We start from the raw sequence: 72089 nt of genomic DNA, 5'->3' as shown, positions 1-72089 counted from the left end.
AACCTATTTTTATACTTCACCCATGCCCTTCCTCGCCCTTTCTCCTACCTTTCAAAATAAAGGTATCAGCCAGCCAAGTAAATAATCCTCTCTTTGTAGCCATGACAAGATCAGCTACATCTCTGGGTCTTTAAGGAATGAGGTACATATAGTATTTTTTATTACTTTCATAACTAAAACCAATAAAACATATTGAATATTTTTGTAATCTGTTTTTATTTTCTAATTGTTAATTATAGTATATTCTTTTCTGTCAATGTTTATGGGGGCTGTCATCTAGCACCAACTTTTGTTAGCAACATTTAGCGTTATCCTTTACAGCAACCACATGGACCATGAGCAGCAATAGTGTAATGATAATTAAATAAATATTGAATAGTAATCACTACAGAACAGGAGATATGAGCTTAAATTAGGTCCTGAGGCCAAAATGAAAACTCCAAGATTTCTGTAATTTTATAATATAGATATTAATAATTTAAAGATATTATATAAAAAAGAGTTTTTGCTCTTCTTGTACTCCCGCTGATCTCCTAAATATTCTGTTTTGTTTTTTTAATCTGGTGTATGGTTCCAGAGATATGAATAGTTTTATTTAGTTCTAATTTTTATGGATTTTACCAAGTGGTGTTGTTCACAGGATAACAATGCAGAGCAGCCTAAAAACACAGCCCAAGAGAAACCTACAACCCCTGGCAAAAATTATGGAATCACCAGGCTCGGAGGATGTTCATTCAGTTGTTTAATGTTGTTGAAAAAAAGCAGATCACAGACATGGCACAAAACTAAAGTCATTTCAAATGGCAACTTTATAGCTTTAAGAAACACTAAAAGAAATCAAGATAAAAAAAATGTGGTACTCAGTAAGGTTAATTTTTTTCAGACCAAGCAGAGGGAAAAATTATGGAATCACTCAATTCTGAGGAAAAAATTATGGAATCATGAAAAACAAACACACAATACATCACTAGTATTTTGTTGCACCACCTCTGGCTTTAATAACAGCTTGCATTCTCTGAGGCGTGGACTTAATGAGTGACAAACAGTACTCTTCATCAATCTGGCTCCTACTTTCTCTGATTGCTGTTGCCAGATCAGATTTGCAGGTTGGAGCCTTGTCATGGACCATTTTCTTCAACTTCCACCAAAGATTTTCAATTGAATTGAGATCCGGACTATTTGCAGGCCATGACATTGACCTTATGTGTCTTCTTTCAAGGAATGTTTTCACAGTTTTTGCTCTACGGCAGGATGCATCATCATCTTGAAAAATGATGTCATCATCCCCAAACATCCTTTCAATTGATGGGATAAGAAAATTGTCCAAAATATCAATGTAAACTTGGGCATTTATTGAAGATGCAATGACAGCCATCTCCCCAGTGCCTTTACCTGACATGCAGCCCCATATCATCAATGACTGTGGAAATTTGCATGTTCTCTTCATGCAGTCATCTTTATAAATCTCATTGGAACGGCACCAAACAAAAGTTCCAGCATCATCACCTTGCCCAATGCAGATTCGCCATTCATCACTGAATATGACTTTCATCCAGTCATCCACAGTTCACGATTGCTTTTCCTTAGTTCCTTAGCCCATTGTAACCTTGTTTTTTTCTGTTTAGGTGTTAATGATGACTTTTGTTTCGCTTTTCTGTATGTAAAACCCATTTCCTTTAAGCGGTTTCTTACAGTTTTGTCACAGACATTGACTCCAGTTTCCTCCCATTCGTTCCTCATTTGTTTTGTTGTGCATTTCCTGTTTTGGAGACATATTGCTTTAAGCTTCTGGTCTTGACGCTTTGATGTCTTCCTTGGTCTACCAGTATGTTTGCCTTTAACAACCTTCCCATGTTGTTTGCATTTGGTCCAGATTTTAGACACAGCTGACTGTGAAAAACCAACATCTTTTGCAACATTGCGTGATGATTTACCTTCTTTTAAGAGTTTGATAATCCTCTCCATTGATTCAATTGACATCTCTCGGGTTGGAGCCATGATTCATGTCAGTCCACTTGGTGCAAAAGCTTTCCAAGGTGTGATCACTCCTTTTTAGATGCAGATTAACGAGAAGATCTAATTTGATGCAGGTGTTAGTTTTGGAAATGAAAATTTACAGGGTGATTCCATAATTTTTTCCTCAGAATTGAGTGATTCCATAATTTATTCCCTCTGGTTGGTCTGAAAAAAATTACCTTACTGAGTATCACATTTTTTTATCTTGATTTCTTTTAGTGTTTCTTAAAGCCATAAAGTTGCAATTTGAAATGACTTTAGTTTTGTGCCATGCCTGCGATCTGCTTTTTTTCAACAACATTAAAAAACTGAATGAACATCCTCCGAGCCCGGTGATTCCATAATTTTTTCCAGGGGTTGTATGAGCCATCTCCCCTTAGTAAAAACCATAAAAATAAGCATTTTATTAAAATGCCCATGTCTCTGGAACCGTATGATGAATTTAACAATAAAAAAGCAATACTTAGGGGAGACGATTTAAAATAAGAGAAAAAATAGCCCCTTTTGCCCTGGTGGCATAACTAGAGTAAAATGGGCAAAATTTGGACCTGGACCCCTACCTGCATGTTGGTCAGATGTATTGGTCCTTGTAGCAGTCTAGATCCTATAAAAGCATACGTGTTCGGTCCCCATGTAAAAATGTTCCCATCCTGGCCCCTTGCTTTAATAATGCCCCCATCCTATTCCCTGTCTTTAGTAATGTCATCTATCCTTGGACCCTTCTTGTATTACTGTCCCCCCATCTTGGGTCCCTTCCTGGTATTATATCCCCCATCGTGAGCCCCATTCTGTAATAATGTTGCTTATCCTGGGCCCTTTATTTTATACTGTCCCCCCATCCTGAGCCACTTTCTGTAATAATATCTTCCACCCTGGCTCCTTTACTTAATAATGTCTACATCCTGGGCCCCATTAGATAACAATGTCTTCCATCCTGTGCCCCTTCCTGGTGTAATGTTCCCAATCCTGTGTCCCTTCCTGGTATAATTTCACCTATCCAGGACCCATTCAATACATTTCAGCTGAATGTGTGTCCTCGGATGCACATCCAGGTGAAACAGACATTGGCGAGACCCCATACTACACGGCACCAATCATTACACCCCTGCCACTGATCAGAAGAGCTTACACTCTGCAGGAGAGAGAGAGAGAGAGAGGACCCTGCTGATCATAAGAGCTTACACACTACAGAACACATAGTGATAAAGGAAACCACTGATCATAAAAGTTTACACACTAGAAAAAAAGAAAGGACTCCACTGATCATAAGAGCCTACACACTAAAGAAGACACAGAAAGAAAGGATACCACTGGTCATAGGAGCTAACACACTAGAGAAGAAAGAGAAATAGAGGACCCCACTGACCATAAGAACTTACACTCTACAGAAAATGCAGACTTACCCAATGACTGTGGAGATGTAAAACGACTGCCACACAAACTGTGCTCCACTGGAAACTGCTGATCTGTGATGGCCCAGGTACTGTCTACCACTATACAAGGTATGATAATCTGACAGATGTCATAGCTGCAGGGCTTTATGGAGAAGCCTGTGTGACGAGAGAGAAAGACATTAGCCTGCACTCTGATGTATTAGCAATGTGGGCAATGGTGCAAGTTTTTTTTTTGTGAATCATGAATCAAATGTAAAAGTATTTGAATTCACGTGAAACTGCAAATTTCATGAAATTTGACCTAATCCTTCACAGATTAATCTGCTCATCTCTACCAGAGAGCTGTGTAGCTGTTGCTAATGTATATAGCTTACAAATCATTACTCATACAAGATATAATTGAATGTACTGCTCAGCTGAGAGCAGGGCTAGCTATGTTCTGGTTTGCTTCCTTTGAATAAACTTTAGCAGTATGAAACTGAAAAACCCATTAAGTCAATCAAATTAACTTCTATGAAATGAAGAACAGTGGAATATCCAGGATAGTCAAAATAAAGCAAGAAAGGAAATAAATTGGGACGAGCGGGCACTAAAATGCTCGAATGCGCATTACTTGAACCGAGCAATTCCTAATGCTCAGATGCTTGTTTCAAGTAACGAGTATAATGGGAGTCAATGGGAAATCCAAGCATTTTTCCAGCAGACCTTACAAGGAGGTCTGGGGGGCAGTGAAAATGTTGAAATGGATAGAAAAAGTGCTGAATGGAAGGAGAACAGCTGCTGAGAACAATGGTGTCACACTTTTACTCCACTTTAAAGAATGACAATGAAACATTCAAAATCAACAAGAAATTATTTTCTGTATAATGACTTGTATATCAGGTACATTTTAAAAAGGATATTAAAAAAATATTCATTTAAGTAGACCAAAATTAAATTTTTAATTAATTTGTATTCATTTTTTATTATATTTTTATTAAAAAATTGGAAATTTCAGTGTAATTTATGAAGCAAGAAAGAACTGTCAAAAATTAGATACAAGAGGGACTCAGACACACCCTATATTAGACATAAAAGAGGACCTCATACACATTCTGTTCAAATTGTCATGTAGTAGTACTCCTAGAATCATAAAGCCTGCCAAAAATTACAAGCAGGGTCATCCACACACCCTTGAAGGCACCAACTGTAGTACCTCATTCAAATACTGTGAACAAAGTGTAGTTGTGATACTCCTACATTCATAAAAGCTCTGCACACAGTGCAAAGCACACCAAAGATTACAAGCAAGGTCATCCATACCCTATTGAAGGCACAACGGTAATGCCCCATTCAAATATTAAAAAAGTGTAGTTGTGGTACTCCTACACTTTTAAAGGCTCTGCACACAGTGCAAAGCCAGAAATAAAATATAAGGAGTATCATCTAGGCATCCATAGACCCTTGAAGGCAACAACAGGCGGACCTCATTCAAATTTTGAAGATTAAAAACACTTTATGTGCTGCTGTCACGGGTATGTCAGGTTTGACAGGCAGTCATTCTGGATCTGGCTGTAAAAGGTCGCTGCGCTTGGTCTTGCAGACACCTTCTTGATCCTTTCATCATCCCTCCCTCTCTAAGACCCAGCGGTGATCTCCACCTTCTGCTGCTAATTAACACACCCTTGCTGGATCTTTAAATACACTCAGTTTCTCCAGAGAGTTGCTGGTGATAAAGTAAATTCCTCTGTTCAGGTCTGGAATTCTAGCAGCCGGCTAGATTCTCCTTGTGGATTGTAGTCGTGATATCCCCTTGTCTGTTTCCCTTGTTTGTCTTTAGTTGCAGTGGGGCTGACTAGAGCTCACCCCTTCCCCTTCCTACCTAGGGCCTAGCTTTAGGTTCAGCTAGGGCTAAGGTATCCTGCTCAGCAATAGGTGCGGAACCTATTTAGGGACGATAGGGGAGTCAGGGTGTCTTTAAATCTGCTTAGGGGTCTCGACTCTCCCTTTCCCTAGTTGCAGGGTTTCCCCTCTTTTCCTGTCATTGTACGCTGGGTTCTTCACATACCTAGCATGACAGCTGCTGTCTTCTGGTGGCGTGTAAAAGTCAGGGCTAATCCAGGCATTGTTAATTTTCATTACAGTGAGTCTGTCAGCATTTTCTGTCTGTTATGACCTGCCCGGTGGCATTAAAATCCCACTCAGACAAGACACTAGCGGCTGGACAGCACAACACCTTCAAGGCATAGAGGGACAGCTCATGCCAGCTGTCCAGCTTTGGGACCCAATAGTTGAAGGTCACAGAGGAATTAGGAAGTATGCTGGTTTTGTCGGCCAAGTATTGCTTGACTATATTTAAAAATCTTTCCCTCCTTGTCAAAAAACCCGGTCATCAGGGCATGGTGCGGGATGGTGTCATGATATTGGCCCAGGCCTTTCATAGTGTACTTTTGCATCTGCTGTACCTGGTGTGTGTCTCCCTCGCCTCTCCTCCTTGGTTGGGCAAGGAAGCTTGCCCCCTACTGCTATCGTTGTCTGATGGGATTTTTTTCATCATATTTTCTACAATGGCCTTCTGTTATAGCACCATTTTAGTAGACCTCTCTGCCTTAGGAAGGAGAGATGCAAAGTTCTCCTTGAAGCATGGGTCTAGCAGGGTGAACAACCAGTACTCTTCTTTTGGCTGAGATGAATGTAACACGAAGGTCACCGGAAAGGCAGCGGTGCATAAAGTCAGCCATATGTGCCAAGCTCCCTACAGCTAACACTTCCCTGTCTCCACCATGATGACTATGCTCCATCTCCTCCTCCTCCATTTCTTCCTTTTCATTTCCCTCCTCAGCCCACCCACGTAGGAGATACCAGACGAAGCTTGTGTGGGTACTAATCTCGAGGCTGCCCAGAATACGACGAGCGTGTTGGAGCTGGTATTCTACAACTGGCCTCTGCTGCTCGCAAAGTCTTGCCAGCATGTGAAGTGTGGAGTTCCAGCATGTGGTCACATCGCACACTAGTCGGTAACCTGGCACTTGCATGTGCTGCTGCAGCATTCCCAGAGTGGCAGCAGCTGTAACCGGCTTGCGGAAATAGGTGCTGACGCGGCGTACCTTGACAAGAATCTCTGGCAAATTTGGGTAGGTTTTCAGAAACCGCTGAACCACCAAGTTTAGCAAGTGGGTTAAGTTTCACAGTCACCACCAGGTTACAGCCCTTATCACACACAACCATGCCTGGTAGGAGGTTCAGTGGTGAGAGACACAGATCTGTCTGATCTGATATTCCTTTAAATAACTCTGCTGCGGTGTGCGGTTTGTCTCCTAGATAAGTTATCTTCAGCAGAGTCGGTTCCACTTCGCTGAGGCAGTGCTGCAGATCTTCCAGCTTCCGGCTGATGTGGACAACATGCTCTGAGATAGCACTTAGAAGATGGAAGATGAGGATGAGTAAGATGGGTGCAGGAACTGGTCTATAGAGATGAGCGTTGTTCTACTCGAACTGTTCGCCAATCTCAAATTCGAGCTGTTTTGGGCGGTGTTCGAGCCGTTCGGCGAACACGAACGATTTGAGAAAAATTCGGCTGTTCGAGGTTATGTTCGATAACTGTTCGTGCACCAAAATCATAACTGGATTTTTTCTCCGTAATGATGAAAATTAATGTTAATACGCAGTTTGAGTGTACAGCGGGGTGGGGGGAGGGGCAGGGGATGGATCTCTGCAGGAATAATGAAGATCTCCATTTTTTTTTCTCTTTCCCGCATTTGCAGTGGGGAGGTGCAGTCTGTCAGCCTATCAGCAGCGCACACACGGAGCGAACTGCTGTTTTTCACACAAGCAAGGGCATGTGTCATTGGCAGTGTATGTCACATGTCCTTGCCCTATAAGACGAAGCCATTTTCCCCGTCGCCACCATTTTCTCACTGCTGCAGCTGCGTGTTAGACGGCACCGCTGTTGCTGTGTGCACTATACCTTGTTAATTTCAAGCCAATATTCGCACAAATCTACAGATAGCTTGGGAGTAGGGAATAGTTGTGATTGCAGTCCTTTTAAGGACTAGGTTACAGCATTTCCTACGACTTTTATCAGGCAGGTCTGTGCTCTTAAATAGATAGATTGTGGGAGTAAAGACTAATTGTAATTGCAGTCCTTTTCAGGACTAGGTTACATCAGTTCCTATCAGTTGTTGCCAGGCAGGTCTGTGCCAGTGCTGTGCAAGTTTTTTTCACAGCATTTGGCTGAATCTAGCAAAGCTAATCCTTTTTGGCCTATTGCAGAGTGTGTTAGTCAGTGGAGTAGCCTATCTGTGTTGCAAGATATACCACCTGTGTATAGAATACCAATTTTTTACTGCACCTAGTGAAGTAAAATCTTTTGGGCATAGCATCATTCTATTAGTCCATCTATACTGACCTCCATCAGGTTGCAAATTGAATATAATTTTTTTCTGCATCTAGCTCTGAAAAAATATTTGGGCTTCTAGCAGTGTGTGTGACTTGTTCTATTAGTCCATCTATACTGACCTCCATCAGGTTGCAAACTGAATATAATTTTTTTCTGCATCTAGCTCTGAAAAAATATTTGGCCTTCTAGCAGTGTGTGGGACTTTCTCTATTAGTCCATCTATACTGACCTCCATCAGGTTGCAAATTAAAAATAATTTTTATCTGCATCTAGCTCTGAAAAAATATTTGGCCTTCTAGCAGTGTGTGGGACTTTCTCTATTAGTCCATCTATACTGACCTCCATCAGGTTGCAAATTGAAAATAATTTTTATCTGCATCTACCTCTGAAAAAATATTTGGGCTTCCAGCTGTGTGTGGGACTTGTTCTATTAGTCCATCTATACTGACCCCCATCAGGTTGCAAACTGAATATAATTTTTTTCTGCATCTAGCTCTGAAAAAATATTTGGCCTTCTAGTAGTGTGTGGGACTTTCTCTATTAGTCCATCTATACTGACCTCCATCAGGTTGCAAATTAAAAATAATTTTTATCTGCATCTACCTCTGAAAAAATATTTGGGCTTCTAGCTGTGTGTGGGACTTGTTCTATTAGTCCATCTATACTGACCTCCATCAGGTTGCAAACTGAAGATAATTTTTTTCTGCATCTAGCTCTGAAAAAATATTTGGCCTTCTAGTAGTGTGTGGGACTTTCTCTATTAGTCCATCTATACTGACCTCCATCAGGTTGCAAATTAAAAATAATTTTTATCTGCATCTACCTCTGAAAAAATATTTGGGCTTCTAGTAGTGTGTGGGACTTTTTCTATTAGTCCATCTATACTGACCTCCATCAGGTTGCAAACTGAATATAATTTTTTTCTGCATCTATCTCTGAAAAAATATTTGGCCTTCTAGCAGTGTGTGGGACTTTCTCTATTAGTCCATCTATACTGACCTCCATCAGGTTGCAAATTAAAAATATTTTTTTTTCTGCATCTACCTCTGAAAAAATATTGGGCATCTAGCTGTGTGTGGGACTTGTTCTATTAATCCATCTATACAGACCTCCATCAGGTTGCAAACTGAATATAATTTTTTTCTGCATCTACCTCTGAAAAAATATTTGGGCTTCTAGCTGTGTGTGGGACTTGTTCTATTAGTCCATCTATACTGACCTCCATCAGGTTGCAAACTGAAGATAATTTTTTTCTGCATCTAGCTCTGAAAAAATATTTGGCCTTCTAGCAGTGTGTGGGACTTGTTCTATTAGTCCACCTATACTGACCTCCATCAGGTTGCAAATTCAAAATAATTTTTTGTCTGCATCTAGCTCTGAAAAAATATTTGGCCTTCTAGCAGTGTGTGGGACTTTCTCTATTAGTCCATCTATACTGACCTCCATCAGGTTGCAAACTGAATATATTTTTTTTCTGCATCTACCTCTGAAAAAATATTTGGGCTTCTAGCTGTGTGTGGGACTTGTTCTATTAGTCCATCTATACTGACCTCCATCAGGTTGCAAATCGAATATAATTTTTTTCTCCATCTAACCCAGCCAATAGTTTTGGCCTAATACCACAGTTTGGCCACTCAGCTATGCTCGGTTCCCATCCATTGTTTTTTTGTGCAAACAACTCCAGAGTTGTGAATTAGTTAACCACCAAAATGAGTGGAAAAAGGCCTGCTGCTGGTGGAAAGGGGAATAGGCGTGTTGAGAAGGGGAAAAAAGGTTGTGTCCGTGGGGTAGGTGTTAAAGCAACAGTAACATCTGCAGAAGAAAGACCATCTTCCAGCCAAACTAAAATGTCTACTTCTTTTAGCGGACAATGTGATAAGATCCCTTTCTTACGGCCACGCCAATCGCTACAAATTCCAGATGAGGCACAAAAACAGCAGGTGCTTCAACGGATATCAAGTGCTCCTTTAAGTGGGCTCTCCTCCACATCAACTTCAACATCACAAATACTCCAGTCCTGAAAGGTGTCACCCCAATCGCACTTGCTTCCTCACAGCTCCCAAATCTCCAGCTGCCCGTCTGAGTATGAGGTATAACAGATGGTTGAGTCTGCAGAGCTGTTTACTCATACTATAGCCTGGGAATCAGAGGTCGACTCCAGCGCTTCTGTGAATCCAGACGAGGAAATGATCTGCACTGATGCCCAGAATCTTTATGAGTCGGATCCAGGACCAGACGCAGAAGGTTCTGACCATAATGTAGACCCTCATTCCCAAACTGTAACTCCTGTTGGTGGAGACAATGAGGAAGACGATGATGAGACTCAAATACCTGATTGGAGCGACAACTTTAGTTTTTTGTCAGGGCAGGAACAGGTTGGCTCTGAGGACGACGGGTGTGATAATGCACAGGGTGATGATGATGAGGTTGGAGATCCCACTTACTGTCAACCCACAGTCAGCCAAGAGATGAGGTCAGCAGAGGAGGTGGAGGAAGATGCTAGTGACGACGAGGTCAGGTTGCGCCTTCCTGGACAGAGACATAGTACTGGAAGCACGTCAACAACTGCATCCTCAAACACAACTCTGCCTCTCACCACAAGTCGTGGTGGCTCTTCAGGTTGCATGGGTGCTAAGCCTTGCATAGCCTGGGCATTTTTTCAGATTGATAAAGATGACCCAACTCGTATTATCTGTAACATTTGTCAGCAAAAGCTAAGTAGAGGCCAAAAAATACATAGTTTGAGTACTTCATGCATGAACCGGCACATGAACATGAAGCATAAGTTGCAGTGGGAAGCTCAGTGTGCTACAATGCGGCCTAGCCGGCCGGGCCAACCACCGTCTGCCATATCTTGTGCATCCGCGGCCTCTTCATCCTCTGTGACTGGGGGGACAGCAGTCACACCTGTTTTGGGGCGCAGACCTGCCACCTCTTTACCCGCAACAGCCAGCGTGATTGGCAGATCATCATTTTCTTTGGAGGTGGTAACACCAGCTGGTGTTGAGCGCTGTCCGACATCGATAGCACCACCTTTGGATCAAGGCAACCTAACATGTCCGCCTGCATCTTCCTCACAGACCGGCAGTTTGCCGGGGACACCCTTATCAACCCCGTCTAAGCACAATAGCCAGCTCTCGGTCCCTCAGATGTGAACAAGTAAAAGACCATTTCCTCCTAGCCATGAGAAAGCTAAGAGGTTGAATTTCACCATCTGCAAGCTCTTGGCTACAGAAATGCTGCCTTTCCGCCTGGTGGACACAGAGGATTTTCGAGACCTTATGTCCGTCGCAGTGCCCCAGTACCAGATGCCCAGTCGGCACTACTTCTCAAAGAAAGGTGTGCCTGCGCTCCACCAGCATGTCGCACACAACATCACCGCTTCTTTGAGAAACTCTGTGTGTGACAGGGTGCATTTCACCACAGACACTTGGACGAGTAGGCATGGACAGGGGCGTTACATGTCGCTGACTGGGCACTGGGTAACTATGGTGACAGCAGGACAAGGGGCTGCTGTACAAGTCTTGCCGTCCCCACGAGTTGTGCGTCAATCCTCTTTATGTCAAAGTTCCTCCACTGCTTCTGCCTCCTCAACCTCCTCTCGGTCTTCGACCTGCACCCAAAGCCTGTCTGGTAATGCCACAAGCTTTCTAACTGCGCAGAAGGGATCCTGCACACCTCCTTACAATGCTGGCAGTAGGGCTCAACGTCATCAGGCGGTTTTTACTTTGAAATGTCTGGGAAATGTGAGTCACACAGCTGAGGAGTTGTGGTCAGCTCTGGAGAACCAATTTCATGAATGGTTGTCTCCACTGGACCTGAAACCAGGGAAGGCCGTGTGCGACAATGCTGCAAACCTGGGTGCGGCCCTTCGCCGGGGCAATGTCACACAGGTGCCTTGTATGGCTCACGTGTTGAACCTGGTTGTCCAGCAATTTTTAGCCCACTATCCCAGACTAGATGGCCTTCTGCAGAGGGCACGGTCGCTGTGTGCTCACTTCCGCCGTTTGCATCCCGCAGCTCAGCGACTTACATCTCTACAGAAGTCGTTGGGCCTGCCACTTCACCGGCTAAAATGCGATGTGCCTACCCAGTGGAATTCAACTCTGCACATATTGCAGCGACTGTGGCAGCACCGACAAGCCCTGGTGCAATACGTTCTGACGTATAGCCTGGGCCAACGAGATCCAGAGGTGGGGCAAATCACGCTGGAGGAGTGGTCTCAGATCAGGGACCTATGCACCCTTCTGCACAGTTTTGAAATGGCGACGAAGATGTTTAGTGCTGACGATGCCATTATCAGCATGACTATTCCGGTGATTTACATGCTGGAGCACATGTTAAACAGAATTCGGAGTCAGGTGGTGGCACAAGAGGAGGTGAAGGAAGTAGAGGAGGAGGAGTTGTATGCGGAAGGACTAACATCTGCAAGGTCCAGACGGTCGGCAGCACCAAGGCGGCAGGCATGTGAGGGTGGGGGAGATGGTTTTACCAGGGCGCATGGTAGCAGCCAAACTAGTGAGGAAGGTGCAGGAGCCCAGGAAGAAGTGGAGGACGAACTGATGGAAGACTCATCAGATGAGGGAGACCTTGATCACATTTCTGTTGTGCGAGGTTGGGGGGAGAGGACAAAGGAAGGAAGCATGATTGTTACCTCGCCACCAACACAACAGGGACTTGGTGCTCCTGGATGCGCAACACACATGAGTGCCTTCTTGCTGCACTACCTGCAACATGACCCTCGAATTGTGAGAATTAGAAATAATCCTGACTACTGGGTTGCCACACTGTTAGATCCCCGGTACAAAAGTAAATTTGCCGAAATTATTCCTGCCATAGAAAGGGATGCACGCATGCAGGAGTATCAGCAGAGACTGTTGCAGAATCTTACATGTGCTTTTCCACAAAACACCAGTGGTGCACGTAGTGAATCTCACAGTTCTAACTTGCCAACCGTGGGACCGTCAAGTGTTCAGCACTCAAACCGTAACAGAACCACAGTATCTGCTGGTAACATCAATTTTGCGGAATCATTTCACCACTTTTTTAGCCCATCCTTTGCAAGGCCACAGGAGACAAGAAGTCTGACACATAGTCAACGCCTAGAGACGATGGTACAGGAGTATCTCCAAGTAAACATTGAAGCCATGACTGTGTCACTGGACCCTTGCTCTTTTTGGGCTTCCAATCTGGATAAATGGCCGGAGCTAGCCACTTACGCCTTGGAGATCTTGTCATGCCCCGCAGCCAGCGTTCTGTCTGAACGTGTGTTCAGCGCTGCTGGTGGTGTGCTGACAGATAAGCGCACGCGGCTCTCCACTGATAATGTAGACAGACTCACGTTCATAAAGATGAACAAATCATGGATCCGAAACGACTTTTCTACCCCTGTGTCATCCTGGGGAGAGTAAAAGCTTGATGATTGGTTAAAATCACCCTACCAACCGTTTTAAGCTTTCAAATTACTAATCATGTTTATCTGTATCTTGGCTGGAAAATAATTTGGGCTTTGTAGCAGTGTGCAGCACTGATTCTATTAGGCCATCTATAATAAGCTCCACCAGATTTAAAATTACTAATCATGTTTATCTGTATCTTGGCTGGAAAATAATTTGAGCTTTGTGGCAGTGTGCAGCACTGATCCTATTAGGCCATCTATACTAAGCTCCACCAGATTTAAAATTAATAATAATATTTAGCTGCATCTAGCCCGGAAAATAATTTTGGGGCTCCGAGATGCGCAAGACACATAAGTGCATTCTTGCTGCACTACCTGCAACATGACCCTCATATTGTCAGAATTCGAAGTAATCATGACTACTGGGTTGCCACACTCTTAGATCCCCCAAACTTTTCGATCAACCTTTTCATTTTAATAAAGACCAAAAAAATGGTCATTTTTGAAATTATAAGCATTAGCAGGTTATTAGAAACTGAAATCAAACAGTTTTCAACTCAAAACTTTATTCTAGGTGATGTTACATTTTCACATAGGACCCCTTGTTCGAAAGGAGCTTCTGAACTCTCTCGTCCATTGAATTTGTCAGGTTTTGGATGGTTTCTGCTTCAATTGTTTTGCATGAGGACAGAATACCCTCCCAGAGGTGTTGGTTAGATGTGAACTGCCTCCCGCCATCATAGACACTCCTTTTGATGATGCTCCAGAGGTTCTGAATGGGGTAGAGGTCAGGCGAGCATGGGGGTCACACCATAAGTTTGTCCCCTTTTATGCCCATATCAGCCAGAGATGCAGATGTTTTATGTGCAGCATGAGATGGTGCATTATCATGCAAAAAAATTATCTTGCTGTGAAATACACGGTTCTTCTTCTTGAACCATGGCAGGAAGTGCTGTTTGAGAAAATCCACATACATTATGGAGTTCATCTTTAGCGCCTTCAGGGATCCTAAAGGGGCCGACAATCTCTCTCCCCATGATTCCAGCCCAAAACATTACTCCACCTCCTCCTTGTTGGCGCTGTAGCCGTGTTTGCGTGGGGTGTCCATCAACCAGCCATCCTCCACTCCATCCATCTGGACCATCGAGCGCTGCACGGCACTCATCCGTGAACAAAACAGTTTTGAAATCAGTCTTCATGTAATGTTTAGCCCACTGGAGCCGTTTCTGCTTGTGTGAAGTGGATAGAGGAGGTCGACAGGATGGCGTATGCACAGCTGCAAACCTCTGAAGGACCCTGCATCTTGTTGTTCGGGGGACGTTGGAGGCACCAGCAGCTTCAAAAACTTGTCTGCTGCTATGACAAGGCTTTTTTGCCGCTGCTCTTTTAACCTGACGTAATTGCCTGTAGGAAAGAGTCCTCAATTTGCCCTTATCAGCACGCACACGTGTGTACTGTGAATCAGCTACATACTTCTTGATTGCCAAGACACTTCATCCTGATCATCGCACAATGTTGATTGTAGTCATGCCTTGACCTAAACACTCCACAATTTGTTGCTTCTCAGCAGCCGACACATCCTTTTTCTTTCCCATTTTGGCAGAAAATGTAGGCTGCTTAATAATGTGAGACAACCTTCTTAAGTAGTCTTGCCTTTCATTGGACACACCTGCCAAACTAATTAGCACAGGTGTCTGCAATTGCTTACAGTGATATAAAGAGCCCTGACACACATCACCATCAATGAGTTTAACTGACAAACAAACAAATTCTTCCCTTATCACTCCTAAACACTTTTTGCATAATAATTTGGAACACAGTGTACGTGTGCTTTTCCACAAAACACCAGTGGTTCACGTAGTGAATCTTACAGTTCTAACTTGCCAACCGTGGTCTGTATGGAGTTGTTCAATAAAGGGCCCAAAATTAAGATAACATAGATGGTAGAGGTCTCTATGAATAGGAATTCCTAAGTATTTGATACCCTGTGAGGGCCAGGCAAAGGGAAAGTTGGACTGGATGGAATCCTATATGGATTTGGGGAGGGAGACATCGAGAGCCTCAGACTTCGCTGCATTGATTTTAAAATTTGACCATGTAACAAAGTGATCTATTTCAGCCATAACAGCATGGATGGATATATGTGATTGAGTGATATATACTAGGACATCATCAGCAAATAGAGAGCACTTGTACTCGGTGCCTCCCACCTCAATCCACCTAATATTGGGGTTATGGCGAATTGATGAGAGCAGGTGCTCCGTCACTAGGATGTATAAGAGAGGGGACAGAGGACATCCCTGCCTTGTCCCATTGGTGATTGTGAAAGGTGATGAAAATGTTCTGATGCACCCCCTGGGCCTTGGGACACCCGGAGCCGGACCCTTTTTGGTGGATGCTGGTGGTTGTAGTCTTCGTGGCGGCGACCCCGTTCCGTGGCTCAGGGTGGTCAAACCAGTGGCGGAACTATTTATGTGGTTTTGATGTTTAAATGTCCGACTACGCCACCCGTGGATTGCGGTCAGAGTGAACCGCCGCTGCAGGGCAGACCGCTGAGGCTGGTGTTGTGGGTGCAACAGAGCGTAGCATAACTTCCCACGGGAGGAGTATAGCCTCAGGGCAGTGTATGCGGAGGATGGGGGTGATGGTGCAGGGCAGCAGCAGTAACGACACGGAGTCAGTGATGCAGTCCAGGGCCTTTACTCACAGTTCTTATTATCCAGACCACGTCTGCAGGTAACAGCTGCCCACGTCGTACTGTGCTCACCAGGTGAGGGGCTCACACAACTCCCAGATAACTTTGGAGCGCTTCACAGGACCCCCTTTGTGTGTCCTTTGTCTGGCCTTTCTTACCAACCCTTCTGTCCGGCTGCCTCGGGCCTCCTCTTGGTAAACTTGGCGCCAGTTTCCCTGACCCTATGTGGTGCCTTCCTAGCGGGTGTAGCGAGGGGCTGCGCCACATAAAATGTCAGAGCCTCCGGTTTCTAGCTGAGGGTCGTTTCCTGCCTCCACTAGTTTCGGGGACCGGTCTCCCCCTTTGGCCTGACCCCTCCACGCAGGTGGATTCGGGCGTGCGGTGGCGACTCGCCCGTCCGCACCCCTGGGATCCCTTCATTCCTCGTTCCTGGAGCCTTCTCCGCTCTTCTTCCTTCCTTCTCCCTCTTCCAGGCCTGGGCCTCTGTTACTAGGCCCGCCTCCGGAGCAGAGCTCTTGCAGAGCCCCTGCTCCCTGCCACTTCTGCTCAGACTTCTCTGCACTGAACTAAGATGGTGCCCACCTTTTATACTCCCTTCTCAATGCACCCAGGAACTGCTTCCTCCCTGCTCCTGCACTACAGGGTTCCCCTTCCTCAGTGTTCCCTCCCCCCACTCCAGCCAGGGACAGGGACTGTCGTGCCCATCTCAGAGGCATATTGGTCTCCCTGCCCCACGGCAATGTGGTGTAATGCATGCAGGTGTCGGGTCCTGATCCACACTCCATCCTTACCTGAGAGTGAGATATCACACCTCTGGGTGAGGTGCAATACCTCTGTAGCAAACCGAGCCCTCAGGGTGCTACAGTTCCATTTATCTTCAGCCTAGGTGACGTATTGTGATACAGGGCCGTGATTTTGGCTATAAAAGGGTCCCCTAGACCCCTACCCCAAGCTTTTTAAGAGAATCATATATGGCGTGCCAGGAGACTCTATGGAATGCTTTCTCAGCATCCAACAAGAGTATCTAATTACAAATTTTTAACTGCATCTAGCCCAGGAAATACTTTGTGCCTAGTAGCAGTGTCTGCTAGTCAACGGATTATCCCGGCTGTTAAGCAAGCTACACCACCTGTAGTTTGGACACTTAATTTTTTCAAAGGAAATGCTTCGGGACCACGGGATACTCAGTGAAGAGCATCAGGAGGCACCCCAAGGCATAGGGGCTGGGACTGGCAGTAGGATGCCTTGCGGTGGACAGCCGAGCTCGATCCTTATAAAAGCTTTTTAACTGCAGCAGCTTTAGTGGACGCTACTGGAGCTGGAATTACGCGGCTGCTGGCATGAGACTTGCCCTCCAATAGATCCTTGTAAATGGATTTAAAGTGTATTCATTCAAATTAGAGAGACAATTTAAATTAAAAAGCTTAGAGCTGCCTCCACCACAGGGGGGCTCGCTCGACCCACCAGCGGACAGGCACCAGTATTGGGAGAGGGGGGCTGGCCATCAGGGTTCACCGCGGCTCTGGCACAAACCCGGCGACACGGAGGTGGCACGGGCAGGAGCGGACTGAACGTGTCGGCTTCTCACTTTTTGGATTTTAGAAGGGCATGACATGCCTATATTTGTGTCTCCCCCTCCTTTTACTCCTCCACCTCTTTTCTTTTCGCATGACTATATGTACTTGTCACTTTTCCATGTGTTAGTTGTGTCTTCTGAGCAGTTTGTCAGCTTTTGGACACCTTTGAAGGTGTTTTCTATGTGTTTCTGTGTGTTTTTGTTTGCCTGCCATTGGTTTTAGCGGTGTTCGAAGGTGTTCGACGAACAGTTCGGCGAACACACGGGTTTTCGACGAACCGAACCGAACTCGAACACTACGGGGGTGGCTCAACACTACTGGTGTAGGAGGTGGAGGAAACCCTGACAGAAGTAGGGTCAGCAATCCTTCGTGTCTGTAGCACATGTGCTGTGCCAGGTTAGGACTCGGCCCTTGCTTCCAAAATTCTCACCCAGTGTGCCATCAGGAAATTGTAGTATCCTTGGCCACAAGTGCTTGTCCACATGTTGGTCATTAAGTGAACAATTCTTGTAACTACATTGGTAAGGGCACAGGTGATGTTCCTGGACACATGCTGGTATGAGGCAGGGACGCCACACTGGGAGACATAGTGGTGGCTGGGGACTGAGTACCAAGTGACTGCTGCTGCTGCCATGAGTCTGCATAAATCCTCCATGTCTACCAGCCTAATTGGCAACATTTCCATGGCAAGCAGCTGGAAATGTGCCAGTGGGTGGTTGGAAACTTTCTTTTTTGTTCCAAGGCTTGGGGTAGGGACAGCTGAGTGCTGTACTGTGACATGGCAAGTTTTTGGCAGTGCCTGATGATGGTGCCTCAGAATGTCCAAGGACAGGTGCAGGGTGGAAGGTAACTGCACCAGTGTCATGGACAGAGGATTGGGAAGCACCTAACACAGGGTAAGAGGCAGTGGTGTCACCCGCTGGTACCAATCGTGGACCCAGGAATTAGGCCCACCAAGTCGGGTGCTTAGGTGACATGTGTCTTATCATGCTGGTGGTGGTTAGGCTCCTAGCCCCTGCTGATCTTGGCACAGGTTGCAAATGACCATTTTTTTGTCTCAAAACTCTCTTTAAAAGAGTCACAGACTGGGGAAAACCTTACTCTTTGTTGGAGAAATTTATGAGTGTCGGTGTTCTCCCTCTGGTCAGCCCACTGCCCCTTCCTGCCCTTTTCAGGGCTGCCAATCCCTCCCCCTCAGCGATACTGGTCTCACTTTCCATGGCAGCTTCCCAGGTTGGGTCGGTGTCTTCGTCATCCACCACCTTGTCTTCCTCCACCACACCCTGATCCTCCTGACTTGGTGACTTAACAAAAACCTGACTTATCGGCAACTGTGTCTTATCATCATCTTCCTCCTGACAAAATTTGCCATTCCCCACCATCATCTTCTTGATACCGTAGCTGCTCTAAGTTTTGTGTAACACTAAACAACATCTACCTTTGTCCCTCTTGGAACATGCAGCTTGAGAGGCTACAATCAAGAAATTATGTTGTAAAGAGATCCTCGGAGTGTCCTAGTGTAGGATCACTGGTCTCCTGGGACTCAACATGGTGGTAAGAAGGATAAGGATGAGGATTAAGTGATCCAGACTGTTGGCTGGTAAGACTGAACCTTGTGGAAGATTGGGTAGTGCTGGCAAGCATGTTGAAAGTATTATCTGCTATCCAACCGATCACCTGTTCACACTGCTCTAGCTTCAGAAGTGGTGAAGTGGTATCCATGCCTCCCTGCAAAGTGGGACAGGAAACTATGTGTTGTGGAAGGCCATGTTTCTTGTGCTCCAGCAACAGATGTAGTCGCACATGCCCCAAGTACTCGGCGTCTGTGTGCACCATCATCAGCACTTCCACTTCCCCATGGGTTAACGCACGCCTTATGCATTTTCTAATTGCAAAGTCTCTGGAAACCAAGTTTATTTTTAATAAGAAAAAATTGGTCTCCTGCAGCAGGTAAAGTGGTTTTTGGCAGTTTAGCATACCACCATAATGTAACACAAAGCACGTTACACTTTATGAATGACTAATTGAGTCCAGAAAGATTTTTTGAACGTTTTTTTGGAGGTTAATACCACCGTAATGTGACACTAACCATGTTAATCTTTATAAATGACTAATTGAATTCAGAAAAAAACTTTAAACTTTTTTTTGGAGTTTAATATACCATTGTAATGTAACACTAGCCACTTTAAACTCTATGGATGACTATTTCAATCCACAGAAATTTTTTAATGTTTTTTTGAAGTTTTATATACCACCGTAATGTAAATCTAACCATGTTAAACTCTATGCATGACTAATTGAATTCAGAATAAAATGTGGAACTTTTTTTTTAGTTTTATATACCACCGTAATGTAATACTAACCACGTTAAACTTAATGGATGACAATACAGTCAATTTTTTCACACACCCCCCAAAAATGTGGTCACCTGCAGCAGATACATATTTAGCAACTGACTGCAAAGCCCTAAGCCCTTCATAGAGGCTGTATTCTGCCACTCTCCCTGCTCCTGCAACCATCCCTCCCTAGGTTGAATGCAGTATGTATCTGATGCAAACAGCAAAGCACAATATTAACACTTAGAATGACTGTCAGTATGATGGTTCCGCATCAGCACCAGTATCAACACTAAAGGACTCTGATTCATTAAACTGTGCACACACAGGCCTGGACAACCAGTTTCTCCTTCCAATAAGAATTGTCCCTGAGCTGTGCAATGGCGTCAATGTGCTCAGTGTAGCAGCCAATCAGAGTAATACCACTGCCAAGATGGCTATGGCATTACAGTGACTGGCAGGCAATCCCCGCATGTTTATTGCCTGTGTAACAATGTATATCTGAGAATCACTGAGTACGTTCGCTCACCCCTAGAAATAAATAAAGCTGGACAGCTACTATGTGTTAGCTAGTGGAGAAAGAGCCATCAGAAGAGCAGCAGCTCTGATAAGTTTTTAACATTTTTGCACTTCACCCAGCTAAATAAGGACTTGCAGACACCATGTAGCAGCAAAATAGTAGAAAATTTTTAATGAGGAAAGCTAGAAAGTTGCTTAACTTTGCAAATATAAGATAAAATATAACTCTGTGTGAAGGGGTACATAGCCTTTAGAGCAGAGGCAGATGACGCGCCCCCTGGGCCGTGGGGTACCCGGTGCCGGGCCGGTAGATGCTGGGGGTTGTAGTCACAGTGGCGGTGACCCGGTCCATGACCCAGGGCGGTCAATCCAAGGGAAATTATATGTATAGGTTTTAATAAAGAGTCCGACTACGCCACCTGTGGAATGCGGCTAAAGGGGCCGCTGCTGCAGAGCAGTCCTCTGAAGCTGATGTTGCTGCAGCAGGGATGGTGTGGCTCTCCACAGGAAGAGCTAGCTCCAGGGCAGTGTAGAAGATGTTGCAGGTTGTGCTGGGCATTGTAGTGCAGTAATAACCACAGAGTCAGTATAGTGCAGTCCCAGGGTCTTTACTGATGACAATTAGGCAAGCCTGGATTGGGGTACTGGCTAGAAGTAAGAGTCCGGTCAGCCTGGAAGCAAACATAGAGTCCTCCTGGCCAGGTGAAGTTGTAGGCCTCCCCTTCTCACTATACTCTTTGGCTTTGCTTCTTGTAGCTGTGCTATAGCCCACGTCCCTGAGTGTAACGTTCTGTGCTCACCCGTATGGCTTGCAGCTCGGGCCTTACTCATGCGTTGCTCCCTTGTAGCGGTGCTGGTTCCTCTGTGCTGCTGAGCCTCTGGGCATCTGATGGGGCCAGGAGACCTTCAATCTCCTTCCCTACGGTATCTGCTGCTGGACCTTCAGTGCCCCATAGCCTCGGACTCCAGTGTCCGGTCCTCTGTGTTTCTCTAGCTAGGACGAGCTACCTCAGTTCCAGTCCCTAGCTCTTGTCTCCTCGACGTCCTAAACTCAACTCCTCACACTAAGACTAACTAACCCCGCCCCCAGATCTCAGTTGCCAAGGGGAGGGGACTCCCCTTGCTGGTCTGGAGCCAGGAAAGTGTTGCATGTTTAGTATCCCTGGCTAGGGGATCCCTGCTTGCTTCCAGGCATGGCATTACCTCTTTTTAGGGAGGCAAAGCCACTGTGGCAACCGGACCCCTGGGGTGCCACATTCCCCCCTAGTTAATTTCAGTACTCCAGGACTAAGGATACTTTTCAAAATTAACAAATAACAATAACAAGGCACATAGAAAATTTTTAACATTACAGTCTTTAACAGGTTACAGTATAATCTGCAACCAGGTGTCCATTCCACTGAGCAAGGTGCAATTTGAACATGAGGGACCCGTCCGCAAACCCTCAACGTAGGCCCAGGGCATGGCTGCAGGGCATTGGTGATCCGGCGTTGGACCACGTCATCGGCCACGCCAAATGGGTTTTTGTTCAGTGGTCTTTTAATATAGCACCAATAAGGGGAACTTTAACAAGTGCAACTATTTACAATGGAAAGTTCTTTGGTTATTCACCGTCCATAACCTACAAGTCTTTGTACCCCTTTCGAGTAACTGGATAAATACATATAACATTTTCAAACTGGCAATGTCTCTGGCATACCCTTACGGGTAACTATATACAGCATACATTTTAATACTCTTATACTTTAAACTTTACATTTTAATTTCTCCAACGAGCAGGGAGCTGACCTTTTGTACTCCTGGTCGATCTACGTAGTACACTGGTAGTTACTGCTCTACCCTGGTCCCTTGTGTCTACCCCTGTTGTGGTGGGTTCAGTGTGACCTACTCTACGGGTAGTCTGAGGTAACACTGGTAGGCTGAGTAATCTCCTACGAATTCTTTGGCTCACCATGGGTACGACAGGTTCACTACTAGCAGAGGGTAGATTCTCCTGGTCTGCTGATGATGAAACTTCTGTCTCTGGGGCCGACTGGTCTTACAGCTGTTCAGGGACTTCTGCAACTTCCGGTGAGACCGCTTGGAGAAAGGTAATGACCGCTACTACAATTGTATTGTTTACCTATGTCCACGACCGGGGAAATTCTCCGAGTACTGTCTGGACCACTTCCTCCACTTCTTCTGTGGGCTGAGGGTTGTCTTGATTTTCTTTAGTGTGTTTTAACTGCTCAGGACATATCTTCAAGTGGTCTCTTGAGACTGCCGCTGAAGTTTCTCCTCCATCTTTGCTGATAAGGCACACTTTGGTGTTATCGTAACTCGAGGGTAGGATGGTGTACGGCTCTACCTCCCACTGATCATCTATTTTGTGGAGTCGTCTCTTTCTCTTAAGGACTTGTTCTCCAGGTAACAAGGGGACAGCAGGTGCATGTTGATTATAAGTTTTCTCTTGCTTTTGTCTTGCCTGGGACAAACTTCTTTCAACACTCTCTTGCACTTTGCGGTATTGTTGCTGCCGCTCGGTATCCCAATCTGTATCTGGTGAGGTTGTCTCTGGTGTTAGGACTCCCATGTCCAAGTCGATGGGCAGCTTACCAGGCCTTGCCCTCATCAGGTAAGCGGGTGTACAATTGGTGGAGTTCACCGGGATGTGATTATATAGATCCACCAGATCTGGCAACTTCTCTGGCCACAGGCTGCGTTCTTCAAGGGGCAACATCTTCAACAGGTCTATCACCACCTGGTTCATATTCTCACACAACCCGTTGGTTTGGAGGTGATGTGGCGTTGTCCTGATTTTCTTGCAGCCGTACAGGTTGCAGAATTCCTGGAACACCTCTGCTTCGAAGGCTGGACCTTGGTCAGTAAGCACAGGGTCAGGGTGACCGTGCGGGCGACAGAAGTGCTGTTGAAATGCCTTGGCTGCCGTCTGAGCCGTCTGGTCTTTCACTGGCACTACTACCAGGAACCGGGAGTAGTGGTCTACGATGGTGAGAGCGTAGACATAGTCTGACCTGCTTGGGGCTAGCTTCACGTGGTCCAAGGCAACCAGTTCGAGTGTCTGTTTGGTGATGATGGGCTGCAGGGGAGCCCTCTGGCTGTCACGGTCTTTTCATCTCAGGTTGCATGGTCCACATTCTCGACACCATCTCTCGATTGCTTTTCTCATGCCAGCCCAGTAGAATCGCTCACGTAGCAGGACTTCCAACTTCTTCCAACCGAAGTGTCCTGCTCTATCGTGGTACGCTTCTAAGACCATCGACGCATCCCGCCTCGGGACTACCACCTGCCAGACCAATTCATGTGTCCGGGAGTTGATGCTTCTTCGACACAGCTTTCTTTCGTAGATGAACAGTTTGCCCTTCTCCTTCCACAACTGCTTGGTCTCCTGTGGAGCATCTGGATCAGGGCACGAGTCAGTCTGTGTCAGCAACTCCTTTACCAGGCGGACAGCCAGGTCGCTATCCTGTGTCTCTGCCCATCCATGGTGGGGCAATGGGTTGAACGTGACCTCCCTATTGGCGTAGCACCTGTTCTTCACACAATGGGAGCACTGGGTCACCCCATGACGATGGAAAGTGGGTATCTTTATCTCTTCCAGCTCTTCCAGGTCTTCTCCCCCATCTGGCAAGTTGGGAATCCTGGACAGTGCGTCAGCATTTGCATTTTTATGCCCAGCCCGATACTTGATGGTGAACTCGTAGTTAGATAGTCGGGCCATCCATCGTTGTTCCAGGGCACCAAGCTTCGCAGTTTCCAGGTGCGTCAGCAAGTTATTGTCCGTGAAGACCGTAAATTTGGAGGAGGCGAGGAACTCCAACTGTCACAGCCCAGACTACGGCGAGGAACTCCAACTTGAAGGAACTGTAGTTATTGGGGTTCCTTTCCGTGGGCCGGAGCTTCCTGCTGGCATAGGCAATTACTCTCTCTCTGCCCTGCTGTATCTGGGACAGCACCGCTCCTAACCCCACGTTGCTCGCGTCCGTATGGAGTATGATGGGTTGGCCATAGTCGGGGTAGGCCAGGACTTCGTCTCCCGTGAGGGCCATCTTCAGTCAGGTGAAGGATTCGTCTTCTGGCTTATCCCATTTGAACGGAGGCTTCGGGGTTTTGGCCTTCCTGGACTGGCCTACTAGGAGGTCCTGCATGGGTGCTGCTATCTTGGTGAAGCCTTTGATAAACCTTCGGTAGTAGCCTATCAACCTGAGGAACTGCCGCACTTCTTTAATAGTGGAGGGTCTTTGCCAGTCCTTGATTACAGTGACCTTTTCAGGGTCTGGTGCTACACCTTCGGCGCTTACCACATGACCTAGGTACTGTACCTTGGGCTTCAACAGGTGGCATTTGGACGGCTTCACCTTCAGGCCAAACCCAGCTAGGGCTTCAAACACCTCTGCCAGGTGCTTCAGGTGGTCTTCATAGGACTTGGAGTAGACAATGAAGTCATCCAGGTACAGCAGGACTGTCTCGAAGTTCTTGTGTCCTAGACAGCACTCCATCAACCGCTGAAAGGTTCCTGGGGTGTTGCAGAGCCCGAATGGCATGCAGTTGAACTCGCTGAGGCCCATCGGCGTTGTAAATGCGGTCTTTTCTTTATCCGCCTCTGCTACAGGAACCTGCCAATACCCACTGGTGAGATCCAAAGTAGAGAAATAATTAGCAGATCTTAATGCAGCTAGGGACTCTTCAATTCTGGGTAACGGGTAGGCATCCTTATGTGTAATGCGGTTAATTTGCCTGTAGTCAACACACATTCTCATTTTACCATCCTTTTTCCTGACGAGAACTAATGGAGTTGCCCAGGGGCTACAACTATCTCTTATCACCCCAGCCTCCTTGATCTCCAGTAACATCCCTTTGGCACATTGATAGTGAGCTGGGGGTACAGGCCGGTACCGCTCTTTAATGGGTGGATGATCTCCCGTGGGGATATGGTGTTGTACCCCTTTTACCTGCCCAAAATCTAGTGGGTATTCTGTCCTCTCACGATAGCACGGTGTGCAGTGAGACATATAGCTAAACCCCCTGTCTTCTTTAAGAAAAAGAGAGGCTGTGAACTTGTAACCTTCTTTTATTGATTGTAGATTTCACAGGAAAGGGTGAAACTATAGGATGTAATAACCAGTAGTGTTGAGCGAACATGCTCGACACTGCTCGGTACTCGCCCGAGCATCACGCTACTCGGGATGTTCGGCGAGCACCGAGCATTTCCAGGTTACTCGGGCGGGAGATCGGGTCTCCGCCCTGCATGTTTGGTGCTCTTTACAGAGCCAATGAACATGCAGGGATTGCCAGCCAGTCACTGTAAAGCCGCAGCCATGTTGGTTGTGGGCATTACAGTGATTGGCTGGCCGCACAGCGTCACCTCGAGTATTTAAAACCGGGCACCGCCATCTTGGACACAGTCGCTCCAGATCAGTGTAGGGACAGCGCTGCTGATTTAGGGAGAGATATAAACTGCGAAATAGTTAGTATAGGGTCTGTAAAGGCTGCCAGATCAAACAAACAATCCTTCTCAGGACTAATAACCATCCCAGATATCAGGCAGGCAGGCTGTATAGGAGACGCAGTGGTTATACCAGCAAACGCTGCATTACAGTCCTGTGTGCTGCTCCTGTTGCTGAAATTGCTGGACTTAGCTCCAGGTCTCAGGGGACAGGAAAAATCCTTTTTTTTTTTCATCTAAATCCTCTTTTTTTTTTTCCTCCTTCACACTGTACAAATACCCATCTTATTAACCTTTTGGTGTCCCCCCCCCAAAAAAAAAGCATGTCTCTGATTTTTCAGACACAAATATATCTGTTGAAAATAGTCAGGTGTAGGCTAGAGAAACAGAAGTGTTGTTTTGCACTTCCACGGTTCAAACCTCTGTATTATCCACTTTTGGGCCATTTGTATCTAAAAAAAAAACAGTTTGAGTGTGTCGCTCACTGTTCAGCCGCAATTATATCTATTTAAAAAATTCTGGTAAACCCCAGTAAACAATAACTGTGGTTTTGCCATCCCACGGTAAAAAATCTCTATTATTCAGGTTTTGGCATTTTTTACGTAAAGAAAAACAGTAATAGTTTCTCCCTGATTGTTCAGATTGTTTAAAAGAGTCGGGTGTAGGCCAGAGAAATAGAACTGTGGGTTTCCTCTTCCACGGTTCTAAGCTACTTTTTATTACCCTTTTTCCATTGATAGTGCAAGTGTAAGCTATTTTACTTCCTTTACAATTGGCAAGGCGCGTGGCAAGGGACGTGGAAGTGGACGTTCTGGTGATGGTTCTTGCAGAGGACGGGGCCGTGGCCAAGGTGAAAATGTGCCACAACCAACAGCCACATCTTCTCGCTCCCACTTCTTGACCGAATTACTAGGGAAGCACAGAACAACACCAGTATTGAGAACTTATCAGTGTGAACAGGTTATTAATTGGATAGCAGATAATACTTCCACCACCTCCGGTCTGTCTTCCACACGGTCAACTCTTAGTAGCCGTGAGTCTCGATCGCATACTCATCCTCACCCTGATGCTCCTTCCTCCCACCATGCCGAGTGTCGTCAGACAGCAATTGATCCCACACTTGGACACTCTGAAGAGCTGTTCACTGGTCCATTTCCATATTTGTGCCCCTCGCCTGATACGCTTGAAGTGGTGGAAGAGGAGATCCCATGTAGCGATGCCCAAATATTTGAACAGCCACGGCCACAGGAAGTCGACGCTGGCAATTTGTCACAAGAGGTGGACGATGACGAGACACAATTGCCAGGAAGTGAGGAGGAGCATCGTGGTGCGCAAGTAGTAGAGGAGGAGGTGGTGGATGATCTAGTAACTGACCCAATGTGGCAGGAGGACATGCAGCGTGAGGCCAGCAGCACACAGGGGGGGGAGGCAGAGTACCCCAACAGCAGAAATACGCAGTGTGGTGGCCGCAGACAGAAGGCGGGAAACCGTTCCCCGTAACACCAACACGAGGGACATTGCCAGTACAAGCGGTAGGTCTTCCAGAGTCTGGAATTTTTTAAAGACTATGCTGATAACCCCAAAAAGGCCATATGTTCCACCTGCCATGCCAGCATCAGCAGGGGTGACAAAACTACCAGCCTGACCACCACCAGCATGATCAGGCACATGGCAGCAAAGCACCCGACTTTGTGGGGCGAAACCCAGGGTCCACGACCAGTGTCAGCAGGTGTCACCACTGCTTCTTCCACTGTTGTGCGTGCAATAGAACCCCCTGTTGTGTGTGCAAGGCAATCCCCTGTCCATACTGCATGTAAAGATGCCCCCTCCTCTCAGTCTTCACTTGTTATGGCAGTTTCTCAAAAAACAGCATCAACGTCCACGTCCACGTCCCACTGCAGCGTTCAATTGTCCATATCCCAGACCTTTGAACAAAAGCGGAAATTCGCAGCTAATGCCCCACAGGCCACAGTCCTAAATTCGCACATTTCACGACTGCTTGCATTGGAAATGCTGCCTTTTAGGCTGGTGGAGACGGAATCCTTCCGCAATCTTATGGTGGTGGCCGTCCCTCGGTACTCGGTCCCCGACACTATTTTGCCCGGTGTGCCATCCCCGCACTACACAAGCATGTGTCCCAAAGCATCTGCCGTGCCCTCAAAAACGCAGGTACTGGGAGAGTCCACCTGACAACGGACACGTGGACAAGTGCTTGTGGCCAGGGACGGTACATCTCTCTGACGGCACACTGGGTAAACATAGTGGAAGCCGGGACCCAGTCGGACCTTGGGAAGGAACACGTCCTCCCCACACCGAGGATTGCGAGCCCTATGTCAGTCATAGTTGCCCCCACAGTGTATAGCTCCTGCGCATCATCCTCCTCCTCCTCCTCATGTTCAGCCTCCATCTCAGATATCACCACATCAGTTACAAGCTGGAAGCACTGCAGTACTGCCTCTGCCAAGCAGCAACAGGCTGTGCTGAAACTCATAAGCTTAGGTGATAAACCTCACACTGCTTGTGAGTTGTGGACAGCTGTGAAAGAGCAGGCAGATCTGTGGCTGAGACCGCTGAACCTACATCCCGGCATGGTCGTGTGTGACAATGGCTGTAACCTGGTGGCGGCTCTGAGGCGAGGTGAGATCACACACGTACCATGCCTGGCTCATGTGCTTAACCTCGTGGTTCAGCGGTTTCTTAAATCGTACCCCGAGTTGCCAGATCTGCTCGTGAAAGTACGCCGCCTGTCAGCTCATTTTCGCAAGTCCGCTACAGCTTCCGCCGCCCTTGCTGTGTTGCAGCAGCGTTTGCAGCTTCCGGCACACCAACTGGTGTGTGATGTCCCCACACTTGGAACTCTACCCTCCACATGTTGCAAAGGATTTGTGAGCAGAAGAGAGCAGTTGTGGAGTACCAGATGCAATAAGGCCGTCGATATTCAGGTCAGACTCCACACATAAGACCTCAGGAGTGGACCTGGATGTCTGACATATGTACCATCCTGACAAACTTTGAGGAGGCCACCAAGATGGTGAGTGGCGATGACGCCATCATTAGTGTCAGCATCCCACTTGTATGTCTTTTGCAACGCTCTCTGCAGAGAATTAAAGAGGAGGCATTGCAGTCAGAGTATGATGAGATGGATCAAGAAGACGTAGTGGGCGATTACACACAGCCCAGCCTCATCTCATCCCAACGTGCATTGGGGGACAATGAGGGAGAGGAGAAGGAGGAGGAGGAGGAAGAACAGGAGCTGCTATCATGCGCTGTAGACGGTAGTACCTGTACAAGTGTCACATCGTCGGTTCAGCGTGGGTGGCCTGAGGACAGGGGGGAGGAGGAGGAGGAGGAGGAGGAGGAGGAGAGCATGGTCAGTCGTCAACTTGGTGAGGACACGGAAATCTTGCCCTTTACCAGTCTGGCACGCATGGCTGACTTTATGTTACTGTAACATACCTGGCGGCGTCCTTGCATGGTGGTCCATCTCCCACTGTGCAAGAGCGCGCACTTGATCTCCAGTCCAGAATGTCTCTCTGGCTTCCCTCCTTGCTGTCTGTTTGTCTGTTTCTGCTGCTTAAGGGCGGCGCCCGATCACTTCCTGCTTTTTGTACCTGCTGTGGGTCACACCACTTGTGCGTCCTCAGCCTATTGCTGTCTGTCACCTGGTATATAGCTCAGCTGCTCCCATCTATCCCGGCCTGAGCATAGTGTTTCATTCAGTGTGTGCTTGCACGCTGAAGGTGCCAGGTCCCGTTCTTTGTCTCCTGCCTTGCGGTATCAGTTCCCGTGTCTGAACTGAGTCCTGTCTATGTCTCCTGCCTTGCGGTATCAGTTCCCGTGTCTGAACTGAGTCCTGTCTATGTCTCCTGCCTTGCGGTATCAGTTCCCGTGTCTGAACTGAGTCCTGTCTATGTCTCCTGCCTTGCGGTATCAGTTCCCGTGTCTGAACTGAGTCCTGTCTGTGTTCTCTTGTCTGCCTATCCTGGAGGCTGTATTTCCAGGCCTGTCTGAACACGCTCCTAGCCTGTTCCTTCCGCCTTCTAGGGGCCGATTACCTAGATCCGTTCCTGTATCTTGTCTGTCCTGTCTGAACACGCTCCTAGCCTGTTCCTCCCGCCTTCTAGGGGCCGTTTACCTAGATCCGTTCCTGTATCTTGTCTGTCCTGTCTGAACACGCTCCTAGCCTGTTCCTCCCGCCTTCTAGGGGCCGATTACCTAGACCCGCTCCTGTATCTTGTCTGTCCTGTCTGAACACGCTCCTTGCCTGTTCATCCTGCCTCTCTGGGGGCCGTATTCCCAGACCCGCTCCTGTATTCCGCTGCAGTGTCGGTCTCCTCCGTACACTCAGTTCCAGTCTGAACTCTCTCCTATCCTTTACCTGTTTTGCCTCTATGTCCGTTCCCTTCCTTTTTCTGCAGAGTCTGAACTCGTACCTACTCCTGCTTGTTGTCTCTGTACTCCCGTTTGTGAGTTTGTGGTCCACTCGCTACTTCACTGCAAGTACCCTGTGGGTATCTGGCTCTGCCTTTCCCTTCCTGTCTGTTCCGTGTGAACAGAGCCCTGTCCCCCCTGCTCAGCCTTGCCTGCTCTGACTCCTTTGCTCACCGCTCCGGCGGTTCTAGCCTGCTCTGACTCCTTTGCTCACCGCTCCGGCGGTTCTAGCCTGCTCTGACTCCTTTGCTCACTGCTCCGGCGGTTCTAGCCTGCTCTGACTCCTTTGCTCACCGCTCCGGCGGTTTTAGCCTGCTCTGACTCCTTTGCTTACCGCTCCAGCGGTTCTAGCCTGCTCTGACTCCTTTGCTCGCTGCTCCGGCAGCCTTGCTCCGCTCTGACCCTTTTGCTCACTGCTCCGGCAGTCTCGCTCCGCTCTTATCCTTTTGCTCACTGCTCCGGCAGTCTTGCTCCACTCTTGCTCACCGCTCCAGGCGGTCTCGTCCTGCTTTACTCTTGCTCACTGCTCCGGCAGTCTCGCTCAGCTCTGACCCTTTGCTCACCGCTCCTGGCGGCCTTGTCCTGCTCTACTCTTGCTCACCGCTCCAAGCGGCCTTGTCCTGCCCTGTTCTCGCTCACCTCTCTGGGCGGCCTCACTCTGCTGTGTTTGTCCGCCACATCTGTGGTTCTGTTCCTGAGTCCCAGTGTGTACTGGGTCCTATCCCGCCAGTGTCCCTACCTGCTAGTGCCTCCCTGTCTGCACTCTAGCTGTGCTTGCCTGTACCCCTCTGCCTGTATTGTTCCTGAGTCCCAGTGTGTACTGGGTCCTATCCCGCCTGTGTTCCTACCTGCTAGTGCCTCCCTGTCTGCACTCTAGCTGTGCTTGCCTGTACCCCCCTGCCTGCATACCCGCCTGCCTGCATACCAGTCGTGCCTGCCTATACCCACCAGTCTGTGTGCCAGCCTACCAGTCTGTTCCTGTATTCCCCTGTGTGGGTCAACAGCCGTGTCCGGGGTCTGTCCTGGAGTAGCACCTGGTCCCTCTGCTCGGTTCCTCCTTGGTGCACTGGCGTCGTATGTCGTCGTGCGACCCTGGTCGGATCGGGTGAATACCTAGTTACGCCCCTCCAGGCATTCACTCTCCGGCACGGTCCAGTGGAATCACTACAATCACACGCACACGCCGCTCAGTCCGGGCGTGTGCATTACAGCATGCTCAGGCCATGGTTTCCATTGAGCCCCACGGCCTTCGCTCTCTGATAAGTTTTCCAGCGAATACATGCATTAAAATAAATAAATAAATTTTTTTTTCCTTAGCTGAGTTCCAGGCGAATTACGCACCGTCCAGATGTATCTATCAGCTCTCGTTCCTGCGGATCCGCCACGTTACTATGGGGATCCAAGACAGTGTCGTGCATTTGTGGAGCAATGCATGCTACACTTTAAGGCCTACCCTCTCTATTTTCCTTCCGATTGGGCTAAAGTGGCCTTTATGATTGACTACCTAGCGGGTGATGCCTTGAAATGGGTCACCCCCCTATGGGAAGCATGGGATCCTGTCGTCCTTGACCTGCAGGCCTTCCTGGTAGCCTTTCGTATGGTCTTCGAGGACCCTAACCCTGAAGCCCCTGCTGAAGCTTCACTTCCCAATATCCCGAAGCAGCCCCGACGGGTAATGTGTGTGGGCAGCGCAATAGTCCTCCAGCCCAATGAGACTACTGCCCACCCAGAATCCTCACAGGGTGACTACGCTTTCCGGAATACTTCTCCCAACCTCAAGAGGCAGTCCAGACGTGCTAGACGTAGAGGCAAGCCGTCACGCCAGGGTCTGTCCTCCCTGAGACCTCCTGACCCCAACCTTGAAGTCCCTACTGAAGCTTCATCTCCCTGTATCCCGGAGAAGCCCCAACGGGTAATGTGCGTGGGTAGTGCACCAGTTCTCCTGCTCGAAGAGACTTCTGCCCATCCAGACTCCACACAGGAGAACTTCCTGCACCCAGCATCAGATGCTTCACCCACTTTAACCGGTGTGCATGTCCAAGGATGCTCCAAAGCTGTGGTTACCTCAGAGTCTGTGCACCTCTACTACCTGGTGGAGGACCCCCTGTTGCCTCCTGAATCCTCCGGGATACCACTCGATGACAAATGGAGAGAGACTTCTCTACACCCGGTACTCGATACTTTGTCCGCTTCGTCCTGTGAGCCTGACAATGGGTACCCCAAAGTGGTAGTTACCCCCAAGTCTCTACACCCCTCCGACCAGGCGGAGGACCTCCAGTTGTCTCCAGAACCCTTCGGGGTGCTACCTGGTAGCGAAAGGACAGAGACTCTCCTATACTCTGTACCTGATACCTCGCTCGCTTCGTCCACTGAGTCCAACCTAGTGTACTCTGAAGCAGATGTTTTCTCTGAGCCTCTGCACTCTTCTGACCCGGCGGAGGACCTCCAGTTGTTTCCTGAATCCTCCGGGGTACCACCAGATAACAAAGAGACAGTGACTTTTCCTCATTATGTACCTGATAACCCGTCTATTTCTTCCTGTGAGCTTGACAAGATGTACCTCGAAGCAGAGATTACCCCCAAGTCTCTGTCCCCCTCCAACCCGGTGAAGGACTTCCAGTTGTCTCCTGTACCCTCTGGGGTGCCACCTGAAAATATGTGGAGAGAGACTTCCTTGTGTGCTGTTCCTGGTACTCCACCCGTTTTGTCTGTTGCTGAGGATGGCTGGATAGGAGGTAGCATCCTAGCTAACCAGATGAGATCAATTTTTCCTGTGGACTGTGGAAGTGATCTCCTTGAAGTGAACGACTGGTCCTCGAATTCCCTGCGGAAGATTCTGGCAGGCCTGAAGAAGAGGGGGCGTAAGGGGGGGGTACTGTAACATACCTGGCGGCGTCCTTGCATGGTGGTCCATCTCCCACTGTGCAAGAGCGCGCACTTGATCTCCAGTCCAGAATGTCTCTCTGGCTTCCCTCCTTGCTGTCTGTTTGTCTGTTTCTGCTGCTTAAGGGCGGCGCCCGATCACTTCCTGCTTTTTGTACCTGCTGTGGGTCACACCCCTTGTGCGTCCTCAGCCTATTGCTGTCTGTCACCTGGTATATAGCTCAGCTGCTCCCATCTATCCCAGCCTGAGCATAGTGTTTCATTCAGTGTGTGCTTGCACCCTGAAGGTGCCAGGTCCCGTTCTTTGTCTGCTGCCTTGCGGTATCAGTTCCCGTGTCTGAACTGAGTCCTGTCTATGTCTCCTGCCTTGCGGTATCAGTTCCCGTGTCTGAACTGAGTCCTATCTATGTCTCCTGCCTTGCGGTATCAGTTCCCGTGTCTGAACTGAGTCCTGTCTATGTCTCCTGCCTTGCGGTATCAGTTCCCGTGTCTGAACTGAGTCCTGTCTGTGTTCTCTTGTCTGCCTATCCTGGAGGCTGTATTTCCAGGCCTGTCTGAACACGCTCCTAGCCTGTTCCTTCCGCCTTCTAGGGGCCGATTACCTAGATCCGTTCCTGTATCTTGTTTGTCCTGTCTGAACACGCTCCTAGCCTGTTCCTGCCGCCTTCTAAGGGCCGTTTACCTAGATCCGTTCCTGTATCTTGTCTGTCCTGTCTGAACACGCTCCTAGCCTGTTTTTCCCGCCTTCTAGGGGCCGATTACCTAGACCCGCTCCTGTATCTTGTCTGTCCTGTCTGAACACGCTCCTTGCCTGTTCATCCTGCCTCTCTGGGGGCCGTATTCCCAGACCCGCTCCTGTATTCCGCTGCAGTGTCGGTCTCCTCCGTACACTCAGTTCCAGTCTGAACTCTCTCCTATCCTTTACCTGTTTTGCCTCTATGTCCGTTCCCTTCCTTTTTCTGCAGAGTCTGAACTCGTACCTACTCCTGCTTGTTGTCTCTGTACTCCCGTTTGTGTGTTTGTGGTCCACTCGCTACTTCACTGCAAGTACCCTGTGGGTATCTGGCTCTGCCTTTCCCTTCCTGTCTGTTCCGTGTGAACAGAGCCCTGTCCCCCCTGCTCAGCCTTGCCTGCTCTGACTCCTTTGCTCACCGCTCCGGCGGTTCTAGCCTGCTCTGACTCCTTTGCTCACCGCTCCGGCGGTTCTAGCCTGCTCTGACTCCTTTGCTCACCGCTCCGGCGGTTCTAGCCTGCTCTGACTCCTTTGCTCACCGCTCCGGCGGTTTTAGCCTGCTCTGACTCCTTTGCTTACCGCTCCAGCGGTTCTAGCCTGCTCTGACTCCTTTGCTCGCTGCTCCGGCAGCCTTGCTCCGCTCTGACCCTTTTGCTCACTGCTCCGGCAGTCTCGCTCCGCTCTTATCCTTTTGCTCACTGCTCCGGCAGTCTTGCTCCAGTCTTGCTCACCGCTCCAGGCGGTCTCGTCCTGCTTTACTCTTGCTCACTGCTCCGGCAGTCTCGCTCAGCTCTGACCCTTTGCTCACCGCTCCTGGTGGCCTTGTCCTGCTCTACTCTTGCTCACCACTCCAGACGGCCTTGTCCTGCCCTGTTCTCGCTCACCTCTCTGGGCGGCCTCACTCTGCTGTGTTTGTCCGCCACATCTGTGGTTCTGTTCCTGAGTCCCAGTGTGTACTGGGTCCTATCCCGCCAGTGTCCCTACCTGCTAGTGCCTCCCTGTCTGCACTCTAGCTGTGCTTGCCTGTACCCCTCTGCCTGTATTGTTTCTGAGTCCCAGTGTGTACTGGGTCCTATCCCGCCTGTGTTCCTACCTGCTAGTGCCTCCCTGTCTGCACTCTAGCTGTGCTTGCCTGTACCCCCCTGCCTGCATACCCGCCTGCCTGCATACCAGTCGTGCCTGCCTATACCCACCAGTCTGTGTGCCAGCCTACCAGTCTGTTCCTGTATTCCCCTGTGTGGGTCAACAGCCGTGTCCGGGGTCTGTCCTGGAGTAGCACCTGGTCCCTCTGCTCGGTTCCTCCTTGGTGCACTGGCGTCGTATGCCGTCGTGCGACCCTGGTCGGATCGGGTGAATACCTAGTTACGCCCCTCCAGGCATTCACTCTCCGGCACGGTCCAGTGGAATCACTACAATCACACGCACACGCCGCTCAGTCTGGGCGTGTGCATTACAGTTACCCTGCCTTAACCGTGACCCTCGCGTTGTCAAAATGTTGGGTGACAGTCATTACTGGTTGGTGACACTTTTAGACCCCCGCTACAGGGAGAACTTTCACTCTCTTATTCCTGAGGTGGAGAGGTCTACAAAAATGGGGCAGTACCAGAAGGCCCTTGCTGCAGAACTCTTAAAAAAATTCCCATCTGAACACGCTAGCGGCAGAGGTCACAGTTCGTTGCCCAACCAAGGCGTACAGGCGAGAGAGATGCAACTCCAATCCAGCAGAGGCAGAGGAACACTGTCAACGTTCTGGGACAGATTTCTGACACCCGCCCAGCTTAAAGGCCCTGAGGCGTGGGGTACTCTCACAAGGAGTGGAAAGTTTCAAAAGATGGTGAGGGCGTACCTTGCTGACCGTACCAGCATCCTCCGTGATTCCTCTGTGCCTTTTAATTATTGGGTATCCAAGCTGGACACTTGGAATGAACTCGCTCTGCACGCCTTGGAGGTCCTGGCCTGCCCTGCCGCTAGCGTGTTATCGGAGCGTGTTTTTAGTGCCGCTGGGGGAATTATAACTGATAAGCGCACTCGCCTGTCAACTGACAATGCTGTCAAGCTGACCCTTATCAAAATGAACAAGGGCTGGATTGGGCCAGACTTCTCATCACCGCCAAATGACAGCAGAGTAACATAAAGTCAAATCCACTGTGTTATTTCGGGAGGTGTATTCACATGCACAGCTTCACACCCACACATGGGTATACGCTTCCTCATTTCGGTTGTTTTATGTTCTTCTCCTTATCCTCAGCCTCCACCACCACTATACCACCAGTGTGCCAGCATTGCAAGTTCCTCCGTCCTTAATTTTGTCAGCTTTTGCTTGGAAGGCATAAGCAAATCCTATGGGAAACCCACTCCCCAATAATGGGACTTATGTTTATAATATGCTGTACTGTATGGTTCTTGTAAGGGGCATTGCAAGTTGCTCCGTCCTAATTTTTGGAAGCTTTTGCTTGGAAGGCATAAGCAAATCCTATGAGGGACACACTCCCCAATAATGGGACTTATGTTTGTAATATGCTATACTGCATGGCTCTTGTAAGGGGCATTGCAAATTGCTCCGTCCTAATTTTTGGAAGCTTTTGCTTGGAAGGCATAAGCAAATTCTATGGGAGACCCACTCCCCAATAATGGGACTTATGTTTGTAATATGCTGTACTGCATGGTTCTTGTAAGAGGCATTGCAAGTTTCTCCGTCCTAATTTTTGGAAGCTTTTGCTTGGAAGGCATAAGCAAATACTATGGTAGACCCACTCCACAATAATGGGACTTATGTTTGTAATATGCTGTACTGCATGGCTCTTGTAAGGGGCATTGCAAGTTGCTCCATCCTAACTTTTGGAAGCTTTTGCTTGGAAGGCATAAGCAAATCCTATGGGAGACCCACTCCCCAATAATGGGACTTATGTTTGTAATATGCTGTACTGCATGGTTCTTGTAAGGGGCATTGCAAGTTGCTCCGTCCTAATTTTTGGAAGCTTTTGCTTGGAAGGCATAAGCAAATCCTATGGGAGACCCACTCCCCAATAATGGGACTTATGTTTGTAATATGCTGTACTGCATGGCTCTTGTAAGGGGCATTGCAAGTTGCTTCGTCCTAATTTTTGGAAGCTTTTGCTTGGAAGGCATAAGCAAATCCTATGGGAGACGCACTTCCCAATAATGGGACTTATGTTTGTTATATGCTGTACTGCATGGTTCTTGTAAGGGGCATTGCAAGTTGCTCCATCCTAATTTTTGGAAGCTTTTGCTTGGAAGGCATAAGCAAATCCTATGGGAGACCCACTCCCCAATAATGGGACTTATGTTTGTAATATGCTGTACTGCATGGCTCTTGTAAGGGGCATTGCAAGTTGCTTCGTCCTAATTTTTGGAAGCTTTTGCTTGGAAGGCATAAGCAAATCCTATGGGAGATCCACTCCCCAATAATGGGACTTATGTTTGTAATATGCTGTACTGCATGGCTCTTGTAAGGGGCATTGCAAGTTGCTTCGTCCTAATTTTTGGAAGCTTTTGCTTGGAAGGCATAAGCAAATCCTATGGGAGACCCACTCCCCAATAATGGGACTTATGTTTGTAATATGCTGTACTGCATGGCTCTTGTAAAGGGCATTGCAAGTTGCTCCGTCCTAATTTTTGGAAGCTTTTGATTGGAAGGCATAAGAAAATCCTATGGAAGACCCACTCCCCAATAATGGGACTTATATTTGTAATATGCTGTACTGCATGGCTCTTGTAAGGGGCATTGCAAGTTGCTCCGTCCTAATTTTTGGAAGCTTTTGCTTGGAAGGCATAAGCAAATCCTATGGGTGACCCACTCCCCAATAATGGGACTTATGCTTGTAATATGCTGTACTGCATGGTTCTTGTAAGGGGCATTGCAAGTTGCTCCGTCCTAATTGTCGGAAGCTTTTGCTTGGAAGGCATAAGCAAATCCTATGGGAGACCCACTCCCCAATAATGGGACTTAAGTTTGTAATATGCTGTACTGCATGGCTCTTGTAAGGGGCATTGCAAGTTGCTTCGTCCTAATTTTTGGAAGCTTTTGCTTGGAAGGCATAAGCAAATCCTATGGAAGACCCACTCCCCAATAATGGGACTTATGTTTGTAATATGCTGTACTGCATGGTTCTTGTAAGGGGCATTGCAAGTTGCTCTGTCCTAATTTTTGGAAGATTTTGCTTGGAAGGCATAAGCAAATCCTATGGGAGACCCACTCCCCAATAATGGGACTTATGTTTGTAATATGCTGTACTGCATGGCTCTTGTAAGGGGTATTGCAAGTTGCTTCGTCCTAATTTTTGGAAGCTTTTGCTTGGAAAGCATAAGCAAATCCTATGGGAGACGCACTCCCCAATAATGGGACTTATGTTTGTTATATGCTGTACTGCATGGTTCTTGTAAGGGGCATTGCAAGTTGCTCCATCCTAATTTTTGGAAGCTTTTGCTTGGAAGGTATAAGCAAATCCTATGGGAGACCCACTCCCTAATAATGGGACTTATGTTTGTAATATGCTGTACTGCATGGCTCTTGTAAGGGGCATTGCAAGTTGCTTCGTCCTAATTTTTGGAAGCTTTTGCTTGGAAGGCATAAGCAAATCCTATGGGAGACCCACTCCCCAATAATGGGACTTATGTTTGTAATATGCTGTACTGCATGGCTCTTGTAAGGGGCATTGCAAGTTGCTTCGTCCTAATTTTTGGAAGCTTTTGCTTGGAAGGCATAAGCAAATCCTATGGGAGACCCACTCCCCAATAATGGGACTTATGTTTGTAATATGCTGTACTGCATGGCTCTTGTAAGGGGCATTGCAAGTTGCTCCGTCCTAATTTTTGGAAGCTTTTGATTGGAAGGCATAAGAAAATCCTATGGAAGACCCACTCCCCATTAATGGGACTTTTATTTGTAATATGCTGTACTGCATGGCTCTTGTAAGGGGCATTGCAAGTTGCTCCGTCCTAATTTTTGGAAGCTTTTGCTTGGAAAGCATAAGCAAATCCTATGGGAGACCCACTCCCCAATAATGGGACTTATGCTTGTATTATGCTGTACTGCATGGTTCTTGTAAGGGGCATTGCAAGTTGCTCCGTCCTAATTTTCGGAAGCTTTTGCTTGGAAGGCATAAGCAAATCCTATGGGAGACCCACTCCCCAATAATGGGACTTATGTTTGTAATATGCTGTACTGCATGGCTCTTGTAAGGGGCATTGCAAGTTGCTTCGTCCTAATTTTTGGAAGCTTTTGCTTGGAAGGCATAAGCAAATCCTATGGGAGACCCACTCCCCAATAATGGGACTTATGTTTGTAATATGCTGTACTGCATGGTTCTTGTAAGGGGCATTGCAAGTTGCTCCGTCCTAATTTTTGGAAGCTTTTGCTTGGAAGGCATAAGCAAATCTTATGGGAGACCCACTCCCCAATAATGGTACTTATGTTTGTAATATGCTGTACTGCATGGCTCTTGTAAGGGGCATTGCAAGTTGCTCCGTCCTAATTTTTGGAAGCTTTTGATTGGAAGGCATAAGAAAGTAATATGGGAGACCCACTCCCCAATAATGGGACTTATGTTTGCAATATGCTGTACTGCATGGCTCTTGTAAGGGGCATTGCAAGTTGCTCCATCCTAATTTTTGGAAGCTTTTGCTTGGAAGGCATAAGCAAATCCTATGGGAGACCCACTCCCCAATAATGGGACTTATGTTTGTAATATGCTGTACTGCATGGTTCTTGTAAGGGGCATTGCAAGTTGCTCCGTCCTAATTTTTGGAAGCTTTTGCTTGGAAGGCATAAGCAAATCCTATAGGAGACCCACTCCCCAATAATGGGACTTATGTTTGTAATATGCTGTACTGCATGGCTCTTGTAAGGGGCATTGCAAGTTGCTTCGTCCTAATTTTTGGAAGCTTTTGCTTGGAAGGCATAAGCAAATCCTATGGGAGACCCACTCCCCAATAATGGGACTTATGTTTGTAATATGCTGTACTGCATGGTTCTTGTAAGGGGCATTGCAAGTTGCTCCGTGCTAATTTTTGGAAGCTTTTGCTTGGAAGGCATAAGCAAATCCTATGGGAGACCCACACCCCAATAATGGGACTTATGTTTGTAATATGCTGTACTGCATGGCTCTTGTAAGGGGCATTGCAAGTTGCTTCGTCCTAATTTTTGGAAGCTTTTGCTTGGAAGGCATAAGCAAATCCTATGGGAGACCCACTCCCCAATAATGGGACTTATGTTTGTAATATGCTGTACTGCATGGTTCTTGTAAGGGGCATTGCAAGTTGCTCCGTCCTAATTTTTGGAAGCTTTTGCTTGGAAGGCATAAGCAAATCCTATGGGAGACCCACTCCCCAATAATGGGACTTATGTTTGTAATATGCTGTACTGCATGGCTCTTGTAAGGGGCATTGCAAGTTGCTTCGTCCTAATTTTTTGGAAGCTTTTGCTTGGAAGGCATAAGCAAATCCTATGGGAGACCCACTCCCCAATAATGGGACTTATGTTTGTAATATGCTGTACTGCATGGCTCTTGTAAGGGGCATTGCAAGTTGATCCGTCCTAATTTTTGGAAGCTTTTGCTTGGAAGGCATAAGCAAATCCTATGGGAGACCCACTCCCCAATAATGGTACTTATGTTTGTAATATGCTGTACTGCATGGCTCTTGTAAGGGGCATTGCAAGTTGCTCCGTCCTAATTTTTGGAAGCTTTTGATTGGAAGGCATAAGAAAATCCTATGGAAGACCCACTCCCCAATAATGGGACTTATATTTGTAATATGCTGTACTGCATGGCTCTTGTAAGGGGCATTGCAAGTTGCTCCGTCCTAATTTTTGGAAGCTTTTGCTTGGAAGGCATAAGCAAATCCTATGGGTGATCCACTCCCCAATAATGGGACTTATGCTTGTAATATGCTGTACTGCATGGTTCTTGTAAGGGGCATTGCAAGTTGCTCCGTCCTAATTTTCGGAAGCTTTTGCTTGGAAGGCATAAGTAAATCCTATGGGAGACCCACTCCCCAATAATGGGACTTATGTTTGTAATATGCTGTACTGCATGGCTCTTGTAAGGGGCATTGCAAGTTGCTTCGTCCTAATTTTTGGAAGCTTTTGCTTGGAAGGCATAAGCAAATCCTATGGGAGACCCACTCCCCAATAATGGGACTTATGTTTGTAATATGCTGTACTGCATGGTTCTTGTAAGGGGCATTGCAAGTTGCTCCGTCCTAATTTTTGGAAGCTTTTGCTTGGAAGGCATAAGCAAATCCTATGGGAGACCCACTCCCCAATAATGGGACTTATGTTTGTAATATGCTGTACTGCATGGCTCTTGTAAGGGGCATTGCAAGTTGCTCCGTCCTAATTTTTGGAAGCTTTTGATTGGAAGGCATAAGAAAGTCCTATGGGAGACCCACTCCCCAATAATGGGACTTATGTTTGTAATATGTTGTACTGCATGGTTCTTGTAAGGGGCACTGCAAGTTGCTCCGTCCTAATTTTTGGAAGCTTTTGCTTGGAAGACATAAGCAAATCCTATGGGAGACCCACTCCCCATTAATGGGACTTAAGTTTGTAATATGCTGTACTGCATGGCTCTTGTAAGGGGCATTGCAAGTTGCTCCGTCCTAATTTTTGGAAGCTTTTGCTTGGAAGGCATAAGCAAATCCTATGGAAGACCCACCCCCCAATAATGGGACTTATGTTTGTAATATGCTGTACTGCATGGTTCTTGCAAGGGGCATTGCAAGTTGCTCCGTCCTAATTTTTGGAAGCTTTTGCTTGGAAGGCATAAGCAAATCCTATGGGAGACCCACTCCCCAATAATGGGACTTATGTTTGTAATATGCTGTACTGCATGGCTCTTGTAAGGGGCATTGCAAGTTGCTCCGTCCTAATTTTCGGAAGCTTTTGCTTGGAAGGCATAAGCAAATCCTATGGGAGACCCACTCCCCAATAATGGGACTTATGTTTGTAATATGCTGTACTGCATGGTTCTTGTAAGGGGCATTGCAAGTTGCTCCGTCCTAATTTTTGGAAGCTTTTGCTTGGAAGGCATAAGCAAATCCTATGGGAGACCCACTCCCCAATAATGGGACTTATGTTTGTAATATGCTGTACTGCATGGCTCTTGTAAGGGGCATTGCAAGTTGCTTCGTCCTAATTTTTGGAAGCTTTTGCTTGGAAGGCATAAGCAAATCCTATGGGAGACCCACTCCCCAATAATGGGACTTATGTTTGTAATATGCTGTACTGCATGGCTCTTGTAAGGGGCATTGCAAGTTGATCCGTCCTAATTTTTGGAAGCTTTTGCTTGGAAGGCATAAGCAAATCCTATGGGAGACCCACTCCCCAATAATGGTACTTATGTTTGTAATATGCTGTACTGCATGGCTCTTGTAAGGGGCATTGCAAGTTGCTCCGTCCTAATTTTTGGAAGCTTTTGATTGGAAGGCATAAGAAAATCCTATGGAAGACCCACTCCCCAATAATGGGACTTATATTTGTAATATGCTGTACTGCATGGCTCTTGTAAGGGGCATTGCAAGTTGCTCCGTCCTAATTTTTGGAAGCTTTTGCTTGGAAGGCATAAGCAAATCCTATGGGTGATCCACTCCCCAATAATGGGACTTATGCTTGTAATATGCTGTACTGCATGGTTCTTGTAAGGGGCATTGCAAGTTGCTCCGTCCTAATTTTCGGAAGCTTTTGCTTGGAAGGCATAAGTAAATCCTATGGGAGACCCACTCCCCAATAATGGGACTTATGTTTGTAATATGATGTACTGCATGGCTCTTGTAAGGGGCATTGCAAGTTGCTTCGTCCTAATTTTTGGAAGCTTTTGCTTGGAAGGCATAAGCAAATCCTATGGGAGACCCACTCCCCAATAATGGGACTTATGTTTGTAATATGCTGTACTGCATGGTTCTTGTAAGGGGCATTGCAAGTTGCTCCGTCCTAATTTTTGGAAGCTTTTGCTTGGAAGGCATAAGCAAATCCTATGGGAGACCCACTCCCCAATAATGGGACTTATGTTTGTAATATGCTGTACTGCATGGCTCTTGTAAGGGGCATTGCAAGTTGCTCCGTCCTAATTTTTGGAAGCTTTTGATTGGAAGGCATAAGAAAGTCCTATGGGAGACCCACTCCCCAATAATGGGACTTATGTTTGTAATATGTTGTACTGCATGGTTCTTGTAAGGGGCACTGCAAGTTGCTCCGTCCTAATTTTTGGAAGCTTTTGCTTGGAAGACATAAGCAAATCCTATGGGAGACCCACTCCCCATTAATGGGACTTAAGTTTGTAATATGCTGTACTGCATGGCTCTTGTAAGGGGCATTGCAAGTTGCTCCGTCCTAATTTTTGGAAGCTTTTGCTTGGAAGGCATAAGCAAATCCTATGGAAGACCCACCCCCCAATAATGGGACTTATGTTTGTAATATGCTGTACTGCATGGTTCTTGCAAGGGGCATTGCAAGTTGCTCCGTCCTAATTTTTGGAAGCATTTGCTTGGAAGGCATAAGCAAATCCTATGGGAGACCCACTCCCCAATAATGGGACTTATGTTTGTAATATGCTGTACTGCATGGCTCTTGTAAGGGGCATTGCAAGTTGCTCCGTCCTAATTTTCGGAAGCTTTTGCTTGGAAGGCATAAGCAAATCCTATGGGAGACCCACTCCCCAATAATGGGACTTATGTTTGTAATATGCTGTACTGCATGCTTCTTGTAAGGGGCATTGCAAGTTGATCCGTCCTAATTTTTGGAAGCTTTTGCTTGGAAGGCATAAGCAAATACTATGGGAGACCCACTCCCCAATAATGGGACTTATGTTTGTAATATGCTGTACTGCATGGCTCTTGTAAGGGGCATTGCAGTTCCTCATAATTTTTGGAAAGCCTTCCATTCACTGCTTAGGCCAACAGTGCACAGGAGACCCAGTTGCTATGAATGGAAAAAAAGGTTTAGTTAAGGCCCTCTGACCTCCATGTCATTTCCAAGGGGCATTGGTGTGCCCCGAAATTTTTGGTAGGCATTGCACTCACTGTATGCCCTATAACTGTGTAGCCGAGCCGCTCCTTTTGGTACAGAAGCATATCCTACAAGACATATCTGGTTGACTGGCCTGATATTGATGTGAATGGTCCCTGTTCCTCCTGCTCTTTCTCCTTTGCCACTACCTCATCCATCATTTATCACCTGAAGCTTTGTTTTAACGGGAGTCATAGAACTTGGATAGTAGCAGGAAAACATCCAGCAATACTCGGAGGAGGTAGGATATGCGCCAAAACGCTGACCACCTCAGGCCTAGCCGCTACTACATACATGCGCTTGCATTCCAACAAAACAAAGCAGATGCTAACTTCTATCATCCTCATCATGCTCCTCACCTTGGCACTCTCAACTCCCCTGATGGAGAAGCCAGGGTCCACCGGAGGAGTTTGGTTTACTGGTGGGCTCGGCCAATGCTGCCCTAAAGCAGGCCAGGCTGAGAAAAGGGTGGGAAAGGTTACCGGGACAAATAGGGGTGACTGGGGACCGAGTATGGACACCCGGCCGCCCCCTGGAGGCTGGGGAGCAAGCGGGGACATCCGGCCACCGGGCGGCTGGGGACTGAGTATGGATACCAGGCCGCCGATGCAGCCATGGTGTGGTGGCCAGATTCCGCCTCCACATGCCTAAAAGGCCCAATTTAAAGTGCAAACAAGCAAGCAGTATGGTATTGCAGCCTGGGGGTGGGTGGGTGGCAGGCTGCATACTTGCGCTTGCATTGCAAGGAATGGGAGAGGTACAATTGAACACTGCCCTGGGACAAGGACTTGAACGGGGATAGTTGCAAGTCTGCAACGACAGGTGCAGGGTGGGAGGCATCTTCGCATGTACCATGAACAGGGGTTTGGCATGCACACACTACAGCGGAATACGCTCTCCTTCCCACTAAATGCACTGGGGAGGGCACAGGTAATGTTTTGGTATACGCGCTTAATCTTATGTATAAGGCACACCAGGACAAATAGGGGCGGCTGGGGACTGAATATGGATACCTCGCTGCCGAAGCAGTCATGAGGTAGTGGCCAGCTTCGGCCTCCTCCAAACTAAAAGGCCCCATTTCAAGTGCAAGCTAGCAGTATGGCATTGCGGTCTGGGGGTGGGTGGGTGGCAGGCTGCACACTTACACGTGCATTAAAAGAAAACAAAGCAGATGCTAACTTCTGTCATCATCATCATGCTCCTCACCTTGGCACTCTCAACTCCCCTGATGGAGAAGCCAGGGTTCACCGGAGGAGTCTGGTTCTCTGGTGGGCTCGTCCAATTCTGCCCTAAAGCATGCTGGGCTAAGAAAAGTGTGTGGGCGGATGTTTCACGGAGAAATAGGGGCGGCTGGGGACCATTTATGGACACCCGGCTGCCCCCAGATGGCTGGGAACCGTGTGTGGACACCCGGCCGCGGGGCGGCTGGGGACCGAGCATTGACACCCGGCCACCGGGCGGCTGGGGACTGAGTATGGATTCCAGGCCGCCAACGAAGCCATGACGTGGTGGCCAGATTCCGCCTCCACATGCCTAAAAGGCCCAATTTCAAGTGCAAGCAAGCAAGCAGTATAGTATTGCAGCCTGGGGGTGGGTGGGTGACAGGCTACATACTTGCGCTTGTATTGCAAGGAATGGGGGAGGTGCAATTGAACACTGCCCTGGGACTAGAACTTGCACGGGGATAGTTGCAAGTCTGCATCTTCTGATGCGGCAAGGATCACTTATGATGGGCACACTTTTAGACAGTGACCTGGGTGTCAGAGATGCTTCCAGGGGTCTTCACCATGCTGTTCCCATGTCTTTCAGAACTTTATGCATGTGTCACACAGCACATGGCCAGATAAGGTTGTAAAATGTTAAAATGACATTTCCCGGTGAATGCATTTGTCACAGTTGAAAGCAATACAAAAGTGCAAAAACGCATAAAAAATGCTACTTGTGAACATAGCCCAAGGTGTGGAGGAGTATTTTTGTTTTTGGTTATTTATTTTACCTTATACACAAGTCTTTACCCTGGAAAAGAAATTCCTTAACATATTTCACAGGAAAAAAGTTTCAGTTTCGTTTTTGAACGTTTTACTGTGAGCCCGTAAAAGTGGCTTAATACCTCTGACCACGTTGTTGACAGCAGTGACCTGGGGGTCAGAAATGCTTCCTGGGGCGATCCCCATGCTGTCCCCATGTCATTTGAGCACCGTCACTATCGTTTTGGGCACTTGTTAGGCTTTTAAAAGACTGCCGGGGGTGCCACCGCAAAAATGCTCGGGTCTCCCATAGACTAACATTGGGCTCGTTGCTCGGGTCGAGCACCCGAGTATCACAGCGAGCTCGGCCCGAGCTTCGAGCACCTGAACATTTTAGTGCTCGATCAACACTAATAACCAGGTATTCAGAACATATACATACATATATACATACATACGTACAATACATAGATACAGGTAATCTGCAATACAGTGTAACATGAGGTAATACAAACTGATGACACCTATTTAATACATCAACATACTTCTAATGTGCATTGTACCTCTTACACTGCATACTAACACATAGATAGTAACTTACCAACTATGCTTAGGACAGGCTGTTTGAGAAGCATAAGACAGGAGATGAGTGGTCTGATACCCCTGCAGTATCATAATATCAAGTCCACAATGCATTGCAATATTCCCAGAATGCCTCAGAAACTCCCAAAATACATTGCAAACTGAAACTAAAACGTTTACATTAAATGGTCAGCAGATGGTGCTGTTACCAAACAAACAAAGTTCAATACATAAGAATGTGTAATGAACATAAACATGTATTTCAATAGCCTGGCTTTATTGTCAGGACAGGACAGTGGGTGTTTGCTGAAGATCAGCTCATACTCCTGGACCACCCGGTATACTCCATGTTTCTGGTGCTGAGGGGTGGAGTCAGTGCCCACGTGTAGCTTCTGACACCAATCCTCCATCTGTCCCTTAGAGCCATTATCCTCCGCCGGTTTGGATGGAGGCAAGGGTTCCACTGCCTTTATAGAGTTGTTACTAACTGTGAATAATTTAGCAAGGGTAGCATACCGGGGTAAATGGACCTCTTCCTCCCCACAATTAAGGATGCGGACTGACACTCTCCCATTGCGGACATCAACCACCCCCCTGGCTGTCAAAATGGTGGGCCTACTGTCAGAGTATACGGGCTCTACCAGGGCCTGGTAATCTCAACCCCTGAGACCGATTGCTGCCCGACACCATATCAACATTTCACTTCTAGGGGGCATGGCAATGGGGAATGGGTCACTCATCCTGACACTGCCAATTTGACCACCAGACAGTTCTACCTGTTGTCTTCTCATCAGGGTTCTGATTTCTCTCTGCAGAACACGCTGCTGGCTGGAACTGGCAGTCTCCGCAACCTGCTGTAACAAGAGAATAATTTCTGAAAGGCAATTTTCTATAACATTAGGGCCTAAGGTTATCATGGGATGACTTTCTCCGCGATCAATATGAACAATTATCATTCCTTGCGATGGCAACTCTACTTTGCCGACTTTTATGGTCACCTCTTTATACCCCACCTGAGGCAAGGGCTGACCATTGCTGGCATAGATGTTAAGATTAGAGATGAGCGTTGTTCGACTCGAACTGTTCGCCAATCTCAAATTCGAGCTGTTTTGGGCGGTGTTCGAGCCGTTCGGCGAACACGAACGATTTGAGAAAAATTCGGCTGTTCGAGGTTATGTTCGATAACTGTTCGTGCACCAAAATCATAACTGGATTTTTTCTCAGTAATGATGAAAATTAATGTTAATACGCAGTTTGAGTGTACAGCGGGGCGGGGGGAGGGGCAGGGGATGGATCTCTGCAGGAATAATGAAGATCTCCATTTTTTTTTCTCTTTCCCGCATTTACAGTGGGGAGGTGCAATCTGTCAGCCTATCAGCAGCGCACACACGGAGCGAAGTGCTTTTTTTCACACAAGCAAGGGCATGTGTCATTGGCAGTGTATGTCACATGTCCTTGCCCTATAAGACCAAGCCATTTTCCCCGTCGCCACCATTTTCTCACTGCTGCAGCTGCGTGTTAGACGGCACCGCTGTTGCTGTGTGCGCTATACCTTGTTAATTTCAAGCCAATTTTCGCACAAATCTACAGATAGCTTGGGAGTAGGGAATAGTTGTGATTGCAGTCCTTTTAAGGACTAGGTTACAGCATTTCCTACGACTTTTATCAGGCAGGTCTGTGCTCTTAAATAGATAGGTTGTGGGAGTAAAGACTAATTGTAATTGCAGTCCTTTTCAGGACTAGGTTACATCAGTTCCTATCAGTTTTTGCCAGGCAGGTCTGTGCCAGTGCTGTGCAAGTTTTTTTCACAGCATTTGGCTGAATCTAGCAAAGCTAATCCTTTTTGGCCTATTGCAGAGTGTGTTAGTCAGTGGAGTAGCCTATCTGTGTTGCAAGATATACCACCTGTGTATAGAATACCAATTTTTTTACTGCACCTAGTGAAGTAAAATCTTTTGGGCATAGCATCATTCTATTAGTCCATCTATACTGACCTCCATCAGGTTGCAAATTGAATATAATTTTTTTCTGCATCTAGCTCTGAAAAAATATTTGGGCTTCTAGCAGTGTGTGGGACTTGTTCTATTAGTCCATTTATACTGACCTCCATCAGGTTGCAAACTGCATATAATATTTTTCTGCATCTAGCTCTGAAAAAATATTTGGCCTTCTAGCAGTGTGTGGGACTTGTTCTATTAGTCCATCTATACTGACCTCCATCACGTTGCAAATTCAAAATAATTTTTTGTCTGCATCTAGCTATGAAAAAATATTTGGCCTTCTAGCAGTGTGTGGGACTTTCTCTATTAGTCCATCTATACTGACTTCCATCAGGTTGCAAATTAAAAATAATTTTTATCTGCATCTAGCTCTGAAAAAATATTTGGCCTTCTAGCAGTGTGTGGGACTTTCTCTATTAGTCCATCTATACTGACCTCCATCAGGTTCCAAACTGAATATATTTTTTTTCTGCATCTACCTCTGAAAAAATATTTGGGCTTCTAGCTGTGTGTGGGACTTGTTCTATTAGTCCATCTATACTGACCTCCATCAGGTTGCAAATAGTGTTGAGCATTCCGATACTGTAATATCGGGTATCGGCCGATATTCGCGGTATCGGAATTCCGATACTTAATTCCGATACTTTTACAATATCGGATACCGGAATCGGAAGTTCCCATAATGCCTGCGCTCTGCAGTGTCTGTGAAGGATGACAAGTTGGATGGCAGCGCGATCCAGCCTGTCATCAGAATGCCATCCCAGCGGGGGAGAATTCTCCTGATTGTTTAAAAGCCGGCGGGCGGTATAAAGCCGCCGGCTTTTAAACAATCACACAGCCCCATACTGCTTCCCCGCAGCCTCCCACCCCGATCCTCCGCTCCCCTCGCCACCTCCCATCCCGATCGTAAGTTAGGACCGGGCGGGGAGCGCAGCTCCAAGGAGCGGGGAGTGAAGGACCCGGGCGGGGAAGCCGGCAGTGAAAAGACTTCACCGCCGGCTTTCCCGTTCTGTGCTGCTCTTTCCCGCCGGTTATTTCAAATGAACAGCTGAGGTATCAGCTGATGCCGATCAGCTGTTCATTTGAATTAGCTGCGGTGCCCTCAGAGGGTTCATGTGAGTTCATGCTTGACTGCATGAACTCACATGAACTTTCCCACGGCCGCACAGGTCAGCCTCACCTCCCAGACGATCAGACCGTCATGATTAGTGTGTGTGCGGGGTGTGTGTGCGGGGTGTGTGTGGGGTGTGTGTGTGCGGGGTGTGTGTGCGGGGTGTGTGCGCGATGTTTGTGCGGGTGTGCGCGGTGTCTGTGCGATGTCTGCGAGTGTGTGCGGTGTCTGTGCGGGTGTGTGTGCGCGGTGTCTGTGCGATGTCTACGAGTGTGTGCGTGCAGGCAGACATAGGCCGATGTGACACTACTACTCTCATCGGCCTATGTCTGTCCCCCGTCCACTCCTGCCAGCAGGATCAGCTCGATGGGAGCAGTAGTTCCCATCAGACTGATCCTGCAATTTAAATTGCCCTACTGTGTCCCCAATAAATGTTAAATACATGTCATTGGTGGCCAGTGGTTACCTAAAAGAAATTAGTTCATACATTACCTGTCCCCGCCGATCGCCACCTAAAATAAAGTAAAAAATAAAAAACTACACCTATACTCACCAAGACACCTAATTCCCCGAAGCCATCGATCTCCTGTAATAAAATATAAAATAATAAACCACAACCTTATCCTTACCCCTCCGTAGCAGTCCACGAGTGTCCCACGAAGATCTCCAGTTCAGAGCAGCCACATAGAATGTGACCGCTCTGAACCGCTGCCGCCGCTAGAATGACGGGGCCGTAAGGGTTCACCGGAGTTCAGGCAGCGCTGCTCCGGTTAGCTCCTTTACAGCCCTGCTGTATCGTGAGAAATTCCCACGGTACAGCAGTGCCGTAAAGGAGGTCTCCGGAGCTGCGCTGCCTGAATGCACTCCGGTGACCTCAGTCAGTGGCTCCCGCTGCCGGGAGCGGACGTGTTCCCGGCAGCGTGAGCTTACAGCAGCCATGCACAGCTGTCACCATCTCCAGATGTGACAGCTGTGCATGGGAGATCAGCGCAGGAACGTGGACAGGTAACTATTATTTTTAGTAAACTAAGAATTAAATAAAATTGTGTGTTTTATTTCAAATAAATTATTTTTTTCTGGGTGTAGTGTGTTTTTTCTTTTTAACACTTTGTAGGTTAGTAATGGGGGTGTCTTATAGATGCCCATCATTACTAACCTGGGCTTCATGGCAGCTGGCGCTGACATGAACCCCACCACTATTACCCCCTGCCACCGCACCAGGGCAGCGTGGAAGAGCGAGGCTAAGTGCCAGAGTTGGCGCATCCTATGGATGCGCCATTTCTGGGGCGGCTGACGACTGGTGTTTCTAGCCTGGGAGGGGGCCAATATTCATGGCACCCTTCCTGGGCTATTAATATCAGCCCCCAGCTGTCTGCCTAGCCTTTGCTAGCTATTAAAATAGGGGGGACCCCACGTCATTTTTTTTGGGGGGGTCCCCCATTTTAATAGCTAGTAAAGGCTAGGTATTCAGCTGGGGGCTGATATTAGTAGCCTGGGAAGCTCCGTGGGTTTTACCCCCTTCCCAGGCTTCAAACATCTGCCCCAGCCGTCTGCTTAACCTCCGCTAGAGACTAAAATTATGGGGGATCCCACGCCATTTTTTTTTTAAATAAATCCATTATTTTAACACTAAATGACATTTGAGGAGTTAATAAAGATGCAGTCCCTAAATTATTATTTATTTTTTAATTAATTTTTCCCAAAACTTTTGACGTGGGCTTCGCCATATTTTTGTATGCCAGCCAGGTACAGCATCCAGCTTCTATGAACGCGCCATTTTCCGGGGCGGCTGCGGACTGCAATTTTCAGCGGGGGGCAGAAAGCTTGGGCCTCCCTGCGCTGCAGATTCCATCCCCCAGCTGCCTAGTTGTACCTGGCTGGACACAAAAATAGGGAGAAGCTCCACGTTTTTTTTTTTTTAATTATTTCATGAAATTCATGGAATAATTAAGAAAAAAAGGGCTTCCCTATATTGTTGTGTCCAACCAGGTACAAATAGGCAGCTGGTGGTTGGGGGCAGCCCGTTCCTGCCTGCTGTACCTAGCTGGACCCAAATATAGTGCAAAGCCCCACGTCAATTTTTTTTTAATTATTTCAGGAAATTCATGAAATAATTAAAAAAAAATTATGTGGGGCTTCGCCCTATATTTGTGTCCAGTCAGGTACAGCAGGCAGGAACGGGCTGCCCCCAACCACCAGCTGCCTATTTGTACCTAGCCGGACACAACAATATAGGGAAGCCCTTTTTTTCTTAATTATTCCATGAATTTCATGAAATAATTAAAAAAAAAAATACGTAGGGCTTCGCCCTATTTTTGTGTTCAGCCAGGTACAACAAGGCAGCTGGGGGCTGGAATCCGCAGCGCAGGGAGGCCCAAGCTTTCTGGGCCCCACCCGCTGCAAATTGCAGTCCGCAGCCGCCCCGGAAAATGGCGCGTTCATAGAAGCGCCATCTTCTGGCGCTGTACCCAACTCATCCAGGGCCCTGGTGCGGTGGCTCACTGGGTAATAAAGGGGTTAAGGCCAGCTTGGCATTATCAGCTGGCCCTAAGCCCGAAATTCATGGGGTCACGCCAATATTAGACATGACCACCATGAATTTCTAGTAAAGTATTTAAAAAAAACACAAACACCCAGAAAAAAGTCCTTTAATTGAAATAAAGACACAATTCTTTATTGTTCTAAATTAAACCATACTTACAGTCACGCCCATTCCAGCTGAAGCCAACGATCTCCTGCAATAAAAGTAAAATATTAAAGCAACCTCATCCTTACCTTTCCATGGTTCCCAGGACAGCTTCAGCTCTGCTACATCGAGATGACAGGCTGGACCGCAGCAGAACGCTGCCATCCAGCCTGTCATCCCGCAGACACTGAGAAGCGCAGGCATGCTTGCGCTCCTCAGTGTCTCGCTGTGACGGCATCCAGATGAGCCGAGGTCATGTCCAATGAACTCAGCTCACCTCATGCACGTCACTGACAGCGTGGGAAAATTCTCCTGCACTCAGCGCTTCAGCGTGAGAATTTTCCCACGCTGTCAGTGACGTGCATGAGGTGCGCCGAGTTCATTGGACATGACCTCACCTCATGCACGTCACTGACAGCGTGGGAAAATTCTCACGCTGAAGCGCTGAGTGCAGGAGAATTCTCCCACGCTGTCAGTGACGTACATGAGGTGAGCCGAGTTCATTGTCGGCTCATCTGGATGCCGTCACAGCCAGACACTGAGGAGTGGAAGTATGCCTGCGCTTCTCAGTGTCTGCGGGATGACAGGCTGGATGGCAGCGTTCTGCTGCGGTCCAGCCTGTCATCTCGATGTAGCAGAGCTGGAGCCGTCGTGGGAGCCATGGAAAGGTAAGGATGAGGTTGCTTTATTATTTTTCTTTTATTGCAGGAGATCGTTGGCTTCAGCTGGAATGGGCGTGATGGTAAGTATGGTTTAATTTAGAACAATAAAGAATTGTGTGTTTATTTCAATTAAATGACTTTTTTCTGGGTGTTTGTGTTTTTTTTAAATACTTTACTAGAAATTCATGGTGGTCATGTCTAATATTGGCGTGACCCCATGAATTTCGGGCTTAGGGCCAGCTGATAATGCCAAGCTGGCCTTAACCCCTTTATTACCCAGTGAGCCACCGCACCAGGGCCCTGGATGAGTTGGGTACAGCGCCAGAAGATGGCGCTTCTATGAACGCGCCATTTTCCGGGGCGGCTGCGGACTGCAATTTGCAGCGGGTGGGGCCCAGAAAGCTTGGGCCTCCCTGCGCTGCAGATTCCAGCCCCCAGCTGCCTAGTTGTACCTGGCTGGACACAAAAATAGGGCGAAGCTCCACGTTTTTTTTTTTTAAATTCATGAAATTCATGGAATAATTAAGAAAAAAAGGGCTTCCCTATATTGTTGTGTCCGGCTAGGTACAAATAGGCAGCTGGTGGTTGGGGGCAGCCCGTTCCTGCCTGCTGTACCTGACTGGACACAAATATAGGGCGAAGCCCCACATCAATTTTTTTTAATTATTTCATGAATTTCCTGAAATGATTTTAAAAAAATTGACGTGGGGCTTCGCACTATATTTGTGTCCAGCCAGGTACAGCAGGCAGGAACGGGCTGCCCCCAACCACCAGCTGCCTATTTGTACCTGGTTGGACACAACAATATAGGGAAGCCCTTTTTTTCTTAATTATTTCATGAATTTCATGAAATAATTAAAAAAAAAAAATACGTGAAGCTTCTCCCTATTTTTGTGTCCAGCCAGGTACAACTAGGCAGCTGGGGGATGGAATCTGCAGCGCAGGGAGGCCCAAGCTTTCTGCCCCCCCCCCCGTTGAAAATTGCAGTCCGCAGCCACCCCGGAAAATGGCGCGTTCATAGAAGCTGGATGCTGTACCTGGCTGGCATACAAAAATATGGCGAAGCCCACGTCAAAAGTTTTGGGAAAAATTAATTAAAAAATAAATAATAATTTAGGGACTGCATCTTTATTAACTCCTCAAATGTCATTTAGTGTTAAAATAAAGGATTTATTTAAAAAAAAATTGACGTGGGGCTTCGCCCTATATTTGTGTCCAGCCAGGTACAGCAGGCAGGAACAGGCTGCCCCCAACCACCAGCTGCCTATTTGTACCTGGCCGGACACAACAATATAGGGAAGCCCTTTTTTAAAAAAATTATTTCATGAAATAATTAAAAAAAAATTGACGTGGGGCTTCGCACTATATTTGTGTCCAGCCAGGTACAGCAGGCAGGAATGGGCTGCCCCCAACCACCAGCTGCCTATTTGTACCTGGTTGGACACAACAATATAGGGAAGCCCTTTTTTTCTTAATTATTCCATGAATTTCATGAAATAATTTAAAAAAAAAATGCGTGGGGCTTCGCCCTATTTTTCTGCCCAGCCAGATACAACTAGGCAGCTGGGGGCTGGAATCTGCAGCGCAGGGAGACCCAAGCTTTCTGGGCCACCCCCGCTGCAAATTGCAGTCCGCAGCCGCCCCGGAAAATGGCGCGTTCATAGAAGCGCCATCTTCTGGCGCTGTACCCAACTCATTCAGGGCCCTGGTGCGGTGGCCTACTGCGTAATAAAGGGGTTAAGGCCAGCTTGGCATTATCAGCTGGCCCTAAGCCCGAAATTCATGGGGTCACGCCAATATTAGACATGACCACCATGAATTTCTAGTAAAGTATTTAAAAAAACACAACACCCAGAAAAAAGTCCTTTAATTGAAATAAACACACAATTCTTTATTGTTCTAAATTAAACCATACTTACCATCACGCCCATTCCAGCTGAAGCCAACGATCTCCTGCAATAAAAGTAAAATAATAAAGCAACATCATCCTTACCTTTCCATGGCTCCCACGACAGCTTCAGCTCTGCTACATCGAGATGACAGGCTGGACCGCAGCAGAACGCTGCCATCCAACCTGTCATCCCGCAGACACTGAGAAGCGCAGGCATACTTCCACTCCTCAGTGTCTGGCTGTGACGGCATCCAGATGAGCCGAGGTCATGTCCAATGAACTCAGCTCACCTCATGTACGTCACTGACAGCGTGGGAAAATTCTCCTGCACTCAGCACTTCAGCGTGAGAATTTTCCCACGCTGTCAGTGACGTGCATGAGGTGAGCTGAGTTCATTGGACATGACCTCACCTCATGTATGTCACTGACAGCGTGGGAGAATTCTCACGCTGAAGCGCTGAGTGCAGGAGAATTTTCCCACGCTGTCAGTGACGTGCATGAGGTGAGCTGAGTTCATTGGACATGAACTCGGCTCACCTGGATGACGTCACAGAGAGACACTGAGGAGCGCAAGCATGCCTGCGCTTCTCAGTGTCTGCGGGATGACAGGCTGGATGGCAGCGTTCTGCTGCGGTCCAGCCTGTCATCTCGATGTAGCAGAGCTGAAGCTGTCGTGGGAACCATGGAAAGGTAAGGATGAGGTTGCTTTATTATTTTTCTTTTATTGCAGGAGATCGTTGGCTTCAGCTGGAATGGGCGTGATGGTAAGTATGGTTTAATTTAGAACAATAAAGAATTGTGTCTTTATTTCAATTAAAGGACTTTATTCTGGGTGTTTGTGTTTTCTTTTAACTTTGACTATGGGGTTAGTAATGGGGGTGTCTTATAGACGCCTCTCCATTACTAACCTGGGCTTGATGTCAGCTGGCATTATAAGCTGACATCAACCCCAACCCTATTACCCCCTGCCACCGCACCAGGGCAGCGTGGAAGAGCGAGGCTAAGTGCCAGAATTGGCGCATCCTATGGATGCGCCATTTCTGGGGCGGCTGACGGCTGGTGTTTCTAGCCTGGGAGGGGGCCAATATTCATGGCACCCTTCCTGGGCTATTAATATCAGCCCCCAGCTGTCTGCCTAGCCTGTGCTAGCTATTAAATTAGGGGGGACCCCACGTTATTTTTTGGGGGGGGTTCCCCCATTTTAATAGCTAGTAAAGGCTAGGTATTCAGCTGGGGGCTGATATTAGTAGCCTGGGAAGCTCCGTGGGTATTACCCCCTTCCCAGGCTTCAAACATTTGCCCCAGCTGTCTGCTTAACCTCCGCTAGAGCCTAAAATTAAGGGGAACCCCACGCCAATTTTTTTTTAAATAAATCCTTTATTTTAACACTAAATGACAAGTACAGTAATCAACACTGTCACTGTACTTCATATATATGTGACTGACATGTTTCTATCTATCTAATCTATGTGTGATTCTCTATTCTTTCTATTCTAAATTGTCGGGTACAGATGCTGAATTGCCGGCCGGCTTTCTTAAAGAGATGGTGCATGAAAACACTATTATTTTTTTAAATAAATCCTTTACACTAAATGACAAGTACAGTAAGCAACACTGTCACTGTACTTCATATATATGTGACTGACATGTTTCTATCTATCTAATCTATGTGTGAAGCTCTATTCTTTCTGTTGTAAATTGTCGGGTACCGGTGTATGCCGCTGATGAATTGCCGGCTTTTCATGTCATTCTACATTATTCTTAGTTGTTTTCCTTCATGTAGAATTAACCTACAAGGAAAGAAAGGGTTTATTTTCATTCCGATATTTGTGTCCCATTGACTTGCATTGGTTTCCGGTATCGGAATCAGCGATATCCGATACTTTTTGGGTATCGGCCCGATCCAATCCGATACGATATTTCCTGATATCGGAAGGTATCGCTCAACACTAGTTGCAAACTGAATATAATTTTTTTCTGCATCTACCTCTGAAAAAATATTTGGGATTCTAGCTGTGTGTGGGACTTGTTCTATTAGTCCATCTATACTGACCTCCATCAGGTTGCAAACTGAATATAATTTTTTTCTGCATCTAGCTCTGAAAAAATATTTGGCCTTCTAGCAGTGTGTGGGACTTGTTCTATTAGTCCACCTATACTGACCTCCATCAGGTTGCAAATTCAAAATAATTTTTTGTCTGCATCTAGCTCTGAAAAAATATTTGGCCTTCTAGCAGTGTGTGGGACTTGTTCTATTAGTTCACATACACTGACCTCCATCAGGTTGCAAATTCAAAATAATTTTTTGTCTGCATCTAGCTCTGAAAAAATATTTGGCCTTCTAGCAGTGTGTGGGACTTTCTCTATTAGTCCATCTATACTGACCTCCATTAGGTTGCAAATTAAAAATAATTTTTATCTGCATCTACCTCTGAAAAAATATTTGGGCTTCTAGCTGTGTGTGGGACTTGTTCTATTAGTCCATCTATACTGACCTCCATCAGGTTGCAAACTGAATATAATTTTTTTCTGCATCTAGCTCTGAAAAAATATTTGGCCTTCTAGCAGTATGTGGGACTTTCTCTATTAGTCCATCTATACTGACCTCCATCAGGTTGCAAATTCAAAATAATTTTTATCTGCATCTAGCTCTGAAAAAATATTTGGCCTTCTAGCAGTGTGTGGGACTTTCTCTATTAGTCCGTCTATACTGACCTCCATCAGGTTGCAAATTAAAAATAATTTTTTGTCTGCATCTAGTTCTGAAAAGATATTTGGCCTTCTAGCAGTGTGTGGGACTTTCTCCATTAGTCCATCTATAATGACCTCCATCAGGTTGCAAACTGAATATATATTTTTTCTGCATCTACCTCTGAAAAAATATTTGGGCTTCTAGCTGTGTGTGGGACTTATTCTATTTGTCCATCTATACTGACCTCCATCAGGTTGCAAATTGAATATAATTTTTTTCTGCATCTAACCCAGCCAATAGTTTTGGCCTAATACCACAGTTTGGCCACTCAGCTCTGCTCGGTTCCCATCCATTGTTTTTTTGTGCAAACAACTCCAGAGTTGTGAATTAGTTAACCACAAAAATGAGTGGAAAAAGGCCTGCTGCTGGTGGAAAGGGGAATAGGCATGTTGGGAAGGGGAAAAAAGGTTGTATCCGTGGGGTAGGTGTTAAAGCAACAGTAACATCTGCAGAAGAAAGACCATCTTCCAGCCAAACTAAAATGTCTACTTCTTTTAGCGGACAATGTGATAAGATCCCTTTCTTACGGGCACGACAATCGCTACAAATTCCAGATGAGGCACAAAAACAGCATGTGCTTCAAGGGATATCAAGTGCTCCTTTAAGTGGGCTCTCCTCCACATCAACTTCAACATCACAAATACTCCAGTCCTCAAAGGTGTCACCCCAATCGCACTTGCTTCCTCACAGCTCCCAAATCTCCTGCTGCCCGTCTGAGTATGAGGTAGAACAGATGGTTGAGTCTGCAGAGCTGTTTACTCATACTATAGCCTGGGAATCAGAGGTCGACTCCAGTGCTTCTGTGAATCCAGACGAGGAAATGATCTGCACTGTTGCCCAGAATCTTTATGGGTCAGATCCAGGACCAGACGCAGAAGGTTCTGACCATAATGTAGACCCTCGTTCCCAAACTGTAGCTCCTGTTGGTGGAGACAATGAGGAAGACGATGATGAGACTCAAATACCTGATTGGAGCGACAACTTTAGTTTTTTGTCAGGGCAGGAACTGGTTGGCTCTGAGGACGACGGGTGTGATAACGCACAGGGTGATGATGATGAGGTTGGAGATCCCACTTACTGTCAACCCACAGTCAGCCAAGAGATGAGGTCAGCAGAGGAGGTGGAGGAGGATGCTAGTGACGACGAGGTCAGGTTGCGCCTTCCTGGACAGAGACGTAGTACTGGAAGCACGTCAACAACTGCATCCTCAAACACAACTCTGCCTCTCACCACAAGTCGTGGTGGCTCTTCAGGTCGCATGGGTGCTAAGCCTTGCATAGCGTGGGCATTTTTTCAGATCGATAAAGATGACCCAACTCGTGTTATCTGTAACATTTGTCAGCAAAAGCTAAGTAGAGGCCAAAAAATACATAGTTTGAGTACTTCATGCATGAACCGGCACATGGACATGAAGCATAAGTTGCAGTGGGAAGCTCACTGTGCTACAATGCGGCCTAGCCGGCCGGGCCAACCACCGTCTGCCATATCTTGTGCATCCGCAGCCTCTTCATCCTCTGTGACTGGGGGGACAGCAGTCACACCTGTTTTGGGGCGCAGACCTGCCACCTCTTTACCCGCAACAGCCAGCGTGATTGGCAGGTCATCATTTTCTTTGGAGGTGGAAACACCAGCTGGTGTTCAGCGCTGTCCGACATCGATAGCACCACCTTTGGATCAAGGCAACCTAACATGTCCGCCTGCATCTTCCTCACAGACTGGCAGTTTGCCGGGGACACCCTTATCAACCCCGTCTAAGCACAATAGCCAGCCCTCGGTCCCTCAGATGTGGACAAGTAAAATACCATTTCCTCCTAGCCATGAGAAAGCTAAGAGGTTGAATTTCACCATCTGCAAGCTCTTAGCTACAGAAATGCTGCCTTTCCGCCTGGTGGACACAGAGGATTTTCGAGACCTTATGTCCGTCGCAGTGCCCCAGTACCAGATGCCCAGTCGGCACTACTTCTCAAAGAAAGGTGTGCCTGCGCTCCACCAGCATGTCGCACACAACATCACCGCTTCTTTGAGAAACTCTGTGTGTGACAGGGTGCATTTCACCACGGACACTTGGAAGTAGGCATGGACAGGGGCGTTACATGTCGCTGACTGGGCACTGGGTAACTATGGTGACAGCAGGACAAGGGGCTGCTGTGCAAGTCTTGCAGTCCCCACGAGTTGTGCATCAATCCTCTTTATGTCAAAGTTCCTCCACTGCGTCTGCCTCCTCAACCTCCTCTCGGTCCTCCACCTGCACCCAAAGCCTGTCTGGTCATGCCACAAGCTTTCTAACTGCGCAGAAGGGATCCTGCACACCTCCTTACTATGCTGGCAGTAGGGCTCAACCTCAATGTCATCAGGCGGTTTTTACTTTGAAATGTCTGGGAAATGTGAGTCACACAGTTGAGGAGTTGTGGTCAGCTCTGGAGAACCAATTTCATGAATGGTTGTCTCCACTGGACCTGAAACCAGGGAAAGACGTGTGCGACAATGCTGCAAACCTGGGTGCGGCCCTTCGCCGGGGCAATGTCACACGCATGCCTTGTATGGCTCACGTGTTGAACCTGGTTGTCCAGCAATTTTTAGCCCACTATCCCGGACTAGATGGCCTTCTGCAGAGGGAACGGTAGCTGTGTGCTCACTTCCGCCGTTCGCATCCCGCAGCTCAGCGACTTACATCTCTACAGAAGTCGTTGGGCCTGCCACTTCACCGGCTAAAATGCGATGTGCCTACCCGGTGGAATTCAACTCTGCACATGTTGCAGCGACTGTGGCAGCACCAACAAGCCCTGGTGCAATAAGTTCTGACATATTGCCTGGGCCAACGAGATCCAGAGGTGGGGCAAATCACGCTGGAGGAGTGGTCTCAGATCAGGGACCTATGCACCCTTCTGCACAGTTTTGAAATGGCGACGAAGATGTTTAGTGCTGACGATGCATTATCAGCATGACTATTCCGGTGATTTACATGCTGGAGCACATGTTAAACAGAATTCGGAGTCAGGTGGTGGCACAAGAGGAGGTGGAGGAAGTAGAGGAGGAGGAGTTGTATGCAGAAGGGCTAACATCTGCAAGGTCCAGACAGTTGGCAGCACCAAGGCGGCAGGCATGTGAGGGTGGGGGAGATGGTTTTACCAGGACGCATGGTAGCAGCCAAACTAGTGAGGAAGGTGCAGGAGCCCAGGAAGAAGTGGAGGACGAACTGATGGAAGACTCATCAGATGAGGGAGACCTTGATCACATTTCTGTTGTGCGAGGTTGGGGGGAGAGGACAGAGGAAGGAAGCATGATTGTTACCTCGCCACCAACACAACAGGGACTTGGTGCTCCTGGATGCCCAACACACATGAGTGCCTTCTTGCTGCACTACCTGCAACATGACCCTCGAATTGTGAGAATTAGAAATAATCCTGACTACTGGGTTGCCACACTGTTAGATCCCCGGTACAAAAGTAAATTTGCAGAAATTATTTCTGCCATAGAAAGGGATGCACGCATGCAGGAGTATCAGTAGAGACTGTTGCAGAATCTTACATGTGCTTTTCCACAAAACACCAGTGGTGCACGTAGTGAATCTCACAGTTCCAACTTGCCTACCGTGGGACCGTCAAGTGTTCAGCACTCAAACCGTAACAGAACCACAGTATCTGCTGGTAACATCAATTTTGCGGAATCATTTCACCACTTTTTTAGCCCATCCTTTGCAAGGCCACAGGAGACAAGAAGTCTGACACATAGTCAACGCCTAGAGACGATGGTACAGGAGTATCTCCAAGTAAACATTGAAGCCATGACTGTGTCACTGGACCCTTGCTCTTTTTGGGCTTCCAATCTGGATAAATGGCCGGAGCTAGCAACTTAATGTCACGGGTGTGTTGCCACGAAGATCGTCACGAGTACACAGCCTGACTTCTCGCAGCTGACTTGTTGGTGCTTTGTGTTTTCTCGGCAGTGTAGGAGTTAATTCTCTCTCTCTCTGGGCTAGCTGAGGTCCAGCCTCGCCCAGCTGCAATCAATGCTTCGTTAGTGAGACTCCTTTATATTCCTGCAGGTCTGTTTGTGAGGTGTCGGTGAAAGCTTTTCATTCAGACTTACAGAGCGGATCGTGGTGTTTGGAGTTGCTGAGATAAGTGTATTTGAAAGTGTTATTTCCCTTTCCTCGCTTTATCATTTATCTCCTTTCCCGTTGGTGTTCCCTCTGTTGTAGTTTTGTTGAAGTTGTATGCAAGGTGGTTTTGGTTTTTCCCTTGTACTGTCTCGTTCGTCTAAATACTGTGTGTGGGCATATTATTGCTGGTTCCCTATTGTTGTGATTGGGGTCCTTCTCAGGACTAGATTACTGTGGTGCAGGGATCCTCAGGAGGTAGGGGTTACGCTGGCGGCCTGGACCTCTGTACCTTTAACAGTACCTCCAGGATGAGGGATTAGTCAGGGCCCCAGCTTAGGGTCAGCTTAGGCCCCCTACCTCCAGTATTCTGTGACAGTGTGACATTTTCACCGACCATCTTAGTTTTTCTCCAGCTACCATGGATCCAGTAGCCGGTCTAGCTCAGCAGTTGCAGAGTTTGTCCATGGGGCTGGCGGACGTTAGGTCCAAGGTTTTGCATCCTCTGGAGCAAGCCGGACCAGAACCTAAAGTAGCTCTCCCTGACAGGTTCACTGGGGGGCGGGACAAGTTTTTTGTTTTCCGGGAGGCATGCAAATTGTACTTTCGGCTGCGGCCTCGGTCATCGGGCAGTGAAGAACAAAGGGTGGGAATTGTCATCTCGCTCCTACAAGGGGACCCACAATCTTGGGCGTTCTCTCTTCCCCCTAGCTCCCCAGTTCTCCAGTCAGTGGATAGGTTTTTCGCTGCTTTGGGACTCGTGTATGATGACCCAGATCGGATCTCCCTTGCTGAGTCTAAGTTACGTAGGATTCAGCAGGGAGATCGTCCGGCGGAGGAATTCTGTTCGGAGTTCCGTAGGTGGGCCACGGACACCCAGTGGAATGACCCGGCTCTTAGGAGCCAGTTTTGTCATGGTTTATCCGACAAATTACAGGATGTGTTGGCACAGTATGACTCTCCCGCGTCACTGGAAGCCGCTATGGCCCTTGCTATTCGCGTTGACAGACGGCTTCGGGAGAGGTGCGGGATAACTCTACCCCCTGTAATGTCTCCACCTCTTACAAGGTCCCCTCATATGGTGGTTCCCCTGGTCAGTCCGGAGGAGCCTATGCAATTAGGAGGGACATCATTTCGGGGAAGGGGACCGGTGGTGCGCCATAAGACAGGAAGGTGTTTCCTCTGCGGGAAAAAGGGACATTTTATTGGGGGGTGTCCATCCCGCCCCTTGCTGAGTAAAGAATCGTCGAAAAAACTGTTGATCCCAGGTTGTGTGGTGGACGGCAATCTGGGAGTAGGTATTTCGTCCCTAGGTTCGTCTCAGTTTCTCGTACCGGCGGAGGTGGTGGTGGGTACGAGAACTGAGAGGATATCTGTTCTTCTGGATAGTGGGGCCGGGGCTAATCTGGTTGATGCTCGGTTTGCCCGGGTTCAAGGTATGCGATTGAGTGAGTTGGCTAAACCCATCCCCATATTCTCGATCGATGCCAGGCCTCTCGGTCAGGGAAGTTTTTTGCAAGCTGTGCATGGCGTAAAACTTCAAGTGGGGGCAATACATAAAGAACTGTTGTCTTGCTACGTGTTGGAGGGTCTTCCCACTCCTATAGTGTTGGGCCTTCCTTGGTTAGCTAAGCATAACCCTGTTATTAATTGGCAAACCAGAGAGATAAGCCAATGGAGTAAATTCTGTAATAAAAACTGCATGAACACGGTCATCGGTGCGGTTACTCCTTGGGTCTTACCTCCATTTCTGGCAGACTTTGAGGATGTATTCTCGGAGAATGGGTGTCAGGAACTACCTCCTCATCGCGAGTATGACTGTTCTGTAAAACTGCTCCCTGATGCCAAGTTACCTAAAGCTAGGTTGTATAACCTTTCTGGTCCTGAGAGGCAGGCCATGAAGGATTATATTTCTGAAAGTCTGGCTAAGGGGCATATTAGACCTTCATCTTCACCGGTGGCCGCGGGGTTCTTCTTTGTTAAGAAGAAAGATGGAGGCCTACGCCCTTGCCTGGATTTCCGTGAACTTAATCGGATTACGGTCCGAGATCCGTATCCGCTCCCACTTATTCCCGATCTCTTTAATCAGATCGTGGGCGCCAAATGGTTCTCTAAGTTGGATCTCAGGGGGGCGTACAATTTGATTAGGATGAAGGAGGGGGATGAGTGGAAGACGGCTTTTAACACTCCGGAGGGGCATTATGAGAACCTTGTCATGCCATTCGGTCTGACTAATGCCCCGGCGGTGTTTCAACACTTTGTTAATGATATTTTTCGCCACCTGGTGGGACAGTTTGTTGTCATATATCTGGATGATATCTTAATTTACTCGCCGGATCTGGTGTCTCATCAGGAGCACGTTAGACAGGTGTTACAGATCTTGCGGGATAATAAACTGTATGCCAAGTGGGAAAAGTGTGTGTTCGCCGTACAGGAACTCCAGTTTTTAGGCTTCCTGGTTTCTGCGTCCGGTTTTCGTATGGACCCTGGGAAAGTGCGGGCAGTTCTTGAGTGGGATCGGCCGGAGAATCTTAAGGCACTACAACGTTTCCTGGGGTTTGCTAACTATTACCGGAAGTTCATTCGTAATTTCTCGTCCGTGGTTAAGCCTCTCACAGACATGACTAAAAAGGGGACGGATTTTTCTAGGTGGTCTGACAAGGCTTGTCAAGCATTCTCCTCCTTGAAAAAATGTTTTGCCTCGGCACCCATACTCATTCAACCTGATGCGTCTCAGCCATTCTTTATAGAGGTAGACGCTTCCGAGGTAGGGGTGGGAGCAGTATTGTCACAGGGTTCGTCCCCTGGTAAGTGGCATCCGTGCGCCTTTTTCTCTAAAAAATTGTCGTCCGCTGAGAGGAATTACGATGTCGGCAATAGGGAACTCCTGGCCATTAAGTTAGCTTTTGAGGAGTGGCGCCATTTTTTGGAGGGGGCAGTTCATCCGGTCACCGTCATCACCGATCACAAGAACCTGCTATATCTGGAGTCCGCTAAACGTCTGAATCCCAGACAAGCTAGGTGGTCATTGTTTTTTACCAGGTTTAATTTCGTCGTTACATATCGTCCTGGGTCTAAAAATGTAAAGGCGGATGCCTTATCTCGTAGTTTCCCTGGGGCCGGGAATACGGACGACCCGATTCCTGTTCTTCAGGAGGGGGTGGTGGTTTCGGCAGTATGCTCTGAGCTGGAGGAGGAGATATTGGAGGCTCAGGGGGACGCCCCTGTTGGACCTCCGGGGAGACTGTTCGTTCCAGATCAGTTGCGACAAAAGGTGATCGAGGCACACCATAACTCAGTTTTTGCAGGACACCCGGGGAGTAAAGCAACTGTGGATCTCCTCTCGCGTCGGTTTTGGTGGCCTAACTTACATAAAGAGGTGGTAACTTTTGTCGCGTCCTGTGGGGTTTGTGCGCGCTCTAAGACCTCACATACCCGTCCGTCTGGGGCCCTCTTACCTTTGAAGATCCCGGAGCGTCCTTGGACTCATCTGTCTATGGACTTTATTACGGACCTCCCTCCGTCTTCGGGTAAAACGGTCATACTCGTTGTAGTGGACAGGTTCAGCAAGATGGCACATTTTATCGCTCTTCCGGCTCTCCCTAATGCTAAAACTCTTGCGCAGGTGTTCATTGGGGAGATTGTGAGGCTTCACGGGGTACCCTCCGAGGTGGTGTCTGATCGGGGGTCTCAGTTTGTGTCCAAGTTCTGGAAGGCGTTTTGTGCACGGCGGGGGATGCATTTGTCATTCTCGTCGGCTTTTCATCCTCAGACCAATGGTCAGACGGAACGTATGAACCAGAGCTTGGAGACATATCTTCGGTGTTTTGTGTCAGAGAACCAGGAGGACTGGGCTTCTTTCCTACCTCTGGCAGAGTTTGCTCTCAATAATAGGCGAAGCGAGTCCACTGGTAAGTCCCCGTTTTTTGGGGCATATGGTTTTCACCCCCAGTTTTGTACTTTCAGTAGGGGGGGCTCTTCGGGGGTTCCGGAGGAGGAACGATTTTCCTCATCTCTCGCTTCAGTATGGAGAGGGGTGCTGAAGAATCTGAATACTATGGGGAACCGATACAAACGTATGGCTGATAGGAGGAGAGTGTCTGGTCCGGACCTAAGTGTGAACGATCAGGTATGGTTGTCTACCAGGAATATTAAACTTAAGGTTCCCTCCTGGAAACTGGGTCCCAGGTTCATCGGGCCGTACAGAATCAGTTCTGTTATTAATCCGGTGGCATTCCGTCTTGACCTCCCCCCTACGTTTAAAATTCACAACGTGTTTCACAGATCATTGCTTAAGAGGTATGTGGCGCCGGTGGTACCGTCACCTTTACCTCCCCCTCCTGTGGTTGTCAATGGTAACTTGGAGTTCCAGGTATCGAGGGTCATTGATTCACGCTTTAATCGCCGGTCCCTTCAGTACTTGGTTCATTGGAAGGGGTATGGTCCTGAGGAGAGGATGTGGGTTCCTGCGTCGGATATTAACGCAGACCGATTAGTTCGGGCCTTCCACACGACTCACCCGGATAAACCTGGCCCTGAGGGTCCGGAGGCCCCTCGTAGAAGGGGGGGTACTGTCACGGGTGTGTTGCCACGAAGATCGTCACGAGTACACAGCCTGACTTCTCGCAGCTGACTTGTTGGTGCTTTGTGTTTTCTCGGCAGTGTAGGAGTTAGTTCTCTCTCTCTCTGGGCTAGCTGAGGTCCAGCCTCGCCCAGCTGCAATCAATGCTTCGTTAGTGAGACTCCTTTATATTCCTGCAGGTCTGTTTGTGAGGTGTCGGTGAAAGCTTTTCATTCAGACTTACAGAGCGGATCGTGGTGTTTGGAGTTGCTGAGATAAGTGTATTTGAAAGTGTTATTTCCCTTTCCTCGCTTTATCATTTATCTCCTTTCCCGTTGGTGTTCCCTCTGTTGTAGTTTTGTTGAAGTTGTATGCAAGGTGGTTTTGGTTTTTCCCTTGTACTGTCTCGTTCGTCTAAATACTGTGTGTGGGCATATTATTGCTGGTTCCCTATTGTTGTGATTGGGGTCCTTCTCAGGACTAGATTACTGTGGTGCAGGGATCCTCAGGAGGTAGGGGTTACGCTGGCGGCCTGGACCTCTGTACCTTTAACAGTACCTCCAGGATGAGGGATTAGTCAGGGCCCCAGCTTAGGGTCAGCTTAGGCCCCCTACCTCCAGTATTCTGTGACAGTGTGACACTTAAGCCTTGGAGATCTTGTCATGCCCCGCAGCCAGCGTTCTGTCTGAACGTGTGTTCAGCGCTGCTGGTGGTGTGCTGACAGATAAGCGCACGCGGCTCTCCACTGATAATGTAGACAGACTCACGTTCATAAAGATGAACAAATCATGGATCCGAAACGACTTTTCTACCCCTGTGTCATCCTGGGGAGAGTAAAAGCTTGATGATTGGTTAAAATCACCTCACCAACCGTTTTAAGCTTTCAAATTACTGATCAACGTTTATCTGTATCTTGGCTGGAAAATAATTTGGGCTTTGTAGCAGTGTGCAGCACTGATTCTATTAGGCCATCTATAATAAGCTCCACCAGATTTAAAATTACTAATCATGTTTATCTGTATCTTGGCTGGAAAATAATTTGGGCTTTGTAGCAGTGGGCAGTACTGATTCTATTAGGCCATCTATACTAAGCTCCAGCAGATTTAAAATTACTAATCATGTTTATCTGTACCTTGGCTGGAAAATAATTTGGGCTTTGTAGCAGTGTGCAGCACTGATTCTATTAGGCCATCTATACTAAGCTCTACCAGATTTAAAATTAATAATAATTTTTAGCTGCATCTAGCCCGGAAAATAATTTTGGGGCTCCGAGATGCACAAGACACATAAGTGCCTTCTTGCTGCACTACCTGCAACATGACCCTCATATTGTCAGAATTCGAAGTAATCCTGACTACTGGGTTGCCACACTCTTAGATCCCCCAAACTTTTCGATCAACCATTTCATTTTAATAAAGACCAAGAAAATTGTCATTTTTGAAATTATAAGCATTAGCAGGTTATTAGAAACTGAAATCAAACAGTTTTCAACTCAAAACTTTATTCTAGGTGATGTTACATTTTCACATAGGACCCCTTGTTCGAAAGGAGCTTCTGAACTCTCTCGTCCATTGAATTTGTCAGGTTTTGGATGGTTTCTGCTTCAATTGTTTTGCATGAGGACAGAATACCCTCCCAGAGCTGTTGCTTAGATGTGAACTGCCTCCCGCCATCATAGACACTCCTTTTGATGATGCTCCAGAGGTTCTGAATGGGGTAGAGGTCAGGGGAGCATGGGGGTCACACCATAAGTTTGTCCCCTTTTATGCCCATATCAGCCAGAGATGCAGATGTTTTATGTGCAGCATGAGATGGTGCATTATCATGCATAAAAATTATCTTGCTGTGGAATACACGGTTCTTCTTCTTGAACTATGGCAGGAAGTGCTGTTTGAGAAACTCCACATACATTATGGAGTTCATCTTTACCCCTTCAGGGATCCTAAAGGGGCCGACAATCTCTCTCCCCATGATTCCAGCCCAAAACATTACTCCACCTCCTCCTTGTTGGCGCTGTAGCCATGTTTGCGTGGGGTGTCCATCAACCAGATATCCTCCACTCCATCCATCTGGACCATCGAGCGTTGCACGGCACTCATCCGTGAACAAAACAGTTTTGAAATCAGTCTTCATGTAATGTTTCGCCCACTGGTGCCGTTTCTGCTTGTGTGAAGTGGATAGAGGAGGTCGACAGGATGGCGTATGCACAGCTGCAAACCTCTGAAGGACCCTGCATCTTGTTGTTCGGGGGACGTTGGAGGCACAAGCAGCTTCAAAAACTTGTCTGCTGCTATGACAAGGCTTTTTTGCCGCTGCTCTTTTAACCTGACGTAATTGCCTGTAGGAAAGAGTCCTCAATTTGCCCTTATCAGCACGCACACGTGTGTACTGTGAATCAGCTGCATACTTCTTGATTGCCAAGACACTTCATCCTGATCATCGCACAATGTTGATTGTAGTCATGCCTTGACCTAAACACTCCACAATTTGTTGCTTCTCGGCAGCCGACACATCCTTTTTCTTTCCCATTTTGGCAGAAAATGTAGGCTGCTTAATAATGTGGGACAGCCTTCTTAAGTAGTCTTGCCTTTCATTGGACACACCTGCCAAACTAATTAGCACAGGTGTCTGCAATTGCTTACAGTGATATAAAGAGCCCTGACACACATCACCATCAATGAGTTTAACTGACAAACAAACAAATTCTTCCCTTATCACTCCTAAACACTTTTTGCATAATAATTTGGAACACAGTGTACATGTGCTTTTCCACAAAACACAAGTGGTTCACGTAGTGAATCTTACAGTTCTAACTTGCCAACCGTGGTCTGTATGGAGTTGTTCAATAAAGGGCCCGAAATTAAGATAACATAGATGGGAGAGGTCTCTATGAATAGGAATTCCTAAGTATTTGATACCCTGTGAGGGCCAGGCAAAGGGAAAGTTGGACTGGATGGAATCCTGTTTGGATTTGGGGAGGGAGACATCGAGGGCCTCAGACTTCGCTGCATTGATTTTAAAATTTGACCATGTAACAAAGAGATCTATTTCAGCCATAACAGCATGGATGGATATATGTGATTGAGTGATATATACTAGGACATCATCAGCAAATAGAGAGCACTTGTACTCGGTGCCTCCCACCTCAATCCACCTAATATTGGGGTTATGGCGAATTGATGAGAGCAGGTGCTCCGTCACTAGGATGTATAAGAGAGGGGACAGAGGACATCCCTGCCTTGTCCCATTGGTGATTGTGAAAGGTGATGAAAATGTTCTGATGCACCCCCTGGGCCTTGGGACACCCGGAGCCGGACCCTTTTTGGTGGATGCTGGTGGTTGTAGTCTCCGTGGCGGCGACCCGGTTCCGTGGCTCAGGGCGGTCAAACCAGTGGCGGAACTATTTATGTGGTTTTGATGTTTAAATGTCCGACTACGCCACCCATGGATTGCGGTCAGAGTGAACCGCCGCTGCAGGGCAGACCGCTGAGGCTGGTGTTGTGGGTGCAGCAGAGCGTAGCATAACTCCCCACGGGAGGAGTATAGCCTCAGGGCAGTGTATGCGGAGGATGGGGGTGATGGTGCAGGGCAGCAGCTGTAACAACACGGAGTCAGTGATGCAGTCCAGGGCCTTTACTCACAGTTCTTATTATCCAGACCACGTCTGCAGGTAACGGCTGCCCACGTCGTACTGTGCTCTCCAGGTGAGGGGCTCAGACAACTCCCAGATAACTTTGGAGTGCTTCACAGGACCCCCTTTGTGTGTCCTTTGTCTGGCCTTTCTTACCAACCCTTCTGTCCGGCTGCCTCGGGCCTCCTCTTGGTAAACTTGGCGCCAGTTTCCCTGACCCTATGTGGTGCCTTCCTAGCGGGTGTAGCGAGGGGCTGCGCCACATAAAATGTCACAGCCTCCAGTTTCTAGCTGAGGGTCGTTTCCTGCCTCCACTAGTTTCGGGGACCGGTCTCCCCCTTTGGCCTGACCCCTCCACGCAGGTGGATTCGGGCGTGCGGTGGCGACTCGCCCGTCCGCACCCCTGGGATCCCTTCGTTCCTCGTTCCTGGAGCCTTCTCCGCTCCTCTTCCTTCCTTCTCCCTCTTCCAGGCCTGGGCCTCTGTTACTAGGCCCGCCTCCGGAGCAGAGCTCATGCAGAGCCCTTGCTCCCTGTCACTTCTGCTCAGACTTCTCTGCACTGAACTAAGATGGTGCCCATCTTTTATACTCCCTTCTCAATGCACCCAGGAACTGCTTCCTCCCTGCTCCTGCACTACAGGGTTCCCCTTCCTCAGTGTTCCCTCCCCCCACTCCAGCCAGGGACAGGGACTGTCGTGCCCATCTCAGGGGCATATTGGTCGCCCTGCCCCACGGCAATGTGGTGTAATGCATGCAGGTGTCGGGTCCTGATCCACACTCCATCCTTACCTGAGAGTGAGATATCACACCTCTGGGTGAGGTGCAATACCTCTGTAGCAACCGAGCCCTCAGGGTGCTACAGTTCCATTTATCTTCAGCCTAGGTGACGTATTGCGATACAGGGCCGTGATTTTGGCTATAAAAGGGTCCCCTAGACCCCTACCCCAAGCTTTTTAAGAGAATCATATATGGCGTGCCAGGAGACTCTATGGAATGCTTTCTCAGCATCCAACGAGAGTATCTAATTACAAATTTTTAACTGCATCTAGCCCAGGAAATACTTTGTGCCTAGTAGCAGTGTCTGCTAGTCAGCGGATTATCCCGGCTGTTAAGCAAGCTACACCACCTGTAGTTTGGACACTTAATTTTTTCAAAGGAAATGCTTCGGGACCACGGGATACTCAGTGAAGAGCATGAGGAGGCACCCCAAGGCATAGGGGCTGGGACTGGCAGTAGGATGCCTTGCGGTGGACAGCCGAGCTCGATCCTTATAAAAGCTTTTTAACTGCAGCAGCTTTAGTGGACGCTACTGGAGCTGGAATTACGCGGCTGCTGGCATGAGACTTGCCCTCCAATAGATCCTTGTAAATGGATTTAAAGTGTATTCATTCAAATTAGAGAGACAATTTAAATTAAAAAGCTTAGAGCTGCCTCCACAACAGGGGGGCTCGCTCGACCCACCAGCGGACAGGCACCAGTATTGGGAGAGGGGGGCTGGCCGTCAGGGTTCACCGCGGCTCTGGCACAAACCCGGCGACACGGAGGTGGCACGGGGAGGAGCGGACTGGCCGTGTCGGCTTCTCACTTTTTGGATTTTAGAAGGGCATGACATGCCTATATCTGTGTCTCCCCATCCTTTTACTCCTCCGCCTCTTTTCTTTTCGCATGACTATATGTACTTGTCACTTTTCCATGTGTTAGTTGTGTCTTCTGAGCAGTTTTTCAGCTTTTGGACACCTTTGAAGGTGTTTTCTATGTGTTTCTATGTGTTTTTGTTTGCCTGCCATTGGTTTTAACGGTGTTCGAAGGTGTTCGACGAACAGTTCGGCGAACACACGGGTGTTCGACGAACCGAACCGAACTCGAACACTACGGGGGTGGCTCAACACTAGTTAAGATGTTCATCTGGACGGCGAGTAATGTCTGAATCAGTCCAGTATTGCTTATAAAGGACATATGGCATCGTGGTCACCTGGGACCCAGTGTCCAGCAACGCGTTCATTGGGATGCCATCAAGCACGACAGGTAGGACCGGCCGTCCTCCCATGTACTTGTCTCGCCAACTTTGTGGGCCTGGCCACCTTACTCCTGGGGGATGGCCCTCTGCCCCAGGTGTTGCTCATTTAAATTACAGTACCTTGCGTAGTGTCCCGCCTTTTGACAGCGGCGGCAGATGGGTTGTCCGTCTTGGTCGTAGCGATCACTGTTCCCCCCTCTGATCGGTGGAATTCTTTTCTGTCGTCGCCATGGGACGTCATCTGGACTGAAAGCCAGCTCGATCTTTTCCTGGGGAGACACTTGCAGGGCCTGCACGGTT

Source organism: Phyllobates terribilis, unplaced genomic scaffold, assembly GCF_046119375.1.
Source record: "Phyllobates terribilis strain yellow unplaced genomic scaffold, ASM4611937v1 Scaffold_1__5_contigs__length_1240528914, whole genome shotgun sequence".
NCBI lineage: Eukaryota > Metazoa > Chordata > Amphibia > Anura > Dendrobatidae > Phyllobates > Phyllobates terribilis.
The sequence above is the reverse complement of the archived record's forward strand: the minus strand, read 5'-3'. Positions refer to the sequence as shown.